Source organism: Anolis sagrei, chromosome 6 (genome assembly GCF_037176765.1).
Source record: "Anolis sagrei isolate rAnoSag1 chromosome 6, rAnoSag1.mat, whole genome shotgun sequence".
NCBI lineage: Eukaryota > Metazoa > Chordata > Lepidosauria > Squamata > Dactyloidae > Anolis > Anolis sagrei.
Genome location: NC_090026.1, coordinates 18,611,549 through 18,672,496, shown reverse-complemented (window position 1 = coordinate 18,672,496; position 60,948 = coordinate 18,611,549). Strand labels below are relative to the sequence as shown.

General features: G+C 42.5%; 2 protein-coding genes across 2 annotated transcripts; one reads left to right on the top strand and one right to left on the bottom strand.

Moving 5' to 3' along the window:
* The first annotated feature begins 990 nt into the window (after positions 1 to 990).
* Positions 991 to 24,122, top strand: LOC132777861 (germ cell-specific gene 1-like protein). Its single transcript, XM_060780376.2, has 5 exons — positions 991 to 4,751; positions 10,599 to 10,646; positions 15,829 to 15,981; positions 19,970 to 20,081; positions 21,572 to 24,122. The coding sequence occupies exons 1-5, from the start codon at positions 4,442 to 4,444 to the stop codon at positions 21,918 to 21,920; spliced, it is 972 nt and encodes a 323-aa protein (XP_060636359.1). The 5' UTR covers positions 991 to 4,441; the 3' UTR covers positions 21,921 to 24,122.
* An 8,163-nt stretch (positions 24,123 to 32,285) lies between these two features.
* IL11 (interleukin 11) lies at positions 32,286 to 57,574 on the bottom strand. The gene is made up of 5 exons (XM_067469479.1): positions 57,367 to 57,574; positions 36,350 to 36,507; positions 35,163 to 35,249; positions 33,598 to 33,756; positions 32,286 to 32,450 (listed from the first exon to the last, which is right to left on the bottom strand). Exons 1-5 carry the CDS (start codon positions 57,371 to 57,373, stop codon positions 32,286 to 32,288), a joined length of 576 nt encoding a protein of 191 aa, XP_067325580.1. The 5' UTR covers positions 57,374 to 57,574.
* Positions 57,575 to 60,948: the final 3,374 nt, after the last annotated feature.

Sequence of the window (60,948 nt, the reverse complement as noted above, 5' to 3'; positions counted from 1 at the left end):
CATCAATCCACATCTGTACATCTAAACTAGCCTCACTTTCACACAGATATAGATTTGGAGGGAGGGGAGGAAAATGTGGCATAATGTAAAATAAATCATGTGCAGTTAATGTTTCATCAGCCCACACAGTCTTGCCAGAGAAAGAAAATATGCCACACAGATGAACAATAACGAACATGTAGTTTACTCTTCCTAATTCAGAACAACATATGTACAATATGATCAGTTGCATCAACTCACTAAATGTCCTTTCAGAGAGATTTAAAATGGTATTTTGTTGTCCATATGAACAACTTTCTTTTCAGCAGCCAAGAAACAAATCAGTCTCTCTCTCTCTCTCTGCTTCTCTTCAAACTGTCTCACTTTCCACCTGCTAGCTCAAACCTGAACAAAAATGTTACAGTATCCAAAAGTCCCAGGCTTAGCCATTTCCCTGAGCATTGTCTGGGGGGTTAGAGAAGATGGCGCCGACAAGACAGGACGTGATTTAATGGGCTCTGGAATTTTTGTTTTTCTTCCTCTCCTTGAAATGGGAAACAGAAAATGCAGTAGGACAAGCCCCAAATTAATAACACACCATAAGGCTTCTAAATGACTGAAAAGTGATGAACTCTTTGGGGAGGGAACTGTGTGTAAGCTTGACTTAAACACCCTGTTTGAAAATTACTAAATGTCCTTTCAGAGAGATTTAAAATGGTGTTTCTTTGTCCATATGACTTTCTTTTCATCAGCCAAGAAGCAAATCACTCTGTCTCTCTGCTTTTCTCTTCAAACTGTCTCTCTTTGCACCTGCATAGCTCAAACCTGAACAAAAATGTTACAGCATCCAGAGTCCCAGGCTTAGCCATCTCCTCGGGCATTGCCCAACCAATCAGCTTCATGCATCTTATTTTACAGTTGTCTCTCACACACATTAACTGATTCCTTTGCATGTTCCAACAGAAAATACATTCTCAAAAGGCTGTAACATTTGTGAAAACTTCCAGCTAGTACACAGCTGTAACCACATTGCTGCAATAACAACTGAATAAACATCTGCACAAAATGTTTCTGGCTGGAAAAAAAAGAGCTAAAGATTTTGGTCTTGGGAAAGGTTTCACTTTCGAAATAATGATCCCTCTGTGGCATTGATCATCCAACACATTAACATGCATGCCTCCCCCCACCCCCCAATTATTGACCAGGCTCCCATTATCTTTCCAGTGCTGTTCAAGTTGGCTGTCTTTTTCTTAGTTCTCTCCCTTTTTCTTTTCTCTGTCTCTCATTCTTGCCTCCCAGTCAGGAGCTTTCTTTCTCTTTGCCTTCGTCCACTCCATCCCTTCTGACCCCAGCTGCTCCCTCATCTCTGCATCCAATTTCTCATCCTCTCTTGAGAGCCCAGCCTATTGCAAAAGGGGAGACCAAAGCCCTGCTCTGTGTGATGCTCTGCCCTCTTCTTCTCCTTCTCCTCTTTCCTTCCTTTCCCCTCCCTTCCCGTTTATTAGATGCTAATCCCTGGCACTTGGCACCAGTACCCCCTTGGCACTAATGAAGAGGTTTTTTAATCAGCTGCCGCCTCCACGCTTCTCTCCTGATTCCAATCCCCGGGGACTGTGCCGCGCCAGAGGGTGCCGGAGCTCTTTGCTGCCTGCTCATTTATCACAGTGCTGATGCCACTTCTCCACTCCGACCAGCTGCCTCTGGAGGAACCTCCTGAGTCTTCCTGCTGTGCAGCATTTGGGAAGCATTCTTTACACTGCACAGGTTGAACCCTTGGGATCGGTGCTTCCTTGCACATCTCTTTGCCGGAGGGACGCTGGTTTTCCTTGGGACAGCATCTTGTGAGTATCCATTCTTCACTGGGGGCAAACCTCCAGGCGACGTGTCTCATTGTTCTCCAAGTTTGGTTCTCCTGAACATTTCAAAGTCAGTCTCCATCCATCAAATCAACTGGAAGAGACTCCAGGTGAGACCAGAGACACGTTTGGGGACACCTATGGGGCAACCTTCTGTCCAAACTGTAAACAAAACTATTTCTGAAGGGGAAAAAAAACCTGAAACTTCCTGAGCACCGCGTCTTTTCTGCTTCTTTGATAATTTGGATAACAGGACCAGGTAACCTGCCACCAGGCAAGAACTCTGAAGCTACATCATCACCTTCTGTTGTTTAATGAGGAACATTTTGGATGCTTTCCCGAATTTGGTCATTTATCTCCTAGAGAGAACAGACCAAAAGGCCCTGTCCAACGTTACAAAAGGTTTCTTTTCTTTGGATCACTTTGGCAAAGCGGTTCACCTCCAGAAATGTATCTTGCTTAATTTCCTTGCATTTTTTTTAACAGCATTCTAATTCTTCACCTTTGTACAAACTTTGGGTTTTCTCACTCTTTTTGCGACAGCCGTTCCATTCAGAAGGTTTCAAGACAGAGAGAAGATTTCACGCCACAAACGACTCACTATCTACCTTGCTGTGTTTTGATTTTTTCTTTGTGGTATACACTGAGAAGAGAAAGCAAAACTGCAGTCTCATGTGAAAGGACGGAAGGCGATTTTTGAAGGGAGACAGCAATGGATTCAGGACAGAAGGGAAGAGATTGGATTCCTTCGTGCAAGAGGGAAAGTGGATTAGGATATAATTCTTAAAGGAGGAAGAACAAGCAAGACTTCTGAGCTGTCTGATCCCCAAAGAACAAGGCTGTGTGGGTGTCGGGGACAGAAGCACGTAACCCTATTGAGGCAGATGGAAGACAGTTTCTTACAGAAATTGGGAAGGCCAAAGGAAAACCCCTGACAGGAAGGATAAAGTAGACTAGATAGGAATGGAGGGGAATTGCAAATGATGATAGTGGTTCTTAAAATAAGCAATAGATATCTTTTAATTTCTGTTCTACAGAAGCAAGTCTGTCGGAGATTAGGAGAGTAAACTTTCAGGCTCAGGGATTATGGGCCCTTTGGCCTGATATTTGTAGTAGCCAGGTTCCTAGTTTAGTAGCAAAAAGGGTCCAGAATGAAAGGTGTTTGACTTAACAGGATTTTGCAGAAAACTACTTGAAAGAGCAGGGTTTGTTGTCTTGGATCTTGCTCAATTCTCTAATGATCCTTCAAAGAATGTTTGGTGCTTGCCAGGTCTGTACATGCTGACACTTTTGGAAGTTTGGGGAATGTCCTTTGGAGGTTATCTCTGAACTTTTCCTCATAGTGGAAGATCAGAGCCAGGTCTGTACATGCTGACAGTTTTGGATGTTTGGGAATGTCCTTTGGAAGTTATCTCTGAACTTTTCCTCATACTGGAAGGTCAGAGCCAGGTCTGTACATGCTGACAGTTTTGGAAGTTTGGGAATGTCCTTTGGAAGTTATCTCTGAACCTTTCCTCACAGTGGAAGATCAGAGCCAGTAACTTCCAGATTGCTAAGCTCCAAGATAAACCTGTCAACTCTTGACACAGTTCCTTCAACTGTGATGGAATGTTTCCATCGTCAGTCCTTCAGCCGTTATCCTAATTCTCTGGGGGAAATTCTTGCTCTGAAACTACTGTATTCCAGTGCTCTATATATCTCAGTGCACCTGTGCAGTGCTCAGACCTTAGCAGATGCAATTCTGTGTATGGGGAGGATGGCATGTTAGGGTGAATTCCTCTGCCCATTCAAAAGAGGCTTTATTACTTGTGTGTGGGAGGGGGAGATCTAAAATTACTCATAACTCTAGGGGATTCTAGAGACATATGCTTTAAACTCATCAGCACTCTTTAAAATATCTTAAGGGATTTCAGATTTTAATTAGAAAGATTGCTTAATCTCAGTGAATGGGCTATAATTGGTTTTTAACAAGACTATTAATGATTTTTTGTCTTAATACGGTAAAGAAAGGAGACAGGGTTAGCAATTAGTGAAAGTTTTAAAGATCTCTTTAAAGATATCTTTAGCAGAAACTGAACAGCTTGTCAATAATTACTCTTTCCACAGACCTTCAATCATAATCTGGAGAGTTAAAGAAAATTGGCTCCTTGCCCTCTGTGTGCGAATTCATTCACCCTAATTCCTATCTAGGAGAATATAGCTGATTTTATTTCCAAATGCACTCTTCCTAAGGCCCTAAACTCTCTTTTCTGCATTGAAGAAGCTCTTTCTCTGACCTTACTTTCTCAAGTTACTAGCTCTTAAGAAAAAGAGGTTAATTGCTGATAGGATTTCTAGTTTGTTAGTTACTGCTTTTCTGTGGACATATTTAATGGAAAGGCTATCATATATAAATAAGGAGGCACAAATTATGGTCACAAGGAAATCCGCTCTCTTGTTCTTTACGAATGGAGAAACTTGGTCAAGAATGTCTTCTGTACAGCTGAACTTGAAAATACCAGAATTATTATTCCACTGAGCATGACTTTCTGGTGAACTGGGGAACTCAGGTTGGGCTTCAAGCAACAGAACCATCAACTCCTGAATTTTCTTGGAAAACTGGGACCATGATTAAGCTAAGCCGAAGGTCTCGCTCAATGCTGTCCTTGGGCCTCAATTCTCTTGCTCTCTGCTTTTCGGTGTCGGCTTTCTGCACCAGCTATTGGTGCGAAGGGACCCACAAAGTCGTCAAGCCACCTTGCCTCTCAGCTGTCAAGAAAGGGAACTGTGTGCCTGTCAACAGCAATGACACAATTGAGTCGAATGTGACTATGGACCCACATGTGGTCCAATACATCTGGGAGACGGGTGAAGACAAGTTCTCTTTCCGCTATTTCCACACGGGCTTCTGGCTCTCATGTGAGGAACATCATGGAGGTATATAATGGGGACATATTTCAAGGCAGTGGGTTCTGTTGTGGTGGAAGCAATTATTATTGTTAGAGCCAAGTCTACAGGGATTAAAGGATGGGAAAGGAATGGGATGGGTGGCACATCAGGTTAGCAAAATAAATAGAAATGATGGACTAGTACAGAGACATTTACTGCAGCTACCACATGTAGAGGTAATGTTTTCTTTATCCCATCCTTCACTGTCCATTTCTTCCTGTATTGTCTCTTCTGTAAAGGCCAGAGGGCAGGAACCTGTCCTCTCACTACAAAATCCCATCTTCATGCATGATATCCATCATCCATCTACAGCAGTGGTTCCCAACCTGTGGTCCATGGACCACCATTGATCCTCAAGAATGAAAATATGGTCCATGGCCTCACCATTAGTACACCACTGCCTCAAAACCACACGGCAATGAGAGTGACTGGTCTCACAAAACCCTCTTATAGTGACGGGGCAACGGGGATGTCGTAAGGGGAGAGGTTGACTACCCATAAAAGATTACTACTACCACATCTAGATTATTAAATATGGTTTTCTGTGGGCAGGCAGATAGTGACTACTGGATGGCATATGTTCTGTATCAGAAACTAGAGCTGATATGGTCTATCCAATGCAATTTTCTGAATCAGCACCCCAAAGAACCAAACAAAATCTAAAGTTGACCAAAACTGATTTGTAACCCTTTTGGTACTAATGTTGGAGAGTGGTCCCTGGTCAAGTGGTCCCTGGTCTAAAAAGATTGGGAACTACTGATCTACATCAATTATGCAATTATGATATGGTGGTTAGAATATGGGATTAGTGTTGAGAAATTGTCGTTGATATTATGTGTTATAAAATTGGTTTCGATTTATGGTAACCTATGAGAGAACAACAACCTGAGCTCAAGTCATGTAAGGTCAGGACAATGGTCTCTCTTATTGAGTCCCTCCACCTATAAGGAGGTCTTTCTCTTTTTCCTATTGTCTCTCACTTTACCAAGTGCTATCATTTTCCCCCACTAAATTATATCGTATCATGATATGTCCAAAGTACAATCTCCTCAACTTAGTAATTTTGGTTTCCAGGGAGAGCTCAGGCTTAATTTGTTTTTTGGCCCTGCTTTTCTGCATTTCTTTGTTGTAAAAAGCACTGCATTACTTTGTTGTAAAAAGCTGAGCACTGGTGTGATTGCATGGGAGAGTGGTGTAATCAATGCCTGATAGTTACTTCAATATTTGGTGTCTGGTTTTGAGGGGTTTATAATGTAGATTGATAATTTCCAGACTGTATGGCAATCTGGAGTAAAGGTAGGATGGCTGGATAGATAGATAGATAGATAGATAGATAGATAGATAGATAGATAGATCGGCAGACATTTGGACTAAGTGTATGTGTGTGTGAAACTGTAACAAAATGTTGCCATACAGAGTCAGGAATTCCCCATTCCAAGATGCTTCATTCTGTGATTCCACCCATTTTCTCACCGTCCCCTCCCCAAATTATATTCATTGTTACGTGATCCTGAATGTTCTTAATCCTGAACTCTTTGGAGTTTTCTGTCCGCTAAAGATTTTCTTCCCACCTCATGATCTTTTTTCCTTGTACTTTTTCACATCTTATGTTTTCTTCCTCTATCAAATTAGTTTATGTTTTTGCCTTTTTCATCTTACTAGTGTATTGGCTGGGTTTGCTATTAGAGGTAGCAGCAATAACACTGTGGCTTGTGACTGACAGGCCATTCCAGGACAATTAGGGGAACTTTATTTTTTCTTGTCTAGGAAACGCATATGAAATTCATGGGGTCACCATAAATCAACAGGTGACTTAAAAGCATACACACACATGGACAATTCCAGATCGTTTTAAAAAGAACTGTGAATTCTTGCAATATAGATATAGCTGTATACACCTTGACATCTTTTCTTGATTGCTATTGGTGCCATACCCAGTTTTACAATGGGGTTGCTATTTGTGGAGATTTCTAGGAATCCCACTAGGGCTATTCCATTTTCAAAAAACAGGAGTGTGGTTTGCTGAGAAAGTCTAGATTTTCCAAAATATTGTTTTGTGCCTTCAAGTCATCTCTGACTTTTTGTGACCCTATCCCAGGTTTTTCTTATCACGATTTGTTCAAGGGGCTTTTATTTTTGCCTTCTTCAAGGGCTGAAAGAGTGTGAGTTTCCATGGTTAAGCGGAGATTCGAACCCTGGTTTTCAGAGTTCCAGAAATGGCTTGAAGGCACACAACATAAGTGGAAGATGCTGTCCCTCCTGAGGCCCTGCTTTACCACCAATCAAAACTACAAATGAAACTAGAATAGCTTTGGGTCCAATTTAGCACTTCATATGCAGTGGGTTAAACCCTTGTGCCGGCAGGACTGATGACTGACAGGTTGGAAGTTTGAATCTGGGGAGAGCGCAGATGAGCTCTGTGCTGTCGCACGCTTGGCCTGTGCATTAGACTGTAGACAGGACATAAATTCTCTGTGCCCAACGGGACGCTGGGGCTGCCTCAGATTAAAGGCCCTTACATTCCCCCAAACAGAGTCTTTAGATTGCTTAAAGTAAATCCAACAAAGTTCTTTATTGAGGAAAACAAACAGGTACTTTCAAGCTTTCTTAACAGTCTATTGGCTCTTGCAATCTTGTTCACTGGGAACAGGCACTATCTTCATAACTATATACTAACTAATGGGGAAATCCTTAACTTCTAATCTGGGCAGTCTGTACTTGCCTCTGTTGGCGTGGAGCCCCTGCACCCGGTACCAACTGCGTCTGGCTTCTGTGAGAGACCCTTACCAAGCAGAGCTTTGTAGACTTCCAGGGGAAAAGAAGGAGTTCAGGTTTCAGTGATGGCTGGCTGAAGTCCCTCAGCAAAGGAGCTGTAATGCTGTATGATCCTTGGGCAAGCTGTGGGCTGTAAAACCCTGGCCAAGCTGTAGAGCCTTTTCTCCCTGGCCAAGCTGTAGAAGACGAAGCTTTCTACAGGAGCTCTAGGTTTTATGTGCTGTGCGTAAGGCTTCTCTGTGAGAACTGACTCAAAAAGGCTCCTATTCCCTCCAAAACTAAAAAAGGGGTGGGACCAGGGAACCTAACGATAATTGACAGGTGGCTTGCCCTATGATTGCAAACTATAACATGAAGCCACCCTGCTGCAAAATCCCAAGCCTGGGACTGCAAACAAACATTTAATGCAAAGCAAACAGAATTGGAGCTCCTGGTACAGCTGTACCACCACAAGCTCTCTCTGTCAGCTCCAACTCCCCATGCGGGGACATGAGAGAAGCCTCCAATAAGGAAGATATTTGGTTATTAATTTATTTATTTACTTACCATAATTGTATACTGCCTTTTCCAGGCAGTTTACAGTCGACAAAAACATTAAGAAAACATTAAAAAAAAACATTAAAACATTAAAAAAAAAAACCTCTGGACAACGTCCTTGCAGATGGCCATTTCTCTCATACCAGAAGCAACTTGTAAGTCGCTCCTGACATGAAAAAAAATGAGACAAGGAAGAAGAGACAAGGATTAGAGTCTCTACAGCAGAGTTTGTATGGGAAAAAAAAAACATTTGGAGAATAACTCCCAGCTGAGCTAGAATTATGGCTCTGTTCTCCAGGCTATAATGCATTATTGTCATGGATGTAAGAGATGGTTCAAAATGTTTTGCTCTCAGAGATGAAGAATGAAAAGAAAGGCTCTCTCAGTTCCATGTAGTCGCCTCTGGATGAGAAAGGCAGTATACAAATGCTGCAAACAAACAAATAAATAAATGTAAAAAACGGATTGGTTGGGTTGCTGTGAGTTTTCCGGGATGTATGGCCATGTTCCAGAAGCATTCTCTCCTGACGTTTCACCCACATCTGTGGCAGGCAACCCCAGAGATTGTGAGACCCTTCTCATAAATGTACAACAGAGTAACTTATTAGCAACAGCATGAGCCAGTACCAGTAGCTCAAAGTGATAAAAAGAACAAAAACACACAGACCTCACAACCTCTGAGGATGCCTACCATAGATGCAGGCGAAACGTCAGGAGGGAATGCTTCTGGAACATGGCCATACAGCCCAGAAAACTTACAACAACATGCAGACCAATGTCATATTTTCCTTAGGAGGCTTTTCTTTGTAGCAAAATAATATAGTTGCACTATTTACAATAACAAGGTTTCCATAACACAAATAAACAAATACACAGTAGCTTTACTCACTCTCCTTTGGATCACTGACTGTAACAGGCTTCTGCCTACTCACTCTCCTCAGGACGACACTAGCTTTGGCCCACTGACTCTAACAGGTTTTGGCCTACTCACTCTCCTCAGGATGACACTAACTTTGGTCCACTGACTATAACAGGCTTTAGCCTACTCACTCTCCTCAGGACGATACTAGCTTTGGCCCACTGACTGTAACAGGCTTCGGCCTACTCACTCTCCTCAGGACGATACTAGCTTTGGCCCACTGACTGTAACAGGCTTCGGCCTACTCACTCTCCTCAGGACGACACTAGCTTTGGCCTACTGACTGTAACAGCCTTTGGCCTACTCACTCTCCTGACGATGACACTAGCTTTGGCTCACTGACTGTAACAGGCTTTGGCCTACTCACTCTCCTGATGACGACACTAGCTTTGGCTCACTGACTGTAACAGGCTTTGGCCTACTCACTCTCCTCAGGACGACACTAGCTTTGGCCCACTGACTCTAACAGACTTTGGCCTACTCACTCTCCTCAGGACGACACTAGCTTTGGCCCACTGATTCTAACAGGCTTCGGCCTACTCAATCTCCTCAGGGCGACACTAGCTTTGATCCAGTGACTCTAACAGGCTTCAGCCTACTCACTCTCCTCAGGACAATACTAGCTTTGGTCCACTGAGTGTAACAGGCTTCGGCCTACTCACTCTCCTCAGGACGACACTAGCTTTGGCCCACTGACTCTAACAGGCTTCGGGCTACTCACTCTCCTCAGGGCGACACTAGCTTTGGTCCACTGACTCTAACAGGTTTCGGGCTACTCACTCTCCTCAGGACGACACTAGCTTTGGCCCATTGACTGTAACAGGCTTCGGCCTACTCACTCTCCTCAGGACAACACTGGCTTTGGCCCACTGACTGTAACAGGTTTTGGCCTACTCACTCTCCTCAGGATGACACTAGCTTTGGTCCACTGACTAACAGGTTTCGGGCTACTCACTCTCCTCAGGACGACACTAGCTTTGGCCCACTGACTGTAACAGGTTTTGGCCTACTCACTCTCCTCAGGATAACACTAGCTTTGGCCCACTGACTGTAACAGGCTTCGGCCTACTCACTCTCCTCAGAACAACACTAGCTTTGGCCCACTGACTGTAACAGGCTTTGGCCTACTCATTCTCCTCAGGACGATTCTAGTTTTGGCCCCCTGACCCTAATAGGCTTCAGCCTATTAACTCTTTCACTGCTTGACTCACATTTTTGTAATACATTTTTAATATTTCTGACAATGATATTAGGCGAGCATATATGTGGTTGTGTTTATCCTGTTTACGACATGGTTTTTAGGAGGTGCATGTTATCTCAGTTAAAGCCGAAGCTGGACGCCATATTAGTGGCAATCTAATCTGATGGCTGGTCATTCGTAAAATTTCCTTTCAGTGATGTGGGCACCTTAACCAAGGTGAATCTGAGTTCTTGCCATACTCAGCACCTTGTTCTTGTTGTTGTGTACCCTCAAATTGTTTCTGACTTATGGCAACGCCAAGGTGACCCTATCATGGGGTTTCCTGGCAAGATTTGTTCAGAGGCTGTGCCAATTCCGGTTAAATCACTGTTGTCTCCTTCTGTGTTTCTTTCCTGCCTGCCAGCGGAGAAGTGCCGGAGCTTCATCGAGCTTCCCCCGGAGTCCGAAAAAGGTGAGATATTGGAAGTCAGAGCAGAGCAAATTACATTCAAAATGGACATCGTTGTTATGAATTTTTAATAAATATAACTTCAAACACAGGAAATCAACTGCAGCCTTTAATTTGGCATTCTGTGGAATGGGAAAAAAGCTGGAAAATAGTTCCCTAAAGTCCAAATTTGGCTAAAGCAGGTATGGGCAAGCTTTGGCCCTTCAGGTGTATTGGACTTCAACTCCCACCATTCCTAACAGCCTACCGGCTGAGGGTCACAAGTTATGCAGACCTGGTTTACAAGGACCATATAATAGGTGATTCCTGGCTCAACAATAGTCCATTTGAGAAAGATCCTGGATTCTTCGTGGACAACAAGTTGGACAAGTTGAGCTGCTCCAAGTCACCTCTGGGCTGAGAGGGGCGGTATATAAAAATATAGTAAATAAATAAATAAATAAATAAACATGAGCCAACAGTGTGATGCAGCAGCTAAAAAAGCCAATGGGATTTTGGACTGTAACGAAACGAGTACAGTGTCGAGATCAAGGGTCCTCAAACCTTTTAAACAGAGGTCCAGTTCACAGTCCCTCAAACCTGTCAGAGGGTTGGATTATAATTTGAAAAAAAGCATGAATGAATTCCTATGCACACTGCACATATCTTATTTGTATTGCAAATAAACCCCCACTTAAAACAATATAATTAAAATGAAGAACAATTTTAACAAATATAAAAAAGGTAAAGGTAAAGGTAGTCCCCTGACATTAAGTCCAGTCATGTCTGACTCTGGTGGCGGCTCCTTAACAAATATAAACTTATTAGTGTTTCAATGGGAAGCGTGGGCCTGCTTTTGGCTGATGAGATAGGATTGTTGTTGTTGTTGTGTGCTTTCAAGTCATTTCAGACTTAGTTTGACCCTGAATGAGGGCCGGGTAAATGACCTTGGAGGGCCTTATCTGGCCCCCGGGCCTTAGTTTGGGGACCCCTGGTCTAGATCGAGGGACGTCATGGTGTCTCTCTAGTCTACTTTGATCAGACCTCACCTGGAATACTGTGTCCAGTTCTGGGCACCACAGTTCAAAAGAGATATTGACAAACTGGAAAGTGTCCGGAGGAGGATGACTAAAATGATCAAAGGTCTGGAGACCATAAATCCCTATGAGGAGCGTCTTAAAGAGCTGGGTCTCTTTACCCTGCAGAAGAGAGAGGAGACATGATGGCCATGTATAAATATGTGAAAGGATGTTCTAAGGAAGAGGAAGCAGACTTGTTTATTGCTACCCTGGAGACTTGGACTCAGAGCAATGGGTTCAAATTACAGGAGAAGAGATTCCACCTGAACATTAGGAAAAACTTCCTGACTGTAATAGCTGTTCAACAGTGGAACTCTCCGCCTTGTAGTGTGGTGGAAGATCCATCCTTGGAAGCTTTGAAACAGAGACTGGATGGCCATTTGTCAGTGGTACTTTATGTTTTTCCTGTATGGCTGGGGGTTGGACTAGATGGCCCATGTGGTCTCTTCCAACGCTATTATTCTATGATTCTATGAAATGGCAGTATAGATCCAGCCTGAGTTTCACTGAGGCAGTTGTCACATTCTATCTAATGGTAGGGCTGGCCCCATAAAATACTCTTAAATCGCAGCTGGTGATTGAGACTAAGACTTTCTACATTGAAAACAGTTGTGCGCAGCGGAACCTTTTCCAAAAGGACAGGGTTAAGCCCATAAGCCGTGGAAAGCAATCTGGTCTCTCCAAGTTATTGGTTTTGGCCATCCCATAAATTCCCTGCCTGCTGTCCCGCCCCATGTGCTATAATAAAGGCAGAAACATTCAGGAAAGTGATAGCAAGTGCAGTAGATAAACTTCCATCTATTAATTTTCCTCTGGGGTTGTTATTATTTATTTTAAATTACACGGAGCGTGCATTACCTATAAAATATTATGATGTAGTATTTCATTGTTGTCTGCTGCTAGATATATGCTCAATAAACATCGAAAATCAGAAATGGAACTTGCAAGGACGAAAGGGTTGTTTACAGTGTAGGAACTAATGAACTGAGTGAAATTAATGATTCAAGCAGAGCAATTTTGTACTTTGGTTATAACAATGTAACACACCTGTCACACCCTACAGTTCCTCAATGGCATATTTCCAGGGAGGTATCCATACTAGTATGTTACTACAACTATGACAAGAAAGAATCTTGGTGCAGTTTAAAGGATAACAATATTTAATAAATAAATGATATTGTCAAAGGATTTCATGGCCAGAATCACTGGGTTGTTGTGAGTTTTCCGAGATGTATGGCCATGTTCCAGAAACATTCTTTCCTGATGTTTAGCCTGCATCTATCACAACCTCTGAGGATGCCTGCCATAAATGCAGGTGAAACGTCAGGAGAAAATGCTATTGGAACATGGCCATACAGCCCGGGAAACTCACAACATCCGAAATAAATGATGCTCATCCTTAAAGCAAATAGTCTTAATTGTTATTTCAGTCGACGTGCCTGGACTACAGGATCCAACTATCTTCTTATAATTCAGAATTTGCCAGTCGTTTTTGACAGTCAGCACTTTATAGCAGGAATATGAATTTAAAGATATATGCTTATCACAAAACCAATTTACTGTAAACAAATTAATTTGAAATTAAATTATGCATTGCTAAGTATTTTAAACTGCCGAGTTGCTGAACTTGCTGACTGAAAGGTTGGCAAGTTCGAATCCAGGGAGTAGAGTGCGCTCCTGCTGTTAGCCCCAGCTTCTGCCAATCTAGCAGTTCAAAAACATGCAAATGTCAGTACATCATAGATACCACCTCGGAGGGAAGGTATACACGGCTCCATGTAGTCATGCTGGCCACATGACCTTGGAGGTGTCTATGGACAACACTGGCTCTTTGGCTTAGAAATGGAGATGAGCACCACCCACCAGAGTCGGACATGACTAGACTTACTACTTCATCACAGTAGAGCAGTGGTTCTCAACCTGTGGGTCCCCAGATGTTTTGGCCTACAACTCCCAGAAATCCCAGCTAGTTTACCAGCTGTTAGGATTTCTGGGAGTTGAAGGCCAAAACATCTGGGGACCCACAGGTTGAGAACCACTTTAAATCTGGTTTCTGCCTTCTGCAGAATTCTGGGGTTTGTAGTTTAGTGCGGATGTTAAAAAGTCTCCTCCCTAAACTACAAACACCAGAATTCTGTAGGAAACAGAAACCGGATTTAAGTTGAATTCATTCACTAATGTGATGAAGTCATAAATGTCAGGGGAAACCTTTGCCTTTATTAAGTATTTTGCAATACTCATAAATAACAAGAATGAAAAATACTCCCTTTCTCTATTTATATGCTTTTACAAAACATTTGTTTGCTCTACATGAAGGCTGTATACATATCTCAGCTCCAGTCTGCAGTATCCTGTCCTGGTTTGACCCTGTCAATGTCACACTCGCCTGCTTTAATCCAAACTCAAACTGGTCTTGGAAGCCATATAGTTCCCCACAGTGAATCAGCTTGGTACAAAAAGTTGTTCCTACCATATTCACTGGATTAGATAATGTTAAGTAATACGACAGCAGCAGCTGTCTTTTCTTTCCTCACCATGCATGTGGCTATATCCCAGGCTTGGGCAAACTTTGGCTCTCCACGTGTTTTGGACTGCAACTCCCACAATTCCTAATAGCTAGTAGGATGATAGGAATTGTGGGAGTTGTAGTCTAAAACATCTGAACAGCTGAAGTGTGCCCAGGCCTGATATATCCGCATATCAATATAAATTAATGAACTCCTATTGGCTGGTGCATATACCTGGGAAGTTAACAGGACCTTACCTGGACATTACATTTATCCTCAGATGTAAATGTAATTGCTCTAATCACCTTAGGACACATTCACTTTCTCTTTTCATGGCAATCAAGTCATTAGTTTCTTCTCTCCTCCATAAGACATCCTGTTCTCTATTTCCTCAGCTCAAAAGGGCACCTGCCATTCTACAAAGTGATGCTGTACAACAAGTTGTAGGACATTTTTCAAAGATACATTACACTACCTTCAAGTATACAGATGTATGGTTTTCCTCATACAAACACTTATAAACCAGAATAATGCATTTGTGTGGGTATGTGCAAATCACCTGTCAACTTATGCTGGCCCTATGAATTTCATAGGTAAGGAATACTAAGAGGTGATTTTGCCTTTTCCTTCTTCCGATGGCCTAAATATCCCAAAGGCACCAAGTTATGACTAATCTTGGAAGTTTAAGTGTATAAAATCCAGATTATCTGTTTTGAAATGGATTATATGGCATTATAGAATCAGATAATCAAGTTCAAAGCAGATAATGTGGATTATCTGCTTTGATAATCTGGATTATATGGCAGTGTTGAAAGGGCCTAGATTTCAAAAGGAATCAACTAGCAAAACTTCCTCTGAGTATTCTTTGCTTAAGAAAACCTTATGAAAATATTGGGTCACCATAAGTTTTCAGGCAACTTGAAGGCACATACATGAACACATAACATATGTAAAGGCTAATACGTTAATCCATTTTAGTGACTTGTAGCAGATATTAATACATTTGTGGGTTGCTGTGAGTTTTTTGGGCTGTATGGCCATGGTTCAGTAACATTCCCTCCTGATGCTTCGCCTGCATCTGTTGGTGGGGTCTGGCATCAGTATGCTTGCCCACAATGCCCTGCCTCATGCACAAAGGCAGAATTGTTTAAAGCTACAGACTATGCAGTCGCTGTTGCCTGTTTTTGGTCTAAAATTATTTAGCTGCCTGCGCTCCCTCTCTTTTATCAGTGTGAGAGAATTGGCCATCTTCAAGGACGTTGTCCAGGGGACACCCGGATGTTTTACCATCCTGTGGGTGGCTTCTCTCATGTGAATGCTTTTGACACAAAATAAATAAATCTTCAGAGGTCTGCTGGAGGTGAGGCAATTGGGGTGTATATATACCTGTGGAATGTCCAGGATAGCAGAAAGAACCCTTGTCTGTTTAAAGCACATGCGAATGTTGCAATTAGTGAGCTTGAATTAGCATTTAAGTGGCCATGAAGTTTGCAAAGTCAATCAGTGAGGGTATCTGCATAGAGGTAGCCTGACCATTAGTATTTTCTTTCATTTAAAAACTCTGGGACTTAGAGTTGGTACTACAGTGCTAATCCTCCTCTCAATGTTTCCCTCTGTCAGGGGTACTGTGGCTTTCTGTTGCCTCAGAATTTCTTTATATCATCCTCCTGACTGTGGGCTTCTTGCTGATGTGCTTGGATGCTGTCTACTATGCCAATTTCATTGACGGACTCAAGATCAATGCTTTCGCTGCTGTGATCACCGTTCTCTCAGGTATCTTAATTAAGAGCTTGCAATGTTTCTTTCAAAATGAACTTGTTGCAACTTATTCTCACATGACTTGTAAGAGCAGTCTGGGCAAGAAACTGGTTGAATAACTGTCACCTTACCATTACTATTACTACTGTGCTGTTAGAAGATGCAGAAAAAATGCTCCTTGGTTCCCCCATATGGCCAGTTCAGATATTGCATGTTAATGCTTTTTTTTTTGTCGTGTCAGGAGCGACTTGAGAAACTGCAAGTCGCTCCTGGTGTGAGAGAATTGGCCGTCTGCAAGGACGTTGCCCAGGGGACGCCCGGATGATTTTTGATGTTTTTATCATCCTTGTGGGAGGCTTCTCTCATGTCCTCGCATGAGGAGCTAGAGCTGATAGAGGGAGCTCATCCGCCTCTCCCCAGATTCGAACCTGCGACCTGTCGGTCTTCAGTCCTGCCAGCACAGGGGTTTAACCCACTGCGCCACCGGGGGCTCCATGTTAATGCTGAGAAAAATGCCAAAAGTATTGGAAAGCCAACATTTCTGGACATAGCACGAAGCATGCACTCAAGTGACCCTTCCTCCTCTCTTTTCCATTTCTCAGACTGAGGGCCCTTCCACACAGTCATATAACCCAGAATATCAAGGCAGAAATTCCCACAATATTTGCTTTGAACTGGGTTAAGTCCACACTGTCACATATTCCAGTTCAAAGCAGATAATGTGGGATTTTATTGTACTGTGTGGAAGGGGGCTCGGGCAGCACATAAAGAGTGATGGCAAACAACATATACAGTAATGGCCATTGCATGCAGAAAAAGTAAATGCATTGCAAATATAAGTACTTCATAAAGTAACATATTAGAAAAATGAATTGCTTCCTAGCTTTGATCACAGCCTAAACTTATACAGAAGCTACCCTACCATTTTATATCTCACTTTGGCTGTTGGATCTTGACGTTTTAGTGAAATATTTAGTGAAAAGCTTAGTCATAAAATTTTGTTGTTGTTGTTGTTATATCTTTTCTATCTAAAAAGAAACCCAAAGTGGTAACATAAACAAACTGCAAAGCCTAAAGTCTACTCACAATTGATTTACTTGGAGAAGTTCTTATTTTTAGGTTAGTGATCTGTATGTTGCACTCCAGGCCTGGAAACACCCATGACCGACCACCGCATCATACAAGAGTCCAGGAATATAAGCAAACAGTTTATTGTAAAACATATAAAAAGTAGGAATAAGAAAGGAAAATATATAATCAAAAAAGGTTTTGCAACAGGTGATAACCAAACAACAATCCAAATGTCTCATAAAGTTCCAGAGGTGACAAAGTGCAGGAACAGCTAGAAATCACAAGTACAGCATAACTCCACAAGCAAGAAGCTATAAGTAGTAAAGATTTGTACAGAAGTACATGAACAAGAACATAGAAAACTTCTAGGATATTAAAATCCAGAACCAAGGCTTGATTTGAATAATGAACCAGAGAACTCAGGCTTAGCTTCTCACTCAAACGCAGTGTTGCCTGAACTGCCCTTAAAGTAATCAGCTTGTTGTTTAATAGACACCCATGAAAGCATTATGCTTCATAGAATCATAGAATCAAAGAGTTGGAAGAGACCTCATGGGCCATCCAGTCTCTGTTTAAAAGCTTCCAAAGAAGGAGCCTCCACCACACTCCGGGGCAGAGAGTTCCACTGCTGAACGGCTCTCACAGTCAGGAAGTTCTTCCTCATGTTCAGATGGAATCTCCTTTCTTGTACTTTGAAGCCCGTGAATTTTCTCCACAACTTTCCCACATAATCTCTCCGACTGACGAGATCTATTTTCGGCTCTGATTTGTAAATGAATACTTTTGTTGATCTCTGTAGCTGCAGGTGGTTTCTCCTGGGAACCCTCCATATCACTCAGCTCTTCACTCAACTCCTTATCTCTTGTTGCTCCTTCTGGCTCCTCTAACTGGCCTTGAGACCCTGCACTTTCTGAGCCAGTTTTCTCACAAAGAGAACCATCATTTCCCAGACCTGAATTTCCCGGACTTGAGGGCACATTACTTTGTTCCACAGGAAAGCTCACAATACTCTCTAGATCATCAGTTAAAGCCATCAGACTCTGGCTGATCTACATCACCATATTTGATTAATTTGATCTTTACACATTGCGGTGTAAAATAAATGGATCGAATAATTTTATTTACTTCCTGAACTAAATGTATAATTGGGAACAATAATTTACTCCCTGTTTTTTTTAAAAACAATTCTTTAATGTTCTGAAACAGTTTTGGGATTTAAGAAAAGCTGATAAATATTTTGTTTAGTTTTTGAATTATGGAGGTTAAGAGAAAATGCAATCTAAATTCAGTAATTACATATGCATTTCAAGGGTGTATTTTGGATGAATATATTCTTTAAAAAACCTAGAGCAATATGCAAATGGAACCAAACAGGCTTACGGGTAAATACATGCAAAATGGACATGGACCAGCAATAGACAAATTAACTTCTCCTTGCGAATAAATATATGTAAAGAAGCCGCGGGCTTGCTGGTGTTTTCAATAATGAAATGCATTTGAGGTGAGATTCTGAGTAATGAAAATGGCTGGCTGGCAGAAGATTAAGCATTCTGCCATCCTCTTCCTCAAAATATCGAGCTTCCTTGAGGCTGCTTTTCGTTCAAAATGAAAATAAAAAGTGCTTTGTTACATTTATTTATGTATCCCCTGTAGTTTGCTCCTGGAGGGTTATGGCACATGTTTAAATTCCTACATACGCATGTAATTCACAGCAAACTGTTCAGGCAGTTCAATAAAGGGCAGGCCAAGGTAGCTGGCATCATTTTGCAGCCTGAGTGATCGATGGATGGATGGCGTCTGTTCATTGCCGGAGGCAAAAAGGAGGGAATCTGAAGCCATTGGCTGGAGCACCCTAACAATCTGTCAAAATGGTGATTTTTTTTCCCTGTCCATTTGTGCAAAGAGCTTGGGAAAGTTACTATTTTAGATTACAACTCCAATAATCCCTCAGCAGGTTCCAGAGTCCAGAAACATACACTCCAACTGTCCTGATTTAACATGAACAGTTCTTTTTAATCCTTGGTTGTCTCCCTGCTTTTAAATTGTCCCACTTTCTCTCTCGAATCCTCTCACTTTCCTTCTTTGCTCTAGGCCTGATTCAATTGGTGTAAATTGAGTTCAATTAGCGAGGAGGGAAAGCATGAGGAGTCTTGTCCAAGCTTTAACCCCTTCACATTACACTATTATAGCACTCTAATTCCACTTTAGTTACCATGTTCTGCCCCATGGAATCTTAGGATTCTAAATTGTTGTTGTTGTTGTTGTTGTTGTTGTTGTTGTTGTTGTTGTTATCCTGCTTGTATTTCAATTGAGATGCCAAATGGAAAGAGCCTGGCCCCTTCTACACTGCCATATAAAATCCAGATTATCTGATTTGAACTGGATTATATGGCAGTGTTGACTCATATAATCAAGTTCAAAGCAGATAATGTGGATTATCTGCTTTGATAATCTGGATTATATGGCAGCGTCGAAGGGGTTCCACAGAACTAGAGTACTTCCCTAAATTACAAATCCAGAATTCCATAGGATGCAGCTGTAGCAGTTCTTTTTTTCATGTCAGGAACGACTTGAGAAACTGCAAATCGCTTCTGGCGTGAGAGAACTGGCCATTTTCAAGGACGTTGCCCAGGGGACACCCGGATGTTTTACCATCCTGTGGGTGGCTTCTCTCATGTCCCCACATGAGAAGCTGGAGCTGTCAGCAGTCCTGCCGGCAGAAGGGTTTAACCTATTGCACCACCAGGGGCTCCTAGCTGTCGCAGTTAAAGTGGAATCATAGTGCTATAACTGTGTAGTATGAACGGGCCCACAAATGAAGTTCCAAATCCTAGCTTGGGAGAGCATTCCTTAGGTTTGAGAAACACCATCTTATTATTTACTACTAGCTGCGTGTATCAAAAACTATAACTCACTGACCTTTTTTCAATAGGGCTTCTAGGCATGGTGGCCCACATGATGTACATGACTGTCTTTCAAGTGGCTGTGAACCTGGGACCAAAAGACTGGAGACCTCAGACGTGGTATTATGGGTGGTCCTTTGGGTGAGTCACCAGTCTTTGAGAAGAGAGCAATGCAAGCGTTTCCATTTTATGACATTAAACATCTTTCTCCTATAATTCTATGGACCACATAAGGATGGGGGGAAAGAGGGGCAGAAGACTGGAAGTGAAATGGATGGAAGAAGAAAGGGAATTTGTCAGACACTAATGTGGAGGAGTAGAATTTTTCAGATGAAAGCACTTCTTAGGATACATCTATGGTTTATTCCTATGACAAGAGGGCAGTAAACTCTGTTATGTAAAAACTGAGTTCAATTCTCTAGTAAGTCACAATGATAATACAGTGAGTTTGCAGACCATGTCAGGCAGAATGGCTATGAATTCAGGCTTCTTGTTTACAGGAGCAGCATGCCGATTGCTCCCCCAGCTTAAAATAAGCAGGAAATCCCCAGGAAGCTAATGTTTACAGTTGCCTATGAAGTGGGAATTCCTTGCTTGCCTGAAATGATAAAAACAAAAAACAGGCTTTTTTCTAAGATCCTTGCTTTTGGGGACTTTATCACACCCAACCCCCTATTCTACTACAATTGCTTTAATGTAGATAATGGAAATAATAATAATAATAATAATAATAATAATAATAATAATAGTAATACTTTATTTATATTATTTAATAATAATAATAATAATAATATTTTATTTATATAAATATAAATAAATAATACTTTATTTATTTATATTTATATGGCCCTTCTCCTCGTGGGTACTCAGAGTGGATTACAGTGTAAACAGATACCGGCAAATATTCAATGCCTTGTTACAATACAATGAGACACGCAAACACAAACCAAGGCAAGGGCTTCTTCTTTCAATTCCGGCTTTGGAGGTAATGCTCATCTCTGGCTCTGGGGAGGTGCTGTTCTCCATTTTCAAGCTGAGTTGCCTGTGTTGTCACCTCCTGGTTGTGTGACCGGCATGACTGCTTGGAGCGTCTTATGCCTTTCCCACTGAAGCGGTACCTATTTATTGACTCACGTTGGCATGTTTTCAAACTGCTAGGTTGGCAGGAGCTAGAGCTAACAGCGGGAGCTCACCCCATCCTGCAGATTTGAACTGCCAACATTCAGGTCAGCAGTTCAGCAGCACAAGGGTTTAACTAATTGCGCCACCAAAATCCTCAAAGTATTGTCTTGAGTACTTTCAGTATTGCATCTCTTTTGATTGAGCCAATTAACCATTCCATGGTCTTATGACCATACTTCCACACATCCGGACTCAATGCTATGGAAGCCTGGGATTCATAGTTTGGTGAAACACCCAGTCTTTGGCAGAGAAGGAAGACTAACACTTCGGTGATAGCGTAGCTTTGAGCCATGGCAATTCAAGGGGGTTCACATTGCATTAATTCTACAGTATGATGCCCGCTCTGATTTGTTATGATTATGTTGGGGGCCTAGATGAAAAGATGAATCTTGACTTTATCTCCTGCCTCTCTCTCGTCTTGCAACCCCTCTGTTTTCTGTCCATCTTAGCATGGCCTGGCTGTCTTTTACGCTCTGCATGTCAGCTTCTGTGCTGACACTCAACACCTACACCAAGACCATCCTGGAGTTCAAGTATCGCCGGCGGATTTTCGAGAAGCACACGGCATCCATGGGGAGCCTGAGAGGCTCTGATCCACCCGCTTTGGCCCCTGACCTCGAACGCTACCTGTGGGATAAATACATCTTCAGTGTTAGTGACTCCCTAGACTTTTCTCCCAGCCCCCCAGGCCCCATGGCTCCCTGCGTGGGACGCAAGGCCTACACAGGGGGTTATGCTGGGCTTGCTGGAGGTTACAGTGGGGATGCCGGTGACGAAGATGATGGGGAGCCATGCTGAGGAAAGGAACTTTGGATTGAAAAGGAGCCATCCTCCTCCTCTAGGCATCTGTGTTCTGCTGACTTTTCCATTGACTCCCACATCCATCAGATCATTGACCCCCACCAACACCTTCCCACTTTGACTCTGGTGTGGCATATGGTGGCTATTTCACAATGTATAGAAACATCCATTCCTTTTCATACACTCTTCTCTCCAGTAATTGTGCTAATTTTAGAGAAATACTAAAGCAGAGTTCTTTTAAGAGGTGGCACTCCATATGCGGAATGCTGTCCTGGTGCCTATGTTGTGGTCTTTTCTGTGATGAGCGGAGGACTTTTAATTCTCCCAGTGAAGTTAAGACCTGTTTTTAGCGCTTTTAGACCTTAGCGCTCTTCTATTTTGCTGCTGGTTTTTACTTTGGTTTTATATGGCATGGTGGTTTTTATCTTGTCTTTTTTTAAATCTGTGCTGTCTCTAGTGATTGTTGTTTCATTGTTTGTATGCCATGTTTTTAATGTGTTGAACCACACAGATGATAACTCTGTCTACTAGATCTAAATGAGGAAGGAAGCAAAGAAGGAGTTGAACCTAAGAATCTGAGAAATCCTTAGCTACATAAGCAATTGAAGCAGTAATTCAAAGCTTTCTTTGTGTTAGGGAAAACTACCCTAAGTATACAGTGTTCCCTCACTTATCGTGGGGGTTACATTCCAGGACCACCTGCGAAAAGTGAAAATCCAGAAGTAGGGAGATATATATATATATAGCATTCCAAGGGTGAGGCAGAAGTGAGGAGAAATTTGAAGGCCCTGCACACTTTTTTTTGGCTAGCTATAAGGAAGGAGCTATAAGGCCGTGATTTACATACTGACTTTTGTTTCCCCCCTCTCTTTTTTTAAATGATTGACTGTCTCTCTCCCAAGGAGGAGTGTGAAACCCCCTTCCACATGCCATCCTTGCCAGGACGCAAAACCCCGCGAAATAGCAGGTCTGCAATAAGCGAACCGCGAAGTAGCGAGGGAACACTGTATAGCAGAGCATCCAAAAACAAACAGGATACAAAAGTTGAGCATTAGCTCATTAGCGAGCAGAGCGTGAAGTACCATGTGATGTGGCTGTAAAGAATTAAGAGCTTAGGACGAAAGCATGCAGAGTCCAATCTTAAAAATCACAAAAAGTTTATTTACATTTTTTTTCGTGTCAGGAGTGACTTGAGAAACTGCAAGTCGTTTATGGTGTGAGAGAATTGGCCGTCTGAAAGGATGTTGCCCAGGGGACGCCCAGATGTTTTTAATGCTTTACCATCCTTGTGGGAAGCTTCTCTCATGTCTCCACATGGGGAGCTGGAGCTGACAGAGGGAGCTCATCCACACTTTCCCTGGATTCGAACATCCAACACATTAAAAAAAACCTACTAGGCACAATTTACTATAAACCTGTACTTTTAAAAAAAACACTGTAATAAGAGGGAGTTGAGTGAGAGCCGTGTTGCGTCCATACAAAGTTGGCATTTATTTCAGAGACAGTGTTTTAATGGACTGTGCCCTGTTTGAACTAGCTCTGTTTCGATCTTGTGCTTCAAGCATTAATGTGCTTTAGGCTGTCCTTTCATCTAACATCCTCCGTAATATTTATTGATAGCTCTCTATTGATGCATTTAAGAGATTTCTCCCACCCACCTTTCAGGAAACACTGCTGTGACAAATGAGGTTACAAAAAAGTTTTGAAATCCTTGAAAAGATCACGAGGGGAGGGGAGAAACAAATAAATTACAGTAATTAACTGTGGTCAATTACAACGTGATTGTTAATTACAATTAGAAGCTTGAAATACCCCCCTCCCCCTTACACACACAGTACGATGCATTCAGAAACAGATTGGAACAAGAATGTGTTTGAAAACCAATCTTGATGAGGCTGGTATATTTTGCCCAGGGAAGGAGTTCCAGAATTCTGGATCTACTACCAGAGCTTATGTTTTTGATATATGGCAGTATAGCAAGGCATCATGGCATGTATCTAGGAGCCCCCAGTGGCACAATGGGTTAAACTCTTGTGCCGGCAGGAATGCTGACCAAAAGGTCGGCGGTTCGAATCCGGGGAGCAGGGTGAGCTCCTGTCTCTCAGCTCCAGCTTCCAATGCGGAGATGTGAGAGAAGCCTCCCACAGGGTGGTAACACATTTGGGCATTCTCTGGGCAATGTCCTTGCAGACAGCCAATTCTCTCACACCAGAAGCAATTTGCAGTTTCTCAAATCGCTCCTGACATGGAAATAAAATGGCATATATCTCTCAGATAGGCTTTGGCTCTTTGTTTGGAGTGGATGCAATTTTTGTGTGGATCCATCAGACCTGCTTCTCTCTGGAAAGCATTGAGACTTTTGTATATAAAAAAGGTGACTAACCTTATACTGAGGAGTTGTAGCATCCATTTAATTGGATAGTTGCAGCAGAATCCTGTTTAGTCACCATAACCCTATCCATGAGGAGTGTAACTATCCATCAATGTGAGGCCATGATCCTGCATGCAGTTACATGGGAGTATAAGTCTCATGTAACTGAACATGGCTCCATGTGTTGTCGAAGGCTTTCATGGCCAAAATCACTGAGTTGCTGTAAGTTTTTTGGGCTGTATGAGACCTCCCAACCTCTGAGAATGTAGGTGAAACATCAGGAGAGAATGCTTCTGGAACATGGACTACAGCCTGAAAAACTTACAGCAACTCAACATGGCTCCATTCATCAATCCTGTAAAGCAGTTTTTCTCAACCTTCTTAAGGTCACGACCACTTAATACAGTTCTTGATGTTGTGGTAACACCCATCCATAAAATTATTATTTTTTGCTACTTCATAACTGTAATTTTGCTACTGTTATGAATCACAATGTAAATATCTGATGTGCAGGATCTATTTTCATTGACTGGATCAAATTTGGCAGAAATACCCGATGTGCCCGAATTTGAATACTGGTTGGGTTGGGTGTGTGTATGTGTTATGATTGATTTTGTCATTTGGGAATTGTAGTTGCTGGGATTTATAGTTAATCAGCAAAGAGCATTCTGAACTCCACCAATGATGGAATTGAACCAAACTTGGCACGCAGAATTCCCATGACCAACAGAAAATACTGGAAGGGTTTGGTGGGCATTGACCTTGAGTTTTGGAGTTGTAGTTCACCTACATCCAGAGAGCACCGTGGACTCAAACAATGATGGATCTGGACCAAACTTGGCACGAATACTCAATGTGCCCAAATGTGAACACTGGTGGAGTTTGGAGAAAATAGACGTTGACATTTGGGAGTTGTAGTTGCTGGGATGTATAGTTCACGTACACTCAGCATTCTGAACCCCACCAACAATAGAATTGGGCCAAACTTCCCATACAGAACCCCCATGACCAACAGAAAATACTGTGTCTTCTGATGGTCTTTGGGGACCCGTCTGACATCCCCCCAGGTTGAGAAATGCTGTAAAGGTTACCTGTGAACACAATTTGCACAATGATCATTCCAGCTGTTACCGTAAAGCTCTCTTTCCGATCCAGCCTATGAATCATCCAAGTGTGTGAAGGGAAAATTTCCACACTCTTTCACTTCACCCCAAGTTTCTTACTGCCGGAACAGATCCCCCTCATGCCTTTTCCCCTGAAACTTGTTCAATGTGTGTACTTGTGAATGGTGAAATTTGCCACTGGAGTGATGACACTGAAGAAAGAGTCATTTAAATATCCTGTGGTCCAATTTTCCTAGTAATTAGATTTGTTTAGGAAAGTATACTACAATCCAGCCTTCCCCTTTGTTGTTGAGCTACCCTAAACCTTTGCTATTCTCTTTCCTAATATAGTAACGTGACTGAACTTGTGAATGAAACCCAAGTATCTATCTATATATGTGGTGTGTACTATAATAGTTATTGAGTAATGCAGTAGAAAACATTGCCCTACTTAAGTTTCCCTATCCATACATTGTTTCTTCTCATGGATCTGGGTCCTTCTTGCTCTCTTAGCCATGGCTCAGTTACTTTTTTGCACTGCATCTCCCAAAATCTCCCACAGCCAATATGGCCAGTGGTTATGCTAATGGGGAAATGTTAGAATTGTAGTGCAAACAGTAACTTTCCCAAGCTTTACTGCTGCACAACAAACAGTATTCCCTTCCGCACCCATCTTTCATGCCCCCACCCCAAGCCTATATGCAGCTGTCTGCTTTATATCATCAGCTTTGCTTCATGTAATTTTTTTCCATCTGTGGAGAATGGGGATGATCAGGACTTGTTAATTACTGCTTGATTAAAGGGATTAAAGAATTAATCAGTGTCAGTCTGCTTTATTTCATAAGGAGGAAGGGATGAGAGGGGAGAGGAATTGAGCAGGCAAGGAATGTTGGTTTTATGGTTTCCAGGCCTAAAAGAGATCAAGGCAGGACAGGAGGATTAGTATTATATAAACCCCATAGCAGAGAAAGATGGGAAGCTGCCTTTTACTGAAGCAGACCACAAGATCATCTGTCCTAGGCTGGCAGCACATCTCCAGAATTTCAGGCTGGATTTTCCCCCAGTCTAGTGACACTAAGATCAAACCTAGAGCCTTTAGCATGTAGATCAGGTATGGGAAAACCTAGGCCCGGGGGGGGGGGGGGGGGGGATGCGGCCCCTTGGGCTCTTTTCTCAGGCTCTCTTTCACCATCCTATCTTTCCTTCCTCCTCCCTTCCCTCCATCCCTTCCCTCCCTCTTTCCTCTTCCTTCCCTTCCATCTTTCCCTCCCACTTTCTCCTTCCTTCCTTCCTTCCTTCCTTCCTTCCTTCCTTCCTTCCTTCCTTCCTTCCTTCCTTCCATCTTTCCCTCCCACTTTCTCCTTCCTTCCCTCCCTCCCTCCCTCTTTTCCATCTTTCCTTCCTTCCATACTTTCCTTCCACTCTTTGGTCCTTCCTTCCCTCTTCCCTCCCTCCTGCCCTCCCTCTTCCTCCCTCCCTCCCTTTGGTCCTTCCTTCCCTTTTTCCTCCCTCCTTCCATCTCGCTTCCTTCCTTCCTTCCTTCCCTCCCTCCCTCCCATCCATCTTTCCTTCCTTCCATACTTCCCTTCCACTCTTTGGTCCTTCCTTCCCTCTTCCCTCCCTCCTGCCCTCCCTCTTCCTCCCTCCCTCCCTTTGGTCCTTCCTTCCCTTTTTCCTCCCTCCTTCCATCTCGCTTCCTTCCTTCCTTCCCTCCCTCCCTCCCTCCCATCCATCTTTCCTTCCTTCCATACTTCCCTTCCACTCTTTGGTCCTTCCTTCCCTCTTCCCTCCCTCCTGCCCTCCCTCTTCCTCCCTCCCTTCTTTCCCTTTTTCCTCTCTCCTTCCATCTCTCCCTCTTTCTCCTCCCTCCCTCCCTCCCTCCCTTCCATCTTTCCTTCCTCCCTCCCTCCCTCCCTTCCATCTTTCTTTCCTTCCATACTTCCCTTCCACTCTTTGGTCCTTCCTTCCCTCTTCCAAAGGACATTGCGTGTGTCAATGCAACTGTTCACATGACTGTATATATGCTCTGCATAACAAAGAGTAAACTCCTAATTCTTTACTGATAATCTGTGTGGCATATTTTTTCTTTCTCTGGTAAGACAGTGTGTGGACTGATAAAACGTGAACTACACGTGATTTTCATTCCACCACACACATTGCTTTCCTGGGATTACAGGTCCCAGGATCCCACAGCCAGCATGGCCACTGTTATTTCCAGATTTTGTGAATTTGGAAGAGATCAGAACATGTGCTCCCGTTATATAAGGTGTCAATCCCAAAAAAGGTTAAAAAGCGACCCAAGGAAAATGCTACTCGGAGACCTCAGAAAACAGCTACCTGTCTTGAGTTCAAGAGACCATGGTCCTGCCTCTATCCTTCTAGGGCTGGATGTACACTGCCCTATATCCCAGATTATCTGCTTTGAACTGGATTATATTTATTTATTTACCATATTTATATATTGCCCCTCTCAGCTCAGAGGCGACTCGGAACGGTTCACAAATTGGCAACAATTCGATGCCTCAATAATTATAACAAGTAAACAATCATAAAATTCTGTTAAAAACAATAACATGCACTATAAAAACCATACAAAGCCTTAAAACATTATCGTGAGCGTCTCCATGTCAAGTCATTATTCCATTGCGTTATCAAGTAGTTCTACACCAGGCATGGGCAAACTTCAGCCCTCCAGGTGTCTTGGACTTCAGCTCCCACAATTCCTAACAGCCAAAACACCTGCATAGGAAAGCTGGGAGAGAAGGATTATTATTATTATGCCATGTTTCCATGCTGTGCGGTCCTGGGAGTTATAGTTTCCCAAGGTCTATACACTTCTCTGGGTGCATTTACACTATTGAATGAATGCTCTTGGACCTCACTTTAAATACCAAAGCTCCATACTATGCGATCATAGGAGTTATAGTTTCCCAAGGTACATAACCTTCTCTGGGTGCATCAGCACTGGAGAATAAATGCAGCCAGGGCCCGTTTTAAATGGTATTATTATTATTATTATTATTATTATTATTATTATTATTATGCCATGTCTCCATGCTGCACAGTCCTAGGAGTCATAGTTTTCCATAGTATTCTGCCTTGGTTAGACCACACCTGGAATATTGTGTCTAATTCTGGTCACCACAGTTGAAGAGAGATATTGACAAGCTGGAATGTGTCCAGAGAAGGGTGACTAAAATGATCAAGGTCTCGAGAACAAGCCCTATGAGGAGCGGTTTAAAGAGCTGGGCATGTTTAACTTGAAGAAGAGAAGGGTGAGAGGAGACATGATAGCCATGTATAAATATGTTACAGGAAGTCATAGTGAGGAGGGAGCAAGCTTGTTTTCTGCTGCCTTGGAGACTAGGATGTGGAACAATGGCTTCAAACTACAAGAAAGGAGATTCCATCTGAACATTAGGAAGAACTTCCTGACTGTGAGAGCTGTTCAGCAGTGGAACTCTCTGCCCCGGAGTGTGGTAGAGGCTCCTTCTTTGGAAGCTTTTAAACAGAGGCTGGATGGCCATCTGATGGGGGTGCTTTGAATGCAATTTTCCTGCTTCTTGGCAGGGGGTTGGACTGGATGGCCCATGACGTCTCTTCCAACTCTTTGATTCTATGATTCTAATGTCCATACCCTTCTCTTGATGCATTTATCTTATGGAATAAAGGCCCTTGCACCTCACTTTAAATGCCATGGCTCCATGCCATGGATTCATCCTAGGAGTTACAGTTTCCCAAGATCCATACCTTTCTCTGGGTGCATCTACATTGTGGAATGAATGCAGTTGGACCTTACTTTAAATGCCGTGTCTCCATGAGCTGGTCTTGGGAAATGCAGTTTCCCAAGGTCCATGAACCTTTTCTGGGTGAAATGAATGCAGCTAGAACTTACTTTAAATACCATAGTTTCATACTATCCAGTCCTGGGAGTTATAGTTTTCCAAGGTCCATACCCTTTTCTGTGAGGAAGCCGAGAGAGCATTAAAAGATGCAAACAATGCTCTATCCAACACTTGAACACAGTGGATTACCACATTTTAATTGTAGCATTCAGTGGAATTTAGTAAATGTGATGAAGTGGTTACTTTGGTGTAAATTGCAGAAAGAAGGCATTTTATTTGCTCTGTACCTTCCAGCCATTTCAACTTATGGCAGCCTGAAGGATAAATTTTCATGGGCTTTTTTTCTTAGCAAACTGTTCAGAGAGGGTTTGCTTTCTTCTGAGGTTGAGAGAGCATGACTTGCCCAAACTTTTATCCTCCCATGAATAAAAGACACAGCTCTTCTGTTTGAATTCTTTTAACTTTTTATTTCAAATGTAATTCCCTCAACTCTTTAAAAAAATCTTTTCTTAGTACAAAAGAAAAGACAATGAAAGCAGGACGAGAAAGAAAGGAAGATCTGGTCAATAAATACTTGGAAGACATTCAAAATAAAATAACATAAAATATTAATATTAATAATAATAATAATAACCACAATGAGGACAACAATAATTAAGAAAACGACCCAGACTTGAAACAGATAAATTAAAAAATAACTTACAAGTAAGAAACTTAATGGCTTTTTTAAAATATTCAGGAGCAAGTAATGTTGATGATAACTTTCTGAAACTGGTTGGTGGGTGGCTGCTAACAACAGCCATTGAAACAGGCAGGGAAGGGGTGTCCCCCCCCCCCCAGATAATGTTGATCTACAATTCCCATCATACTTGATCACTGGCTATGCTGGCTGAGCAGATGGGAATTAGGGTTGACCTAGGAGAGGACAGGTTGCCTGTCCCTTTCTTGTGTGTGTGTATGTCAGGAGCGACTTGAGAAACTGCAAGTTGCTTCTGGTGTGAGGGAATTGGCCATCTGCAAGGATGTTGCCCAGGGGATGCCTGGATGTTTTGATGTTTTACCATGGGGAGCTGGAACTGACAGATTTGAACCTCCAACCTGTCACTCTTCAGTCCTGCTGGCACAAGAGTTTAACCCATTGTGCTATGGGGCCTGGCCCTTAGATTAAATGGAATTCTCTATGGTTGAATTTCTCTTTGCAAAAAAATAAATAACAATGCAGATTTCTCAATCCCCACACGTGGATATCTAAAGCAAAAGGTAATTGTCATACTTTGCATTTGTTCATTTCAAAGAGTTATCCGGCCTAAATTCAGCATCATGGGCTACACATTCTAACATGATGAGTGAAAATTATTTGTCATTCCAAAACCATTTTGAACCAGGCTGGTCCTTTTTCGCATCCTTAGTTTTAAAATAATCCAGTCTTTGTCTTATTTGCTAAAAAATAAAGATGATCCACCAGAGGGCACTGCTGGTAAAGGAAAATACACCTTGCATTATATTTTGAAAGATGGAGAATGAAAATAATTTTGTAGACTAACCTAGACTAAAGTCTATTTCTTCAATCATTTTAAGAAAAGGTGCCCTGCCCTTCTAAAAGGTCCCTTTAAAAAGTTTTTTTCCCCATAGCATTTTAAAACTCTCAAATTTAATTAGCTGGCTGATCAACGTGCTTTAAATACACATGTGAAAAATACCATGTTGAAGGAGGAACATTGCTTTCAGACAAGGCTTTTCCATCTGATGCCTTCCAAGGGGTTAGGCTACAATCCCAAGCACCTGCCTGAGCGATAGTGGGATTGTAGTTTGACACATTTGGAAGGCATCCGGTTAGGCATGGAAGTCTCAATTTAGCACCAACTTAGAAGTGATGCAGCCAGCATTTTTATATTCATGGTCCGAATTAAATAGGTTTGGCATGAAATTTTGTTCTCTCTTTTGAGGACCACAAGAAGGCTGGGGTATACTTTTTCCAAGATGGCAACATGGTTTGTGTGTACATTGTGTGCCTTCTAGTCATTACAACTTATAGTGATGCTAAGGCAAACCTATCACAGGGTTGGCTCGGCAAGAGTTGTTCAAAGAGAGTCTGTCTTTGTCTTCCTCTGACACTATGACATTCCAGTTGAACAAAGGTATGCGCACACATAGGCTCCAACACAGCATCGGGGGTGCCATTGAGCACATTCTAAAGCCAAGAATGCCTGCCATAGATGTGGGCGAAACATCAGGAGAGAATGCTTCTGGAACATGGCCATACAGCCCAGAATGAATTCTGGGTTGAGTTATGGCTGCTGCTTTGGCTTGTATTTTTTTTTCCTGAAGGCAAGTCAGAAGAATTTGGCAGAGCCTATTTATGAAAGTAGGGAGCAGGTTACAGATGTATGTCCACATCAAAATATTCTCTCTTCAAGGAGTTCTTCCCTTTTAGTCCAAAGGCGACAAGGTTCCTAGTTCTACTAGAGGATTTTGGGAAATGTTTTTGCGCACATTTCATCTAGATGGGAGCATCATTTTGGTCTACTTTAATCATATCTCTTCTTCTCCATCACAAACTGAGTGGATTTGTTTTTACGCATAGCAGGGAAAGATCAGAAAAGGTGGGCAAGATGTCTCTCATCTTTTCAAAGCAGTAATCCTACAAGCTATAAGCCAAAAAAGGATTTGTCTATACATGACACAGACCAATGGGTATCATCCAGACATTAGTGTTTCATTAGCTGAGAGGGGGGGGGGGGGACTTTGGAAGAAAGGCAAACACCCTGTCCTCAGTTCTCTCCTAAAGCACATACTGGGAATGAAGAGATGTGATGGTTGTTTCAAGATCAAAGAAGTTCCTTCTTATTCCACCATGTGAGTTGGCCAAAAGTCTTAGGTCTTCCCACCCAGCAGCTCCCCTTAAAGAAGGAATCCAGTGGTGGTCCGTCGTATAGACTTCCTTGCACCCTCCATCGTGGCTTTTGCTGAAGCAGCATCCAAGAGTTCCAGGTCCAAAAGGAGGCTTTCCAAAATATCCATGGTGGTGTTGTTTTCCTGTGGCTCACAGCTTGTTCCGGATCAGAACCAGCACACGTGCCGCCCAGTCTAGATAAAGGTGAAATGAGTGGACGATGGCATGGCCTGCCTGAACCACAGACCAGTGGGTGCCATGAGCTGGGAGGGTTGGCAGAGGGTCATTGGGCCGGGAGAGGCTGAGCTTTGCCATCTGGGGAGAAAAGAACAGGTTTGAGTTTATGTTCTGGAGTAGAAGTAGGTCACATGCACCACTATTTTGTACACACACTATCCCTGCAACTGTAGAAATGCCTGCCGCTTCTACTTCCACTAACACCAATAAACAAAATTATGATAACTTCATCCTTTCATTTTCCTTCCTATCACTCCGGAAAGGAGTGAAGAGTCTCTACCTGGGGTCTTTCAGATGTCTATGATGCAGAGCAGTGATTCCCAAACTCTGAACCTCTGGTGTGTAGGATCTAAACATCCCTGAGCATTGACCACACTGACTCTGGTCTTAGGTGTTGGTCCAAAATAGCTGGAGGCCCAGAGTGTGTTAACCACTGTGACATGTTACGACAAGTAGCAAGGCATCAGCTCCCGGTTGTGGAGCTCTGAAGGACTCCAGTGAGGACCCCCTGACCATTCCCCAGAAAATTTCTCAGCCTAAATACCCTAAAAAGATAAAGTAAAAGTTTCCCCTTGACATTAAGTCTAGTCGAGTCCGACTCTTGGTGGTGGTGCTCATCTCCATTTCTAAGCCTAAGAGCCAGCGCTGTCTGTAGATATCTTCTAGGTCATGTGGCCAGCATGACTGCATGGAACATCCCACTTTAGCAGGACCCATTGATATACTCACATTTGTATATTTTGGGACTGTTAGGTTGGCAGAAGTTGAGGCTAACAATGGGAGCTCCCCCTGCTCCATGGATTAGAAACACCAACCTTTCCATCAGCAGATTCTGCAGCTCAACGGTTTAACCCACTGTGCCACCACAGCCCCTAAAGGCACCAAATCATGTTTGTTCTTATAAGGTAAGTGGGATCAGTCCTTGTTAGTACTTGTATGGGAGACTGCCAACAAATACCAGTAGGCCACATTTAAGAAGAAGGAACAATCAAAACCACCTCTGTCTATTTCTTGCCCAAGCAAACCCTACAGAATTGATGAGTTCACCATAAATAGACAGGCAGCTTGAAGGCACACGCACATATTCTGAAGGAAGAGTGGGGATTTGACTCTAGTACAGCTTCTGCTACTTTCTGTTTCTGATGATGCTGGAAGGTCACCCAGTCCCACCAAACTGGACAAAAGAGCTGCTGTCTGGCAATCCTCCTGTCCAGCAAACCCTTACCAGGTGCTCCAATCTTTTGAGCAGGCGGTCAAGCCGGTTGTGCACAGTGCTGATGTCATGCTCCATGGGCCGCAACAATGTCGCTGCTTTCCGTAGCCACTCAAAGTGACGTTGGTAGCACTGCAAGTCTGAGCTGAGCCGGGCGAGACCCCCAGAGACCTAAACAATGGATTGGAATGGAAGAGGTGAGTATCTCCAAGGTCAAATCAAAGTGGTAGAACCCAGACAGAAAATGGAAAAAGTAATTCTTCCTGGGGAGAAAAATAAGTGTCTTCTCATGGCATCATCCATTAACTGCCTCAAGTAGCCATGTTCTTCTGTCTAAGTGGAAACCATTTTGGGATAACTGGAGCTCCTTGAGGGTGTGTGTCAGGAGCAACTTGAGAAACTGCAAGTTACTTCTGGTGTGAGAATTGGCCATCTGCAAGGATGTTGCCCAGGGATCATCCAGATGTTTTACCATCCTGTGGGAGGATTCTCTCATGTCCTCACATGAGAAGCTGGAGCTAACAGACAAGAGCTCATCCCGCTCCCTGGATTTGAACCGCTGACCTTTCGGTCAGCAGTCTTGCTGGTACAAGGGTTTAACCCATTGCGCCACCAGGTGATTTATTGGTGATTTATTGGTGATTTATTTAGTAAAGTCACTGAAGACAATTCAGTGGGAGTCAATTTAGGCTGCTTTTGTTTCGGTTGTTCCAGATAAATGAAACCACAAATATAGGTGCCATTGATATGGGAGTTGTACTGACTGGAACATAATCGCTGCTAAAGCAACCATTAAAGAAGGAAGAAAGGAAATAATTATGTATTTGATTTCCATCCTGCATTGCTCCCAAAACTACTACTGCATATAGCACACACATTTTTGTAATGTTAAGACAAAAGTAACAACATTAAAGCAAAATTAAACAAATTGTAGTGAACAATTAAATTAAAAAGCCATAAAGGGCATAAATACCCTGAAGGCACCAGATCCTATCTATGTTGAAAGCTAAACATGGCCATTATTGGTTAATACTTTGAAAGAAAGATCACCAATGAATGCCAGGCAGGTGACGTAGGCTCTATCTCAGAGGAACAAATTGGCAAAATCACATCTGGTTATTTTTTGTGTAATCCTATAACATACATAGGGTTGCCAGAAGTTGGCATGTAACTTGAAGGCATACACAATAAGCTGTGATGCAAGAAGTACATCCAGAGCAAACCAGACAGTAGAGACCACTATCACAAACACTGATGGGGATGAGAGACAGGGCCTTCTCAGCAGTGGCGCCCCACCTATGGAACACCCTCCCTAGAGATATCAGATTGGCCACCTCTCTCTTGTCTTTTAGAAGGAAAATCAAGACCTGGTTATGGGTTTTTGAATTTTGATTTCAATTGATGTGTCTTAATTAATTGTTTTAATTGTTGTTTTAATTTTTAATATTTTGATGGTACTGTGGTTGTTTTTATGATGCTAGCATTGCATGATGCTTTTGTTTCTCTTTCCTGAGTCCCCTTCCTAAATATAGGAAATAAATAAAATAAAATAAAATAAAATAAAAAGCCCCTCTTACCTGAATATTGGCAAGTTCCACCGCATTCATGGACAAAACAGGCAGCGTTTCCAACTTGTGCTCCCCTTCTGCTGGGTAACGGGTTTTCTGTGAAGGATGAAAAGATTGAGAAGATTGAGGGAATCTTAGATCATGATGACAATAAGAAACATCTCTGAACACCTAACCTCAGCCAGAAAATAATAAAATGAGAACAGGGAAACAGGCACCCATTTATATTAACAATAAAGAGTAAGGTAAAACACTTATTTCAAGCATTGATGACCATGCCGAAGATTGTGAAAAATGTAATCCAAAACAATAATGTTGCCAAGCTCTGGTTTACTGTTTAGGCCACAAAATAAAATACCTAGCCATCGTTAACGTCATTAACAATAAGCTGCCAAGATAATCCATCCTTAGAAAACCATCCTGCCAACATAGCGGTTCGAAAACATGCAAATGTTTATTTATTTATTTCCTATCAAAAGCATTGAATAAATTAGTATAAAAACTGATAAAAATAGAAGGAGCATAAGTGGCTAAATATCTTTTGACCAAAAATGGGCAACAGTGACTGCACTGTCTGTAGCTTTAAACAATTCCTCCTCTGGGCATGAGGCAGGGCATTGTGGACAAGCATACAGATGTGGAGTTGTCTGTTCTGCTCCACAGTCGCACAAGGTGGAGGATTCTTTTGGGTAGGGTTGCCAGGTTGTCTTTTGATCTGCCCGCTCTACTACTGAGTCTGTTCAGGGACTTCCAAGTTCTCCATTCTTGGTTTGCCCCTGGAGGAAGACCCTCGTGGGGGGCCATCCAATTGGGATTTCCTGGTTTAGCTGCCCAGAAGGATGTTCTTGCTGTTGATGGGGAAACATTAAGAAGAGTGGTGGTTCTCATGAAGCTTTTCCTTGATTTGAGTCTACTGGGAGGAGGCTGAGAGCCATGAGGTGGCTTTCACAGGATTAACTCTGGAACTCTCTCCCTAGGGAGATTAGATTGGTACCCACCCTGGCCACTTTTCGCAAGGACCTAAAAAAGTGGATGTCCCACTGTGCCTATGATTAAACAGTTCACCAGATAACTGGCCACTAACTGTAATTTATCAACAGTTCCTGCACTTGAAGTCCAAAAAGTAACTGTTTAAGTTGTGTAGCCCAGAAAAGGAACTATTTTCTCTTTCTGTCAAGAAAGTTGTTGAGACTTACAAAGTGGTTAAAGAGGCTCTTGGTATCACTCAGCAGGTTTCTTGCCAGGTTGACAATTGAATCAAATTCAGTCCGGGGATCGAAAGGCTTTGGTCGTGGTGCAGCCCAGGGTCCTTCACACAGACTTAGCAGCACCACTAAGACTTGGCACAAACAGTCTGCAAGGAGAAAGAAAGGTCACAGTTAGAAGAGTGAAGGCTATAGACTTTATTTGCCTGGCTATGCTGGCTGGAGAATTCTCTACGTTGCAATTCAAATATGAGTTTTCCAAACTATGGTTCATGGAAAGATGTACAGCTGGAGACATTTAAGTGGAATTGCTGAAGAAATAGGGAGTGTATGGTACCAACACCTCTCCCAAGTCCATTATAGCTGTCTCCTCTATTTTTCACAGTAAATACATACATACACATACACACACATTAGCTGTCCCCTGCTATGCGTTGCTCTGGCCCAGTCTGTGTATATGTGTTTTGTGTTTGTATATATGTGTGTATATATTTGTGTATATGTGTGTTTGCATGCGTGTGTGTGTGTGTGTGGTTTTGCGCAAGCGTTGTAATGTATTTTTTTTGTTTTTTTGGCTTTTTAAGTCTCTTCTGTTATGTTTTTCAGTGTTTTATGAGTGATGGTCACTTGTTGTCCTGATTGTTGTAATGTGGCCAAATTTGGTGTCAATTCATCCAGTGGGTTTTGAGTTATGTTAATCCCACAAATGAACATTACATTTTTATTCATATAGATATGTACACACACACATACCTCCATTTGAGTCTCCCTGCCATGCTTTTGATAAATGAAACTGTTTTCCAGCATAGATCCCATGCTATCTTTCCTTTCATATTCAAGATGGGACACATATTGTTTTCCTACAGTTCCATTTTACAGGTGGGTGACACTGATGATTATCTGAAGGCCACACAAAGAGATGAGCAAGTCACAGTCTCTCAGCCTCTGAAGAAGGCAATGACAAACCCTTCCTGAAAAATTTTCGCTGAGGTTCACTTTGAACCTGCCATAAGTTGGGAAAAAAAAATCAAAGGTTCACAGTAACAAATACACATATATGCAAATACATAGACATATATAATCTGTATATGTATATATAAAAGGGTCCCTGATGGTGCAGCAGGTTAAACCGCTGAGTTGCTGAACTTGCTGACCGACAGGTTGGCGGTTCGAATCCAGAGAGCAGTGTGAGCTGTTAGACCCAGGTTCTGATAACCAAGCAGTTCGAAAACATGCAAATGTGAGTAAATCAATAAATAGTGCTTCTGCGGGAAGGTAACGGTGCTCCATGCAGTCATGCTGGCCATGTGACCTTGGAGGTGTCTACAGACAACTCCGGGTCTTCGGCTTAGAAATACAGATGAGCACAACTCTGCAGAGCTGGACACGACTAGACTTAATGTCAAGGGAAACTTTTACCTTTTTATGTATGCATATAGATGGAACTGAATAATTTATTTCTCTTTAACCGGACTGCAAGAAGCCATTGAGTGCATCAAGCAGGCTATCTCAGCCTGTCTCTTGGAATGGACCACCCATTTTCTGATCCCTTCTCTTGCTGTTTGCTTGCATGATGTTTAAGCTTACAGAATAGATATGAGCCATGTGCCTGCAAGAACTGAACAGCACCTTTTGGAAGCACAAAATGGTGTATGGAGAAAGCGTCCTGGGTTTGGCTAGTTGGAAGAAGGAATTGAGAGCAGCATCTGCAATGGCCCAAAGGTGCCCCTGTAAGACATCTGGCAGGAGTTCAGAGCATACGGCTAGTTGGCAGGCAAAGCAGGGAAGGAGGGGTTGGTTGGGTTAGGGAATTCCTGCCCTGCGACAGAGTCATCCCGGCGCCTTTGCCGTGAGGTAAGGAAAAAAGAAGCCGTTGGTATTCGGAAACAGTGATGCTGATGTAGGAGGGAGGGGTAAAGGAGGGGGTGAGTCAAGGTGTTTTCATGGAAAAGCCATCCTGTGTTGTCTTAGAGAGTGAACTGCATATTTTCCCCTTGCTAGCGAGCCGGGGAATCAGTCTGGATTTCAAAGAAGATTGGGTTTATTTCTCCTTCTCTCTCAATCTACTGCTAGAACCAAGACTGTTCCCTGATTCATAGGGACAAGCACACAAGCTGATTCCTTAGGTGCGTGGATGTAAAACCACAGGTTCTTGGCTAGATTCGTGCTGGAGCAAAAGGACTGCCAACTTTCTTTTAACTGACCCAAGCAACTGTTCCCTAAGCAGTAGCTGTGTCTTTTACAGTTATCAAGGGACAACACTTCTCTTCATGCTGAGAAAAGCTTTGCCTGATGATGCCTGTGTGGCAGGGAAAGGTTAAAAAGGAATGGGAGCAAAACGCATTGGTTCTTCTCAGTGAGCAAATCTCATATACTACCATTGTTTCTCCATCTGGGCATCACGAGAGGGTGTCAGAGGGGTCACCAAAGACCATCAGAAAACACAGCATTTTCTGTTGGTCATGGGTGTTCTGTATGGGAAGTTTGGCCCAATTCTATCATTGGTGGGGTTCAGAATGCTCTTTGATTGCAGGTGAAATATAAATCCCAGCAACAACTCCCAAATGACAAGGTCTCTTTTCCCCAAATGCCACCAATGTTCACATTTGGGCACATTGAGTATTTGTGCCAAGTTTGGTCCAGATCCATTATTGTTTGAGTCCACAGTGCTCTCTGTATGTAGGTGAACTACAACTCCAAAACTCAAGGTCAACGCCCACCAAACCCTTCCAGTATTTCTATTGGTCATGGGAGTTCTGTGTGCCAAGTTTGGTTCAATTTCATCATTGGTGGAATTCAGAATGCTCTTTGATTGTAGGTGAACTATAATTCACAGCAACTACAACTCCCAAATGACAAAATCAATCTCCCCCCCAACCCCACCAGTATTCTAATTTGGACGTATCAGATGTTTATGCCAAATTTGGTCCAGTGAATGAAAATGCATCCTGAATATCAGGTATTTACATTATGATTCATAAGAGTAGCAAAATTACAGTTATGAAGTAGCAACGAAAATAATTTTATGGCTGCAGATCACCAGAACATGAAGAACTGTATTAAGGGGTTTTGCGGCACCAGGAAGGTTGAGAATCCGTGACCTAGAATATTGTTTCATTTGTTTTCACACCCAAAAATGAAACTGTTACATTTTCTCAGTGCCAACTTAAGCACACATCTTACTTCCAAATGCCCCAATGAAACATTAATGACATTCACAAGTGGAATCACATAGGACTTGAACTTAGAATCATAGAATTATAGAGTTGGAAGAGACCTTGTAGGCCATCTAGTCCAACCCCTTGCCAGGAAGCAGGAAAAATGTATTCAAATCATTCCTGGCAGGTGGCCATCCAGTCTCTGCTTAAAAGCCTCCAAAGAAGAAGCCTCCACCACACTCTGGGGCAGAGAGTTCCACTACTGAACAGCTCTCACAGTTAGGAAGTTCTTCCTAATGTTCAGCTGGAATCTCCTTTCCTGTCATTTGAAAACTTTTCAGAAAACTCCGCATATCCTCCAATATTTTATGGTTGAAGGATGAGACCTCGTGGGCCATACAGTCCAACCCCCTTCAAAGAAGCAGGAAAATGGCATCAAAATCTGATGAAAACCAGAACAAATGCGCCCAAGCAATATCAGAGTGTGATCAAGATGGCCTGAATTACAAATGAAAAAGTACAGACTGAGCGGTGAAGCAGTTTGAAGAGCAAGATTTGTCCCTTTCTCTCTTATCCTACATTATTTGAAGTACATTTATTTCAGAGTAAATTAAATGCAATGCATGTGGGGTTTACTCTTGAGTAAATATTTTTCTGATCCATCTGATCTTGGAAGCTAAGCAGGGTAAGCCAAGCTTAGTACTTGGATAGGAGACACCCAAAAATACCAGGTGTGATGAGCTATATTTCTTAAGAAGGAACAGGCAAATATTTTTGCCTAAGAAAACCCTGTGAAATTAATGGAATTGCCATAAGTCAATACATGACTTGAAGGCATGCACACAGATATGTACAGCTTGACATTGTTGCAGTGCACAAGTTCTTTTGCACCATATGCATATTTATATTTAGTTGACTTGTCAACTTAGCAGAATAGATAACTTAAATCCAGGTGATTTTATTTTTAATGTAAAGGCAAAAATACCAACAAATTTTAACTGTCTTCTCATAATTTTTGGTTAGAGAGGTCATGATGTTCACATCTTATCAACATTTAAAATCTCAGAATTTGGGCCTGCCATCCCACTCCTCTGAAATGCTGTGTATCTGGTATTTGTTGGTTGTCCCCATCCAAGTACTAACCAAAGCAGACCCTGCCTAATTTCTGAGATAAGGCAGGAGGATCTGGGGACTCTTTAAGCCTGCTCCTAATTTGACATGAAGGGTTTGAATCTGGGACTGTTCTGTCCTGTCTCTTTAAGAGGCAAGTCCAGAAGGCTTTGGTGCTGGCAGGCCTTGTGAGAGATACAGAAGGGAATGCTTTCAGGTTTGGGAAGAAGCCAAAAAGAGCAATTTGGGCTTACATCACTCCCTCAGGGGGCAAAATAACCCCAAGAATATTCAATTAAATTTTACATTTCTTTAAATTAGAACTTGGAGATGTGACTTTGGGAGAATGTTCCCATGGCTGCACTGGCTGCAGGTGGTGATGGGCAAGCAGGATTGTGGTAGTTGTAGTCCTCTAAAAGTCACTTTCCCAAGGTTTACTTTAAAGCAGCATTTATCAACCCCGGGGTCGGGATCCCTGGGGAGGTCATGAGGGGGTTTCAGAGGAGTCGCCAAAGACCACCAGAAAACATATATTTTTGATGGTCTTAGGAACCACTTTGGCAAAAAAGGCTGAAGATCTCTCCACCTGTCCTTCTCTTCCTTTTTGTAAACAGATGGGGAATCTTTCCACCACAAGCCCTCCTCCACTGCGATTGGCTAGCCTCTCAGCCAAGGGGAAGCTTTTTCTAAGACTCCAATCAAGGAGAGGAGAGCAGGCGTGCTTGGTACATGGCAGCATGGTGTGCATGTGTGGGTGAGGGAGAGCATGCAAGGCTGGAGGGAGGCTCACAGCAGCAAGTCCCTTCAAGGCATGGGGGTTCTGTGTGGGAAGTTTGGCCCAATTCTGTCGTTGGTAGGTTTCAGAATGCTCTTTGACTGCAGGTTAACTATAAATTCCAGCAACTACAACTCCCAAATGTCAAGGTCTATTTTCCCTAAACCCCACCAGTGTTCACAGTTGGGCAAATTGAGTATTTGTGTCAAGTTTGGTCCAGATCCATCATTGTTTGAGTCTGCAGTGTCCTCTGGATGAAGGTGAACTTCAACTCCAAAATTCAAGGTCAATGCCCATCAAACCCTTCCAGTATTTTCTGTTGGTTAAGGGAATTCTGTGTGCCAAGTTTGGTTCAATTCCATCATTGGTGGAGTTCAGAATGCTCTTCAGTTTTAGGTGAACTATAAATCGCAGCAACTACAACTCTCAAATGACAAAATCAACCCCCCCCCCCCCCCAACCACACCAGTATTCACATTTGGGCACAAATTGGGTATTTGTGCCAAATTTGGTCCAGTGAATGAAAATACACCCTGCATATCAGGTATTGACATTACGATTCTAACAGTAGCAAAATTACAGTTACGAAGTAGCAACAAAAATAATTATATGGTTGAAGATCACCCCAACATGACGAACTGTATTAAGGGGTCATGGCATTAGGAAGGTTGAGAAACACTACTTTAAAGTCGGAGGTTGCTGTCTTTTGGGAAATTTTAAAGATGCAATGTAACAGGTATTGGATATTATCTCAGGTGTGTGCACTCACACATTGTATGTAAAAGCTTACTTAATCTTATTGCTGAATTCCAGATAGAACTGACTCACTGAATCAATTGTTGATTGGTAAGGTAAATCGCTTCATTGATTCAATGGGTATACTCAATTCAATCTTATAAATGAAATTTAGACCCTAGATTTTTCATCATGCATGGTTGTGGACCACAATAGTTGGGTTGTCATCCTGAAAAGTAACTTTTTCAAGTTCTGCAGACATACTGATTCTCTATTCCCTCACTGAACAAACTCATGGATTTAAATGAGCCTTGAACAAATCCAGCCAAATGTGTTTTCTTACATTGCCCTACTTGCCTCATGCGCTATAAATTACCTTTCTACCTCCGTTATGACTTTTATGACGTTATGGCTAGCAATTCAGTTGGAGTGAGGATTGGGCTCTTTGGCTCTACTGCAATCCGCCTTGGCTTTGCCGTTGGGAAAGCAGAGATAAAACAACTTTAAAACAAATAGATACTCAAAAGAAAAGAAGAAACTGGTAAATCCCACCAAGGACCATCTCTGTTTGTGTTTACTCTGTAAAACCCATAAAATATACAAGGTAAGAGGAGTTGCATGAGTCCCACCCACTGCTGTTAGATCATAAAGTGTAGAGGCTGCATCTTTGTTAAGTGGTCTTTCTTAACCCAAGCCACCATTGAAACCACTGACCTCTGAACTGCTCCAGCTCTTCTCGTGAGCAAAAGATTAGTGGAGGCGATACACAGCTTTAAATCCACCTCATGATATGTTCCTTGGCCCATCCCTGCAAAAACATCTGCAGGGCCAACCTTTAAGATTGACATAAGAATCAAATTATGCCCAAGCTGAGTCAGGCAAAAAGATGGATGGATTGATTGATTAACCAGGAGATAAAGTACAAGACCCTGACAGCTGAATGGCTGGCTGATGGATGAAGTGAAAATGTTGCTTCAAATAGCAGAAAGTGTAGGTATTTCAACTCAGATGTACAGTTGTCTTATAGCCATGGTGCATAAAAACAGTTGCAAAGATATCCCTGGTGCATGGATCTTACTATTTTAGGGGGCACCAAGGAGGCCCCAATGGTGCAATGGGTTAAACACTTGTGCCAGCAGGACTGCTGACCTTAAACCCTTGTGATGCTACCAAAAGGTCAGTGGTTTGAATCCAGAGAGTGGGGTGAGCTCCCATCTGTCAGCATCAGCATCCCATGCGGGGACATTACCCATGCGGGGACATCACTTGAACATTAGGAAGAACTTCCTGACAGTGAGAGCTGTCCAGCAGTGTAACTCTCTGCCCCAGAGTGTGGTGGAGGCTACTTCTTTGGAGGCTTTTAAACAGAGGCTGGATGGCCATCTGTTGGGGTTGCTGTGAATGCGATTTTTCTGCTTCTTGGCAGGAGGTTGGATTGGATGGTCCATGAGGTCTCTTCCAACTATGATTCTATGACATGAGAGAAGCCTCCCAATGGTGGTAAAACATCTGGGCATCCCCTGGGCAACATCCTTGCAGACGGCCAATTCTCTCACACCAGAAGCGACTTGCAGTTTCTCAAGTCACTCCTGACACGGAAAAAAGGTAGATATGTAAAATGCCCTACAAATGTTGTACTGTTGACTCTGAAGCAAGACAGAGAGAGAGAAGAAACAAGGACTGAATATCAAGAGTGGGCATTAATTTGGGCACATGGAACAATGCCTGCTCTCAGTATGCACCCCTGACCAGTACGAGATATATAGGGTATCTAGACCATTGCAAATGAGGATGCTGGGTAGTTAAGAAGATGCAGTTAGCTCTGTCTCCTATTGCCCCTTGAGTTTGCCTCTGGTGATCCAAAACTCTGCCTCACTAGTTCCAGTGTGCCACAGCCACTTCTGATAGATACAGGACTTCTCTACCTGGCAGATTATTCATCCATTTCCATTAGCCCCACATTTGAAGTTCTAAATCAGGCACCCTCAAACTGCGGCCCTCCATCTGTTTTGGCCTCCAACTCCCAGAAGCCCTAACAAGCTTGTTGAAATAATTATGGGAATTGACGGCCCAAACAGCTGGAGGGCTGCAGTTTGAGAATGCCTGTTCTAAATGATATGCGGTACATGATTTGAACATGCTTTGCTGTCCTTGCTATTTGGTTTGTGAAACCAGCTGTTCATGTGTGTTCTTTGCTCATGTCTGTCACAAAGAAGGGTAATAGAAGACTGGCACATCTTAGTTGTTGTTTTTTTTCCGTGTCAGGAGCGACTTGATAAACTGCAAGTCACTTCTAGTGTGAGAGAATTGGCCGTCTGCAAGGATGTTGTTGAGGAGACACCCGGATGAGAAAGGTTGTCTGGCATGAGAGAGTCAAATCCTAAAGCAAGAATGCTAAGGTGCTCATAGGCAGTAGTTGTGGAATAATGCAATAATGCAAGCAGACAGAAAGGTGAAATATACATAGAGTAACAAAATAGCGCAGAGTGTGTATACAAAGCAAAGCTAGGAAAATGCATGGTGGGAGATCTCCAACGCCACTCACTCCTTACACATTGGCATATTGTAGCACATATGTAGTAACAATATGACATTTTTGTTTCTCATTTTTGACCAAAATATGTCAGGGGGATGGTAAAGGAGTGCAGAGGCTAAAACAACAAGTTTTACACCAATTTCAGATTCAAGGGGGCTTTGGGGGCCTATCAAGAGGCTTGGGGATGGGGGGTACCTTCTGTACCCTTGTTATTAAAGAGGGGAAAGAGAGAAAGGCAGGAAGGAAAGAAAGAAAGAGAAAAAGGACAGAAGGGCAGGAAGATAGTTCAGATTTATATTAATGCGTATTTGTATGTGTGTGAGTAGGAATAGACAAATGGATCAATATTGATGGTTGTGGTACAGGGATGAAACCAACATTTTGCTGGAAATGCTGCCCTTGAATTCTTCCCAGCCAGAACAGAAACAAGGATTGAGCTGCGGGAGACAGAACAAGCCGGCGTCGCGTGGCTCACCGCAGAGTCTCCCAGGGGGGCGGTTGGTTTCACAGTTCTGGGATTTATGGGCCTGGCTTGGCAGGGCGAAGCCTCGTAAAGTGGCTCAAAGACGGAGGGAGAGAGGGGAGGCAAGAGATGTAGCAAGTCGGTGCAGCAGACAACCTACACAAACACATCCATGGCCACACAACCATAAGCACAACACAGCTCACCTCCTGCAATGATGCCTGCACAGCTGCATATGCAAAGGGGCATAAGATACTAATAGACTAGAATACACTTGGCTTATATATTCAGGTGTATAACAAGCATTACTCTAAAAGTCACACTTCTGTATGGCCATGGAGGGAGATGTAGCGAGGCTTGGACACAAAGAATACCAAGAGATACATTCAGACAGCTTACCCATCCAAACATAATTTCCCTCTATGACCCACCTCGGAGGTTAAGATCATCGGGGGGGGGGGGGGCTGCTCTCGATCCCAACCCCTTCGCAAGCGCGACTGGTAGGAATGAGAGACAGGGCCTTCTAAGTGGTAGCCCCTCACCTATGATACTCCCTCCCCAGTGAAATTAGATCTACCCCATTCCTCCTGACCTTCAGGAAAAAACTGAAAACATGGCTCTGGGTTCAGGCTTTCGGCCAGTAATGGGAATAATGCAATATGAGTCTACAAATTAATATAATGACGACTCAGACCAGCCCTGGAATATGATTTGGATCATGTGATTCTAATTGATGCTTTAATGCTATGTTTTTAATGGGTTTGGTTTTAATGTTTTTGTTTATTTAAGGTAAAGGTAAAGGTAGTCCCCTGACATTAAGTCCAGTCATGTCTGACTCTGGGGTGTGGTGCTCATCTCCATTTCTAAGCTGAAGAGCCAGCGTTGTCCGTAGACACCTCCAAGGTCATGTGACCGGCATGACTGCATGGAGCGCCGTTACCTTCCAGCCGAAGCGGTACCTATTGATCTACTCACATTTGCATGTTTTCGAACTGCTAGGTTGGCAGAAGCTAGGGCTGACAGCGGAAGCTCACGCCGCTCCGCGGAATCGAACCTGCGACCTTTCGATCAACAAGCTCAGCAGCTCAGTGCTTTAACCCACTGCGCCACCGGGGGCTCCCCCCTCTTCCCAGATTCAAATCGCCAACCTTTTGGTCAGCATGTTCAGCAGCTCAGCGGTTTAACCCGCTGCACCACTGGGAGGCCCTAAATAAACCCATACAACAAAAGGAAATAGCATCCACATCTAATGAACCTCACGTTTAACTACTTGCTTGTCCAGAAATGTTCAGCTAAGGTACCTGTGGTTACCACATGGAGAAATACACATGCAATTTAATATCCATCCCCCATGTGTCTGTTAGACATGCAGTCTAGCATTAAAATGGTCTAAGCCCATTGCCACCACCACACACTAGGCACAGAGTTCTCCTTTAAAAAGCAATGGCACACACCAAATCAAAGAAGAGGCTATGACAAAACATCCTGTTAAAATTCACTCTGTTAAACGGTGATCTTGCTTCACCACTTTAACAAATTAAAGATCCCTTTTATATCCCCAAACCTACTGCCTGAGGCAGCTACCTCATTCTGTCTCCTGGCAGGGACATTTAATTAGCACCTCACTTCTCATCTCTGTTTGGCTGTAACTGTGTTCTTGGTTCACTTGCTCTGCACGATTTGATGTCTGACTATCTCCCCATAAAGAAAGGTTTGTATCCCACCATCATGTTTACCTTTCAGATCAGAATACTACTAGATGTTTATAGAGAACCTTTCATGTTTCCTTGTCCATACCTTCTCCCTGGATTGTTGGGAGTCCAAATGAGATAAGGATTGTAAAACAACAATATCAAACTCATGCCCACTAAACTGTATATAAATGCTCAATAGCCATTGCTGGATTCAGACACCTGGTGCCAAAAAAAGAGACAGACATATATTAAATAAGTTTACTTCTTTTTTAGGCCCCCCAGGTGGTGCAGCGGGTTAAACTGCTGAGCTGCTGACCAAAAGGTTGACTATTTGAATTCGGGGAGTAGAGTGAGCTCCCAGTGTCCCAGCCCCAGCTTTTGCCAACCTAGCAGTTCGAAAACATGCAAATGTGAGTAGATCAATACATACTGCTTCTGCAGGAAGATTTTTTTTTTTGTCATGTCAGGAGCAACCGCTCCTGTTGTGAGAGAATTGGCCGTCTGCAAGGACGTTGCCCAGGGGACGCCTGGATGATTTTTGATGTTTTATCATCCTTGTGGGAGGCTTCTCTCATGTCCCCGCATGGGGAGCTGGAGCTAATAGAGGGAGCTCTTCCGCTTCTCCCTGGATTCAAACCTGTGACCCGTCGGTCTTCAGTCCTGCCGGCACAGTGCTTTAACCCACTGCGCCACCGGGGGCTCCTTGCAGGAAGATAATGGCGCTCCATGCAGTCATGCAGGCCACTTGACCTTAAAGGTGTCTACGGACAATGCTGGTTCTTCGGCTTAGAAAAGGAGATGAGCACCACCCCCCAGAGTCAGATACGACTAGACTTAATGTCAGGGGAAGCTTTTATGTTTTAATTCTTTTTTAACAGAGTTGAGGTTTTTGGTTTGTTTTAGATCTACAAGAGCATATGGCTTGATGTGAGAGCATCCAAGCTTATGTACTGCACACATTTCTTCATTCATTGGATAGAAGTCTGCTCAAGATAAACACTCACACATTCTGACACTAAGATGAGAAAAGACTGAGAAAAACCTAAGGAAACTGGGGGCTTTCATTTAAAAATAAATTGCTTTCTTTTGCACACTTCCCTGAGACTAAATGCTATTGAATACAGAAAGATTTACTTCTGGAAAAAAAATGCATAAATGTTGATATAAGTTCATGCAAGTTCCATATACCTAAAATTAATCATGATATAGAAGAGTAAGAATGGGGTACAAGGCAGACTAGAAAAACCTGGTTTCACCTGTTTTCCAAGAAATCATAACTTTAAAACCATGCAGAAGTAGATCTTAGGTCTGCCACGACACATTTTTTCTAACAGAGCACACTGGGTCAGAGAAGATAAGATATATTTCCCAAACATAACCTATAAAGAAGAATGGTGAAGAAATACTGAAGAAATATGCATTGTCGAAGGCTTTCAGAGCCGGAATCACTGGGTTGCCGTGAGTTTTCCGGGCTGTATGGCGATGTCCGAGAAGCGAAACGTCAGGAATGCTTCTGGAACATGGCCATACAGCCTAGAAAACTCACAGCAACCTACTGAAGAAATGTGTGTATTAAAAAAACAAAACACTGGCCCCTTTTCTCCCACATTGATTTGGGGGGCAACATGGTTGCATTTGGTACTGAATGTTCCCCAGTCATGCTGGTTGGAGATGATGGAGAAAGCAATCCAATTTATCCAAAGGGCACCAACTTTGTGACCCCCCCCCCCCAAGATCTCAGGCACAGATGATGAATTGGGGGTGGGGTTGGACTACAATTGCCAAGATTGCCTACTTTTTTGGACTACGGCTACAGCACCCATGCTAGCTGGAAGATTTTGTGACATATAGTCCAGAGAATTCACTTTTCTAACCTATGTGAAAAACTTCAACAGGTCTCACAATTTAGCTGCACAACATTCAACACTGAGCAGCTAAGTGGTGGCAGTCCAAGCAATGTGTGCACACAGATAGTTATGTGTAACAGCTATGTGCGCATGAGTAAATCAGTTTTTATCTCTTCAGTGAGGATAGTGCTTCATCCTGATTTGTCACCGTGCCGAAGCACAGTCCAAATTTTTCCTGTTCTGATAGAGAAGTTTAGCCGAGGATACTTTTCAGCATAATGATAATGATATAGACTTGGAAGATAAGTCTGATATTTTTCCTTGGGCTTTAGTCCAAAATTGTAGCTTTTATCTCATATATTTCAGCAAGGTGGGCTAAGATCATGTGTTGCAGCTCCAAAACTTTGTATATAGAATGGGAATGATATCCCACTGAATATTCAGAATTGGCTTTGCTAGGTTCTTCCTCTGAAATATAGCCTACACCACCTGGTATTGGTTGGCAGTCTCTGAGCCAAGGACTAACCAGGATTAACCCTGCATTGCTTCAGCAAGCAGAAGGAACTGGTGTTCTTAGGGTATTTAGGTCCCTATTGTTATTATTACTGGGTGATTTTCGAAGGCAAGACATATCTATTTGATGTTGCTCCTAAAAAATGTCAGGTAATTGTCATTGCTGTCTTGCAGAAATACACAAAAGGCACCAAGTCCATTTGATCTTGGAAGGTAAGCAGGATCAGCCCATGTAAGTACTTGGATGGGAGAGTGGCAACAAATACCAAGTGGTGTAGGATATATTTCAGAGGAGGGAAGTGGCAAAACCACCTCTGAGTACAACTTGACTTAGAAAAGCCTACAAAATTCATGAGGTTGCCGTACAACAACAGGTGACCTGAAGTTGCATACACACACTGCCTTTGTGACCTGATGCTTTTTAGGAGCAGCAAAAAAATGGCAACAAATGCCAAGTGGTGTAGGATATATTTCAGAGGAAGGAAGTGGCAAAACCAGCTCTGAGTACACCTTGACTTAGAAAAGCCTACAAAATTCAAGGGATTGCCATATGACAATAAGTGACCTGAAGTTGCATACACACAGCCAGGCCCGTAGCCAGGATTTTGATTTGGGGGGTGCTGAGTTTGATTTAGAGGGGGGGGGGGGGCTGAGTTTGATTCAAAGAGGGGGGGGGGCTGAGAATCTACCCTAGCAAACCTTTTGTATCGTTATCCCAATAACCCTATGCATATACCAGTAAGGCCTTTTTGCAGACCACCCTGAGAATTTCGGGGGGGGGGGGGGGGAGGGCAGGGGCTGAAGCCCCTCAACCCCCCCCCCCCCCAGCTACATGTCTGCACACAGCCTTTGTTACCTTATTTTTTTAAGGAGCAGCAACAAAAATCCACATCTTGGCTTCAATACATTTGCAGTCCAAAATGCTACATAAAACTATCATTTCATTCTGTCTTCTATTATTCATAGAATATGGAAGTGAGGGTATGGTTGGAGAGATTCCATGATAAGCTCTTGTGTCAGCTCTGTGAGGTCAATGGCACAGATAAGGGTACTGCTATCCAATCTAGTTGGCTTATGTGGGAAGCAAATTATGATATGTTTACAATTACATGGATTCTCAGCTCTATCTGGCAGCAAACGTAACAAAATTAGCATATCAAAATCAGATTTCTTCTTCTCTTCACAAGTTGCAGGGACAGCAGGCTGAACATTACTAGGGTCAGTCCAAACATCCATTCAAATCATTTCTTATTGCCTACTAAATCATCTTATCATCTACTAAGGTGCTGAATAGACTGCACTCTTGCATCACAAGATGCAGAGCTACCTTAAGAAATGGGGCTACAAAGTGGAGTTCACAACATGCGAGTGCTGAGAAGAGCAAACCACAGACCACCTACTACAATGCAACCTGAGCCCCGCCACACACACAATGGAGGACCTTCCTACAACCACACCAGAGGCACTCCAAGTGGACAGCTTCTGGTCAAAGCACATTTTGCATAATGCCAAGTTTTTAAAACCTTGTTTGTGTTTTCAAATGCATTTTAACTGTACCCTCAACTTGCTTCTGACACGATAAATAAATCTACTAATGCTAGGGAGTCATTGGTGTCTAACAGAAACAAATCTATCAAAATATTTGGGGTATCAGACTACAGCTCCAGAATCCCCAGTCAGTCTGGCCACTGACTATTCTGATTGTGTGAGTCTGAGAGGTTTTTCCAAACTCTGTTAAGAAATTATGCACAGCAAAATAAACATTTTGCCCTGAGCATTTACATCCTCATTTGCAAGTTATTGCTTGACAACACAGTTATTGAATAATATGTGGCATGTATACATCATTCAGCCTATTTCAAATTGATGGATGGATGTTTTCACACTTTCATGCAGGGCCAAAAACATTTTGTTTCCTTAGAGAGATTACCAGGTAGCATACAAGCACACATATAACCTAGGTCAAGATACATGTCCGCCAATAATCCCCAGATGGATTATTTCAACACCTGAGAAAAAAGTCCCAGAACTATCTTTTTATTTCCTTGGTTCTAAAAACTCCTTCATCATAATCTTATATTGATATGTTTCCTGATGAAATAGTTGCAAGGGACCACAAGGGCCATCTAGGCCAAACACACTGAGATACACAATGACTGCTCTCTTGAGAGATGGCCATCCAATTGTTGCTTAAAGATCTCAAAAGAAGAATCCACTGCCTTCTGGGAGTGTCTATACTTGTGCAATTATTTTGTTTCATTCATGGAACTTTACAGGGGCCCAGAGGCCATAATTTGCAGCCCTCCTACAATTTTCCTATTGTTTCTTCCCGCAGAAAGCACAGCCCAACAAAATAAATTTCCTGGTGTCTTGATTTTTAGATATATTCCTGGGGTAATTTGGGGCACTGATTCAGAAAATTTCATTGGATAGTCTGCATTGGCTCCAGTTTCTTAGATATGGTTGTGGCTTTCTGTGGGCTAACAGATGAAGACTGGCAGGTGGGATAGATCTCAAAAACTAGAACTGATAGAGGAAAATGCTGCTATTTTTTGGAATCAGTAGGTCAAATATACCCAGAAACAGGTATAACATTTGAGTCACCAAAATGTATATTGGCCGGTGAAATATTTTACAGAGGGTAAGCCAAAGTAAGAGATGGGCTTAAAGCCAACCTTAAAAACTGTGGCATAGACACCAAGAACTGGGAAGCCTTGACCCTTGAGCACTCTAACTGGAGGTCAGCTGTGACCAGCAGTGCTGCAGAATTCAAAGCAGCACAAACAGAGGGCGAAAGGGAGAAATGTGTGAAGATGAAGGCACATCAAGTCAACCCCAACCAGGACCACCTTCCACCCGGAATCCGATGTCCTCACTGCGGGAGAGCATGTCAATCAAGAATAGGGATCCACAGCTACCTACGGACCTACTGCTAAGACACTACACTTGGAGGATCATCATCCTTGGGCTATGAGGGATCACTGAAGTAAGTAAAGTAAAAGTAAACCAAAATACCTGCACAGCACCATTTGGATAGCAGCACTATGAGCTGTCCATTTGGACACCTCCATTGTTGAAAGTGACTTTCTAATTTTTGGGGAATCTCAGATCACCTGCATTAGGTAGTTATTTCAGTCTTCTCAACAATAGAGTTAAACATGGAAAACAATATTTTTCTGTCAAGAATCACCTTTCGGCTGTAATCCAAAATGGACAGTGATCCTAATTCTGTGTATAAAAAAGAGACGACTTAATTATGATGTTGTGCAGCAGGTAGAAATGCTGACGCAGGTGACCTGGATGTGACAGAAGTCAAGAAGTTCTGAGAAAAAGGAAAAGAGAGGAGAACTAGGAAATCTCCTGTTATGCCATAAATTGAGTCACTACAAGGCTGCCTTACCGCAACAACAATAATAACAACACTGCTAAAAATCTGGGGCACTGCCACCAAAATCATTCAGCAAAAGCCTATTTCCTCTCAAGGTCTCCTGCACTCTGAACATTCTGGCAAAACCTCCTTCTGATGCAGCCGTCCAAACCATTTCCTCCTTATTTCAAATGGGAAACATCACTTCCTGTATTCCAAAAACCCTGCACTATATGGTATGAGATGCTGGCATCCTCTTGTACCACAAAGTGTAGCCACAATTGCCAACCTATTTGAGCCATGGCAGTGAAGTCAGTGGTGAAGTCAGAATTTCTGCACTGGTAGAAACTGGCAAAACCACCCCTGAGTACTCCCTGCCTAAGAAAACCCTATGAAATGCATGGGGTTGCCATAAGTCAACAGGCTATTTGAAAGCACAAAGACACAAACAGCACTTAATATATTCTTAGGCAAGAGGCAGCCCGATGCAGCCCCCATCTGACCTCAGGAAGTTGCTCACCCTTGAAATATGGGTTAATTTCCATTTTATCCTTGCTTTAAGTGAGGTTATGTTATCTTAAGAAATGACTGTCCTGAGACTTAATCCCTAAAGTCAGGTTTGGACTCTGTTCTCATCAATCCAAAGGACAAACATTGGTTTGAAAGGTAACTCAGTGCACAGTGAAGTGAGTTACAGAATTAAAGTAGCAGAGAGTTGTAATGGATCCTGAGAGTAATCTGAGAGTCAGCATGTTGTAGTGATTTGATGTTGGAATAGGGATGCATCTACACGTAGAATTAATCCAATTTGACAATGTTTTAACTGCCAATACAATCATGGGAGTTATAGCTTCACAAGGTCTTTAGGCTTCTCTGCCAAAAAGTGTTGGTACCTCACCAAACTACAACTCCCATGAGCCATGGCAGTGAATGTGGTGTCACACTGCATTAATTCTACGGTATAGATGCACTCGTGGACTCTGGGAATCCAGAGTTAAAATTCCAGTTGGAAATCATCTTGGGCAAGTCACACTCTTCCGGTCTCAGAACAAGGGCATGGCAAACACTTCCTGAAGAACTCAGGCCAAGAAAAACCTTTGGTAGGTTTGCCTTAGGTCACCATAAGTTGGAAATCACAACAGCAACAACCCCCGACAGAAACCCACAGCTCCATGGATCTACTGGCTCCATCCCTAAAGTCAGGGATCCATGGATCTCCGGATGTATGGTACTTCAGTTCCCAGCAATACTAGTCAACATGAGGTATTCTGGAGGCTGAAGTTCAGAACATCTAGAGAACCAAAGGTTGAGAAAACCTGGTGATATTACAGATTTATAAATTAGGAAAATTGCATTTAGGCTACAACTCCCAGAATTTTCTACCATTAATCTAGTAAGTACATAGTGCCCCTTGTGGCACAGCGGGTTAAACCACTAAGCTGTTGAACTTGCTGACCGAAAAGTTGGCAGTTCAAATCCAGGGAGCAGGGTGAGCTCCGGCTGTTAGCTCCAGCTTCTGCCAACCTAGCAGTTCAAAAAGATGCAAGTGTGAGTAGATCAATAGATACTGCTCCAGTGGGAAGGTAACGGCGCTCCATGCAGTAATGCTGGCCACATGACCCAGGGGGTGTCTATGGACAATGCCAGTTCTTTGGCTTAAAAATGGAGATGAGCCCCCCCTCCCCCAGAGTTTGGGGGCTGCAAAAAAAAACACAACAACAATAACTTTCCAAAGTTATCTTGGTGGTGGTATAGGTGAGAGAGAGGCCCCTTTCACACTATATAATTATAATCCTATGATTTCACTTTAACTGCCACTGCTCCACTTGACAGCATTTTCAGTTCAGGGGGAAGTATTTTGAATTCTCAGTCAAAGTGCTTTAGTACCTCATCAATCTATAAATCCCAGGATTCCCCAGGATATAGTTATGACAATTAAAACAGATTCATGTTCTAATTCTTTAACATGAAAGACAGCCAGAGAGACAATCAAATTATTAAGCAACCAGGAGAAGCTCTCTCCCTCCATCCTGAAAGTCTTCATTCCAATAATAATGCACAATATTAATTATTTAGCATTCATCCCATCACAACTGCATAGTAAACTATAATTACAACAGTCATTTGTTGTCTTGTGTCTTCTTGGATTTGTATCTTAAATGCCTTTTACTTAGATATAAGCTGTGGAGATTTTTTAAAAATTCCAGATAAAATGTATAATTTGGGCTCTGACCATATATTATGTATACTTTCCTTGGATTATGGTATGACATAGTACAGAGCAAACATCCATGGAAAAGACTACAAGACCACAGCTCTGAGCAGAGCTTGAAAATATTTCTTTTTTGGACTACAACTCCCAGGAAAATTGTTGGAGGATTTGAGGGGTTGTGATCCAAAAAAAAGGGAACTCTTCCCAGCTTTGCTCCTGGCTCCCATCTATAAAGGTAAAAGGAGGAGGCAGGAAATGTACACAGATAACCGTAATTCTCCTCCCTTCCCCAATAGACAGAAATCTTCAAAAACATCTAGAGCAGTGTTTCTCAACCTGGAGGTCAGGACCCCTGGGGGGTCGCGAGGGGGTGTCAAAGGGGTTGCCAAAGACCATCAGAAAACACAGTATTTTCTGTTAGTAATTGGGGTTCTGTGTGGGAAATTTGGCCCAATTCTATCGTTGGTGGTGTTCAGAATGCTCTTTGATTGTAGGTGAACTATAAATCCCAGCAACAACAACTCCCAAATGCTAAGGTCTATTTTCCCCAAACTCTAATAGTGTTCACATTTGGGAATATTGAGTATTCATGCCAAGTTTGGTCCAGATCCATCATTGCTTGAGTCCACAGTGCTTTCTGGATGAAAGTGAACTACAACTCCAAAATTCAAGGTCACTCCAAAGCCTTCCAGTATTTTTTTGTTGGTCATGGGAGTTCTGTGTGTCAAGTTTGGTGGGGTTCAGAATGCTCTTTGATTGTAGGCGAACTATATATACCAGTAACTACAACTCCTAAATGACAAAATCAATCCTCCCCAACCCCACCAGTATTCAAATTTGGGTGTATTGGGTATTTGGGCCAAATTTGGTCCAATGAATGAAAATACATCCTGCATATCAGATATTTACATTATTCATAACAGTATTTATTTATTTAAAAGTTTTGTATATCGGCCTTCTCACCTCTCTTGAGGGACTCAGACCGGTTTCCAACCATAATATCACATACAATCAATAAAACATCATAATACATATTACAGGAAAACATTAAAACAGCAATTACAATCAATAACTATAATGGTCAGTCGTCACACTAAAATCGTTGCTCATCATCAGTAGCAAAATTACAGTTATGAAGTAGCAACAAAAATAAGGTTGGGGGTCACCACAACATGAGGAACTGTATTAAAGGGTTGTGGTACTGGGAAAGTTGAGAACCACTGGCACGTAAGATCAAACTTCTCCTGGTATCAAGTCAGGATGGCTATGGGTTATCTCCAGGAACTCAAACACCACAGGCAATATACCTCTGATTACTAGTTTCCTGGTAAGTGTGACTGGGAACGTGCAAATGTTCCCATGCCCTGCTCGAGGGTTTCTCACGTGCCTCTTTTTGGCATCGGATAAGCTTTTGTTGGTGGAGTTCAGAATGTTCTTTGATTGTAGGTGAACTATAAATCCCAGCAGCTACAACTCCCTAATGACAAAATTAATTCTCCCCAAACCCACCAGTATTCAAATTTGGGCATATTGGGTATTTGGGCCAAATTTGGTCCAATGAATGAAAATACATCCTGCACAGGCCCGTAACCATGATTTTGTTGGGGGGGGGGGTGAGTTTGGTTCAGGGGGACTGAGTCTGAGTGAAAGAGGGTCTACCCTAGCAAACCTTTTCTATCATCACCCCAATACCCCCATGCATATGGGATATATTGAGCATGGTGATCAGATCATGATATGAATAAACATAACAGTTTAAATAATGTACCAGTAAGGCCTTCTCGCGGACCACCATGAGAATTTCGGGGGGGGGGGGGTGAAGCCCCAAACCCCCCCCCCCCCCCCCCGGCTACATGCCTGATCCTGCATATCAAATATTTACATTATAATTCATAACAGTAGCAAAGCAACAATTATGAGGTAGCAACGAAAATAATTTTATGGTTGGGGGGTCACCACAACTGTATTAAGGGATCGTGGCATTAGGAAGGTTGAGAACCACTGAGCTAGAGATACGTTACGATATGCTAATTCTCTCCCACTGAGATCTGGCTTTGGCTAGATCGACTATTAAGATGTTTAGACAGCAGCAAACTTAACCAAAGCATGCACACCAGGCAAAAAGTAGAACCAAACAGAGGAAAGGCAGCAAAGCTTTCTCGGAGAGAAAATACATCGCTTAGAGGTATGCAAGTATTAAGATCTCTAAAGAGCATTTAGAGATCTTATGCTTAATACCAACCAGACCTAAAATCATCTCCCTTTCCCCCTCCAGCTGAGTTCCAGGACCAGATACATTTCTACATCCTGTGACTTGAAAATTCTGTCCATAAGCAAAGAATAAGGAAAACATCTGCGTATCTAAGACAAAAATCTACTGCCCACAAAAGAAAGCAATAAACTAGGATTTATGAGGTCGTAAATCAAATGAAGTGAACAAGACAGATATATTATCTGTCAATATGTACATTTTGAAATATATATAGTGTTGTCAACGCAGGAGTTCTCAACCAATCACAGGGAAAATTGAATTAAAGACTATCTATTGCCAAAACATGAGAGTGAGGGAAAGAGAGAGAGAGAAAAAGAGAGACTTACTTTTCATGTTTTTGGAGAAGATTTGAGGGTTTCTTTTCCCTGAGTTTAAATTCCCTCTTCTTGGAAAAACAAAAAAAAAAGGAAAAAAAAGTCCTTCTTGGTTTTAGGTTGGTGTTATTCTTCTAGGGTTTTTAATTGGGAATTTGTATGTTGTGAGAAGAGTTTCCTTTTTCAAAAAAAAAAAGTTTTCTTTGGGTTGTAAATGCCTTTCCCAACACCACACCTGTTCTATACTTTTGCAAAAAAAGTGAAAAAAATAAAAAATTCTGTCCTTTGAGGTAGATGAGTTTACAAACACACAAACACAACCTCACAAAAATGTGCAAGATGACAACCGCCTCTCAGATAGATAGATAGATAAATAAATAAATAATTAAATAAGGCAAATAAATAAATATAAATAAATAGGCAGGTTAATAAATAAATAAATAACAATGAAAGAAAAAGTGTGATCTCCCAGATTGTCTCCTGTCTTGTTTGTTTAAAAAAAAGGATTTAAAAAAATAGTGGGAGAACACAAAATTAATTTTTGTTAAAAAATGTCATTCAGAGCAGCTTTGAACTGTCCAGTATTTGTATATGTGCTAGTGTGTGTTTTACATCACTTACAAATTGGTCTTTATATACACCCGGGTCTTGTCTAGGCTCGTGTGTGTTTTTTTTTTTTTCAAACGGTGACACATCTTGACTCACACACTTTTCCATTCAAAAAAAAAAAACACATTTCAAAGGAAGAATGAAAGTATGGTCATAGAAAAACTTCTCTTGATGACACATATTATTTGTAATGCTGCAGTCCCTTTAAGATAGATTTCTGAGGGGTGGGTGTATTTTGTGTGTGTGTATGTGTGCATGTGTGCGTGCATTTTTTCAGGGGGTGGGGGGGCACTGAGAGTTGAGTTTGTGATGACCTCATGCTCCAGTTCACATTCCCTCCAAAACTCCACCGGTTCTATACTGACCCTCTCGCTGTAGCCAGAAATGGATACCCTACAAAAAAGCAACAAAACAAAAACTACCCACCTCTCAATTACACACAAAGATAGAGACACATACGGAAACATGATGTACATATTCGGTTTTATCATTTTTATTTACTGCATTGTTATAAATGTTTTACTTCACTTATTATACAGATTGTAATCAAGTTTTATCAAGCCTTTTCGTTTGGTTTGGTATTGTGATATGGCTTATGGGCTAATCAATAAAATTTACTACTACTACTACTTAAGAAAAGTAAACGTTTGAGACAAAGGTGTGAAACGGACAAAGGTCAAACTCACTTGTGATTGGGAGATTCAATTTTTTTTGTCATGTCAGGAGCAACTTGAGAAACTGCAGGTCGCTTCTTGTGTGAGAGAATTGGCCGTCTGCAAGGACGTTGCCCAGGGGACGCCCAGATGATTTGATGTTTTTATCATCCTTGTGGGAGGCTTCTCTCATGTCCCCGCATGAGGAGCTGGAGCTGATAGAGGGAGCTCATCCGCCTCTCCCCAGATTTGAACCTGCGACCTGTCGGTCTTCAGTCCTGCCGGCACAGGGGTTTAACCCACTGCGCCACTGGGGGCTCCGGGAGATTCATTAATATGAGGACAGTCTATAAGGTAGCACTATGAGTTAAAGCGTTGGGCTACTGAACTTGCTGACCGAATGGTCAGCAGTTTGAATTCATGGAGCAGGGTGAGCTCCCGCTGTTAGCCCCAGCTTCTGCCAACCTAGCAGTTCAAAAATATGCAAATGTGAGTAGATCAATAGGTACCACTTCGGTGGGAAGGTAACAGTACTCCATGCAGTCCAAAAGAATAATTTCCCAGACTCTGCTGTTAAATTATTGTAAAAGCAAACAATTTATTTCTGAGACAAAGTTTTTCACAGTTTTGGCGCAAGGGAAATCTTTCAGAATTAGCACAAAAGAACACGAAGCTCATAAATACAAAAGCATACAATTTGACATAATGCAGCCTTCCCCAATACGAAACCCCCCATATCTCTGTGGACTGCAACTCCTATAATCCCCAGCCAATATGGAAGCCACCACATTGTCCTATTGCAACAGGTCACAAAGGTGTGTCCAGCCAACCAATTGCCTCTCACAAGGAAATGATGTAGCAGGGCAATGAACAATAAGCATTCACTTTTGCTTGCTGTCATACAGGGAGAGGTTCTAGCTAACAATATGTGGTTGGGCAACTTCTCCACTAGTTTCTCATCCCCTTTAAAGTAGGCCACCCAAGTTAGAACTGCCAGATTCAGCAGCAAGAGGTTCCATAGATTAACCATGTATTATGTGAAGCTGTCAACATTTAGTAGGATAAATTAGGCTTGTAATGAAAGTGGTAGAGTTAACAATGCATACATCATTCCCACTAAAACTCAACCTATACATCTACTCTGGTTGGATCAGCTTGCAGTGAATATATATTTAAAAACAAATGACATATTAAGCATCTCCCAGTTGAAGGAAGATGTTGACAAGCTGGAATATGTCGAGAGGAGGGCGACTACAATGATCAAGGGTCTGAGGAACAAACCCTATGAGGAGCGGCTTGAAGGCCTGGGCATGTTTAGCCTGCAGAAGAGAAGGCTGAGAGGAGACATGATGATGGCCATGGATAAATATGTGAGGAGAAGTCATAGAAAGGAGGGAGCAAGCTTCTGCTGCCCTGGAGATTGGACGCGGAACAATGACTTCAAAGTACAGGAAAGGAGAATCCACCTGAACATTAGGAAGAACTTCCTAACAGTGAGAGTTGTTCTGCAGTGGAACTCTCTGCCGCAGTGTGTGATGGGGCATGCTTCTTTGGAGGCTTTTAAGCAAAGGCTGGATGGTCATCTGTCGGAGGTGCTTTGAATGCGATTTTCCTGTTTCTTGGCAGGGGGTTGGACTGGATGGCCTATGAGGTCTCTTCCAACCTTGAGTTGGAAGAAACCTTGTGGTCATCCAGTCCAACCCCCTATGATTCTATGTACTTCCCTCTTGTAAATAAATTAATTATGTTTATCCTAATATGGATGCACACTTGGCAAACTTCTTGTATATAGGAGAAGAGGGAATATCTGCAGCCATAAAATGTTATGAGGGACTCTGATACATCAGCCCCATACAATAGATAGAGATCATAAAAGCTGGAATTCTACAATATCTAGGAATGGCTGCAGATGATCTTTCCTTGATTTGTAAGATATGCAAGATTCTTTCATATATTTTTGGAAAGTACAAATCTTGCCTCCTTTATGCTTGTAGAAAGTGTATCCTTTTTGGAATTAATAGATTTATAGGTGAGACTGTCATTCTCAAGTCACCGAGCACATGTCTGGGTATGTTTTACATCAGAAAACATGAAGAGCTGTGCTGGATTACACCTAATATTTATCTAATGCCAAAAAGGAGGCGTGTGAGAAGCCCTGGAGTAGGATATGGGTACATTTGCACCTTCCCAGTCACGCTTAGCAGGAAACTGGTAATCAGAGGCATACTGCCTATGGTGCTGAAAGCCCTGGAGATAACACAGTCGTTATGACTTGATACCAGGAGAATTTGGATCTTATATGCATTTGTCTACTCTCCTTTGAAAGTAAAGA

Bases quoted from the DNA above. Each gene is read 5' to 3' on its own strand.
- LOC132777861 (XM_060780376.2), top strand. From the start codon at position 4,442: ATGATTAAGCTAAGCCGAAGGTCTCGCTCAATGCTGTCCTTGGGCCTC. The intron at 4,752-10,598 runs GTATATAATGGG...CCTGCCTGCCAG, and splicing joins ATGTGAGGAACATCATGGAG to CGGAGAAGTGCCGGAGCTTC. The intron at 10,647-15,828 runs GTGAGATATTGG...TCCCTCTGTCAG, and splicing joins TCCCCCGGAGTCCGAAAAAG to GGGTACTGTGGCTTTCTGTT.
- IL11 (XM_067469479.1), bottom strand. The intron at 35,250-36,349 runs GTAAGTCTCAAC...CATCCTTCACAG, and splicing joins AGAGCCTCTTTAACCACTTT to AAAACCCGTTACCCAGCAGA. The intron at 33,757-35,162 runs GTAAGAGGGGCT...TCCATTGTTTAG, and splicing joins TGGAACTTGCCAATATTCAG to GTCTCTGGGGGTCTCGCCCG.